This window comes from Eschscholzia californica, unplaced genomic scaffold (assembly GCF_041429995.1).
Source record: "Eschscholzia californica isolate CP2 unplaced genomic scaffold, dmEscCali1.0.p SCAF_6, whole genome shotgun sequence".
In the NCBI taxonomy this organism is placed as follows: Eukaryota; Viridiplantae; Streptophyta; class Magnoliopsida; order Ranunculales; family Papaveraceae; genus Eschscholzia; species Eschscholzia californica.
Window position 1 is genome coordinate 30,653,903 of NW_028238483.1, and position 55,060 is coordinate 30,708,962.

Below are 55,060 nucleotides of genomic sequence, written 5' to 3' on the forward strand. Positions count from 1 at the left end.
ATAATTGATACCTCCAATGAATATGGATCATGTGGCCCCTAGATTTTGAGAATGAATGAACCTAAGAGCAGTATCTAAATACAAATTAAGTAACTATTAAAAGTACAAATAGTGGGAAGACCATCCCAAGTCAAAACCAGAACTAGAACCAACCGGATTAATCAATATTTTATAGGACTGCATGTGGACCAAATTTTGATATTCATTCACACACCTTGCCAATTGACATTCATATGCACGTTATTCAAGTTGCTCTATTTTTATGAGGTCAAAAGACTCGTGGAACAGAATTAAAGACCTTAATTATAAATACTTTTTAAAAATTCAAATAATAAGAATAAGAATTAAAGACGATGCCGAATAAGATCAGATGATCTTTTTTTGTTGTTGAAAAAATCAAATGATTTTAAACTGTAGTTTTGATATTTATACATTCACACACCTTGCCAATTTTTTTTTTTTTTTTTTTTTGTTGAATGACACACCTTGCCAATTGACCCTACATACATTCACACGTTCTTCAAGTGGCTCTATTTAATATGAAGTCAAGAAGACTTGGGGAACAAATTATAGTACAGCATATAATATTTTAAGATCTAATGATGATAAGCTAGTGAGTAGCAGGAACCTAATGATCTCCCACTCCACGTAACCCCTATCTAAATTCTCAACCTGTCAACCGCTCCACTACCACATACATTGACACGTCAGCACCTCCCAATACTTGAGTCTAATGTTGTTTGTGACTTCAATTTTTTACCCACTCATCCTTTTTTCTTTTGTTGAAAGATCCACTGGTCGTTTAGGTGGTTAGAACTTAGAAGTGTGACCGTTTATTTTGGCTCAATGTTCAACTTCTTTCGCATCTTTCTTAAAATGTCTTTGTTGTATTATTGTAATTTTGAATTTTTTTTCTAATTTATTCATCTCATCTCTTTTTTTTCTCCACATCACTTTCACAGTTTCATTTCACATCATCAACCCTTCCACCTCACCTCTTATTACTCTTCGCTCTCATCGGTGGGGGGTCATCGGCCCACAACTTTCTCTGTTGATCTTAAAAAAAATATTCTCTCACCACTACAACCTATGTTGCCACCACCTACCCCTCTGTCTCTACTGAGTTCTCTTTCGTGGAATTTTTGTCTCTGACTCTCTATCTTCTCTACCAAGAGACTTTTGCTACTAATAGACGCATTTATGGCATCCACTAGTGAAATCTATCTAATCAATAGGTTAGAAAACTCTAACTACAAAGCCATTCTTCAACTATTTATCCATTATTTACAACCCTTTTCATCTTTCATCTCTTTGGCTGGCGGTTCTAAATTTCAACCAATGAAGAATGTCAAGAGTATAAAGAACTTGAAATGAGATCCAAAGTTACTTAATTCACCCATTTGCGAAGAAATTCCTTTAATTTATCCCAAATGCCCCAAAGAATTTAGACCAACGTTACTTAAATCACCCATTTGCGAAGAAATTCCTTTAATTTATCTCAAACGCCCCAAAAAATTTAGACCCAAAGTTTTTTTTTTTTTTAAATTGGTAAGCGTGTGCCTCAAACCTAAAGATTTTAGATCCAAAGTTACTTCATTCACTCATTAACGAAGAGAAATACTCCACAAGTGTTTAATGTTTATCGTGTTCATTCGTCGTTCAGAGGTTTGGGGGTTTATAGAAAGATAGAGATGGGATTTTAGGAAAGAAATAATGTGTTGGTGGTGGCGGCGGTAGGAGAAGAAGATTTTTTTGTGGAGGAGAAGATTGTTGACCGACGACCTCCTGTCAGCAACAATGAAAAAGAAGAAGAGGTGAGTGGCGGGCTTGATGATGCGAAGTAAGAGGGTGATGTGGAAGAGAGAAAAGGGATAAGGTGGATAAGTAAACAAAAGTTAATAAACTACAATAATGTCACAAAGATACTTTTAAAAAAATAAATAAAAAGAAACTGGATCTTGAGAGCCAGAATAAATTGTTGGACACTTATGAAGGTCGAAACAGCCAGTTAGTCGCAAATTGGTGCATCTTTAATTAGGTCATTGTTCGGGGGAAACAAGAAAAAAACTCGGAGTACAAATTTTTTAGTGAAAGTTTTCTTATTTTCCTTACCCCCACTACTATTTATTCTCCACGATGTTTAATAGTCGTCGACAAACTGCCACTTCGGTCAACTTTACTCTTTTTTTTTCAAGTCTTTTTCTCATATTTCCTCCTCCCACAACTACCTTCAGGTATCTCTCTCTCTCTCTCTTTTTCTCGGCTAAGTATCTCACAATCTCTTTCGAATTTCAATGTTCCGACGAATTGAATAGCTCCCTTAGCCGAAACTTTGTCCGTCTTTAGGCGAAGACAAAAGATTTAAGCTAAAACCATTGAGGAGGTTTCCGGTTAATCTATTTATCATAAAATTATAAGAGGTTCCAACTAGGAAAGGTTGATGTGAACTGAAATTATATAAAGATATTAGACAAATTTGTGGTATCAGTGACATTATTGTACTCCACAGAGTAATGATCTTTATCTCGTTTCTTTTTACCTAGCCGACAACCCAAACTTATATCAACATCAATTCCATGACTACAATGGGGCCCATGATTAGAGTATTGCCCCGTCTACAAGTTCAAACAAATGAGCACGAGGAAAATATGATCTTGAATTTTGCACAAGTGATTATAGTTTTAGGTCCTTGGATAAAGAACATGTGAAAGAAATGAACATTTTTCTTTCACATTTCAGCTAGTTTAGCTCATAATATCTGTCTAGTTGTTGACAATGTAGGTATGAATTGTGTCTGATTGTATTAGAGCATACATTAAGGAACATGGTGAATTATAGTTTGAACCATGTACACAAAATAATGTTTAGAGGCAGCCCCAACACTTCATATATTCTAACGACTCGTTGCAAAAAAAAAGAAGAGAAAATCCAAAGAAAGTTTTATCAATATCAATTGGATAACAAAACTCAACATGAAGTTCAATAGAAATCACGAACATCACTTTCATGTATTGCCATGACACTGTAACTACAACAGGGTCATCAATAATGTACTTAGACTAGAGGAACTTTGTTCAAATATTGAATCCAACCTCAAAACTACTAGCTTCTCCTCTTTTACGTGATTAAATTCACCATAATTTTGTTCATCATGGATGTTAATTTTACTAAATAAACAATTTGAGTCGAGCAGTAGCTCAAGAAGTGGTCGTTCGAATGATATTTGGTATCTTAGTAAGACATGCTCTTCTACATGCACAAATTGTATCAAAAGATTGATTAGGGTTGATATGCTTCGGCGTGGAATGAGGCATGACACACTTGAAGAGACTAGACTAATCATTTATCAATATTCTCCCGCTTTTGAGATCCAAACCCAAAGTCTATGGATACAAAGTTTTGTTCGAGACAAAGGTTGTTGGAATCGGATCAGATTTTGGATCGGTTAAAGTCGTCAAACTCAGAAACGAAGCACGCCATTGCGTTCGTCTCGTCGAGCTCTTAAGTTTAGACTCAAGAATCACTCAAATCCGATTCCGGATGAATGAGATATTCAAGTTTAAAGTTTGATCGATTTTTGGTTGATTTAGGAACTAAATCGCAATAAGGAAAAGTTGGTTTGGGGGCTATTTACGCAAAGAGGACACGTCCAGATCAGACGGCCCAAATCCCAGCCAACACGTCTGTTGCTAAAGAAGTGACCCGTCACTTTACTTTCCAACAGATGCGTCCCTAAAACCCAACAGAAGTGTCCCTTATGAATGCATCTATTCGAAACCTATTTATAGGACCCAAATCAAGTCCAAATTCCAATCCGTTTTTTCCAGAGTGTCAAGCACTGTTAGAAGATCATATTAGAGTATCTAAGAGAAAGATTTAGCAGAGTTTTCAAGGAGTTTCATAAGCAAGAAGTTTGGCCCATTTGCATAAGTCAGAGGTTAGTATACTTTCAAGTTCGACTGCTTTCTGATTCGAAGTACCATTGAATCGAAAGGTTAATCGTTGTATCCTGGGAGACAAACGCCGGTAACTGTTTGGTACTATACAGGGCGTCAATTGTCTTAAGGAAAGAGGAATACCTCGCCTCGATTAAAAAATTCTTCTTCTTCTAATCCTCCGATGTTCTTTTTCTTTTTAGTCTATCTGATTTCTTAATCAAAGACATTCTGATTTCCAAATCAGAAGTGTGTTGATTTTTTAAAGTAATAAACCAGTAAACACAGAAGGATACAATTCCTCTTTCCGATCTTAAATCGATAGTGAGATTCGACTATGAATCATCTGTTCTGGATAACAGACATTATCGGTTAGAAATACGAAAGATATTGAGTTGTTTTATTCCTTAGTTTTTCTCCATTAATTTGGAAAGAAAGTGTTTTTTATTAATTTACAAATAAAATCAAAGTAGTAACCAGTTTCACCAGTGATTCGGTTATAGACTCGCTGAGTCAACTCGTTGAATCGGTACACAGAAACCAACAATCTTAAGACAATTGAATTACTTCGGTATACTGAACTAATTTTCTGTGTAAGACAGAAATAGAGATGGCAACAACTGGTGAAGCCATAACGAAAGGTGGTTGTCCTGTCCATGTCGAAAAACCGGAGAAGTTTAAGGGCATCGATTTTAAGCGATGGGCACAGAAGATGATGTTTTATCTAACCACTTTAGGGTTAGTAAAATATCTGACTGAAGACCAACCAGTCCTTCGAGAAGACGGAGCTATCCAACATACTTCGGCCGTAGAGGCCTGGAAGCATAGTAATTTTTATGTAAGAATTACATTCTGAATTCGTTGGATGATGGGCTTTATAATGTGTATTGTGTTATTGATAGTGCAAAAGAATTGTGGAACACACTACACAATAAATATAAAGCCGAAACTGCAGGAGTGAAGAAATTTATCGTTGGAAGGTTTCTGGACTTTAAAATGGTTGACTCTAAACCAGTCATAACCCAAGTTCAAGAATTCCAAATAATTCTTCAGGAATTAAAGGTCGAATCATTGGTAACAAATGAAGCCTTTCGAGTCCGAGCAATGATTGAAAAATTGCCTCCGGGTTGGAAAGACTTCAAGAATTACCTTCGTCATAAAAATAAAGATATGAGCCTTGAAGATCTCATCCTCAAACTTCGAATAGAAGAGGATAGTCGTACTGCAGAGAAGAAGACAGAGAAGTCTTCAAATACTCCAAAAGTAAACGTCATCGAAGGGGGACCAAAACTAAAGCGGAAACGCTCGGGCCGTGAAGTGGGCTCAGGAAAGCCGACGAAGAAGAGTTTCGACGGCAACTGCTTCAACTGTGGCAAGAAGGGACATCTTGCCAAAGATTGTCGTTCTAAAAATGACAAGATCAACAAGAGAAAGAAAGCTAAGCATCAGGCTTCTCTTGTTGAAGATGAAGATGTCCAGAACCTGTGTGCAATGGTTACTGGAATCGAAGATGTGGCTGAAAAGTTTCAGAATATGAACCTGTGTGCGGTTATTTCTGAAGTTAACCTAGTTGGAAATCCGAAAGAATGGTGGATCGACACTGGGGCCACGAGGCACGTTTGTGCAGATAGAGCCATGTTCTCCACTTATACCAAACTTGAAGAAGGCGAGACACTGTTTATGGGAAACGCCGCAACAAGTCAAGTTCAGGGTAAAGGGAAAGTAATCCTGAAGTTCACTTCAGGAAAAGAAGTAACCCTAAATGACGTCCTGCATGCACCAGACATTCGAAAGAATCTTGTGTCTGGATCGCTCCTTAGCAAGAACGGATTCAAACTTGTATTTGTTTCCAATAATTTTGTTTTATCCAAAAACGGAATGTATGTGGGAAAAGGGTACTTATGTGGGGGGCTCTTTAAATTGAATGTTGCAACTGTAACTCCAAATATTATTAATAAAGAAAAACCATTAGCTTATGTTGTTGATTCTTGTAATATTTGGCATGAGAGACTAGGTCATGTTCATTATAACTCTTTGAGAAAGTTAATGCACATGGACTTAATCCCGAAGTTTGATATTAATTCTTCGGAAAAATGTCAAACGTGTGTAGAGTCTAAATTGACAAAGACTCCTTTTCATTCTGTGGAAAGAAATACAGAACCATTAGAGTTAATTCACAGTGACATATGTGATTTAAAAATGGTTCAGACTAGAGACGATAGTACAAGATACTGTCACGTTTACTTGCTAAGAAGTAAAGATGAAGCAGTAGAGAAATTCAAAATCTATAAGAATGAAGTTGAAAATCAACTTAATCGAAAAATTAAGATTTTGAGAAGCGATAGAGGCGGAGAGTATGAATCCCCTTTCGCTGAAATTTGTGCCGAAAGCGGCATCATTCATCAGACTACTGCTCCTTATACACCTCAACAAAATGGCGTAGCAGAGCGAAAGAATCGAACTCTGAAGGAGATGATGAATGCATTATTACTCAGTTCTGGATTACCTCAGAACTTGTGGGGGGAGGCAATATTGTCGGCCAACTACTTATTAAATAAGTTACCTCACAAAAAAACAGGTAAGATACCTTATGAGTTGTGGAACGGCAGAAAACCATCCTTTAAATTCATTAAAGTGTGGGGGTGTCTAGCCAAAGTCCTGGTGCCTTTACCTAAACGGGTCAAAATAGGACCAAGGACAATAGACTGTATTTTCGTTGGATATGCAGAAAACAGTAGTGCATACAGATTCTTGGTTCACAAGTCTGATATAGAAGATATACATGTGAATACAATCTTAGAATCACGGGACGCCGAATTCTTTGAAAATATATTTCCATGTAAATCTATATCAGAGGAAAAATCTCTGAAAAGAGTTAGAAACGAAGAAAATACATAAATCTCTGAAAGAGATAAAAATCTAGTAGAGGACAAGTCGGAGGAGCCTTGTAAGAGTAAAAGGGCAAGGGTAAAAAAAACCTTTGGTCCTGATTTTCTAACCTACATGTTAGAAAGTGAGCCTCTAACATATAAAGAAGCTATGTCAACTCCAGAAGCTCCTTTTTGGAAAGAGGCAGTGAACAGTGAGATTGAGTCCATTATGAATAACCATACATGGGAGTTAGTAGATCTCCCGATAGGTTGCAAACCTTTAGGTTGCAAATGGATCTTCAAAAGGAAATTGAAGACGGATGGATCAATCGACAAGTATAAAGCCAGACTTGTGGCTCAAGGATTCAGACAGAGAGAAGGTCTAGATTATTTCGACACTTACTCTCCTGTTACTCGAATCACATCAATAAGATTGCTAATTGCGATAACATCTATCCACAATCTAGAAATACATCAGATGGATGTAAAGACAGCTTTCTTAAATGGACAACTGGAAGAAGAGATCTATATGACTCAACCAGAAGGGTTTGTGGTACCCGGCCAAGAGAAGAAAGTGTGTAAGTTAGTAAAGTTGCTTTATGGTTTAAAGCAGGCTCCTAAGCAGTGGCACTTGAAATTTGATCAAGCAATGTTATCAAATGGGTTCAAAATAAATGAATGTGACAAGTGCGTCTACACTAAGGTCACTGCTAAAGGATGTGTAATCCTATGTCTGTACGTAGATGACATGCTTATTATGGGAGATAATATAGATGTCATAAAAACAACTAAGCAAATGTTGTCGAAGAATTTCGACATGAAAGACTTAGGTAGGGCTGAAGTCATTCTCGGAATAAAAATATCTAGAAGCTCTTCTGGGATAAAATTATCTCAGACTCACTACGTTGAGAAAATTCTAGGAAAATTCAGCAAGAATGATATGAGTTTAGCTCGGACGCCGATAGATCCGACCGTGCATTCGATGAAAAATCGTGGTCAAGGAGTAAACCAGTTAATGTACTCACAGATTATTGGAAGTCTAATGTACTTGATGAATTGTACACGTCCAGACATAGCCTATTCTGTTAGCAAATTGAGTAGGCTTACTAGCAATCCAAGTAAAGGACATTGGACTGCGATAGTAAGGGTACTCAGGTATTTAAGACAGACTAAAGAGTATGGGCTATTATATACCAAATATCCAGAAGTATTAGAGGGATATGTGGATGCCAACTGGATCTCAGATACTGATGATACCAAGTCAACTAGTGGATACATATTCACACTGGGTGGGGCGGCCATATCATGGAAATTCTCAAAGCAAACATGCATAGCTCGATCGACAATGGATTCTGAATTCATTGCTCTGGATAAAGCAGGAGAAGAGGCAGAGTGGCTGCGACACTTCCTGGAGGACATTCCTATATGGACTAAGCCGGTGCCTGCAATAAAAATACACTGCGATAATCAGGCAGCTATTGCAAGAGCACATAGTAAAATATATAACGGTAAGTCACGACACATTCGTCGACGACATAACACCGTAAAGCAATTACTCTCAGAAGGAGTCATAACAGTAGATTATGTCAAATCTAAGGATAACCTAGCGGATCCATTTACAAAAGGGTTACCTAGAGAGTTAGTAATTGCTTCATCAAGGGGAATGGGACTTTTGCCTAAAGTAAATGAGTAAAGTCATAACGGAAACCCAACCTATGTGACTGGAGATCCCAAGATGTAGGTTCAACGGGAAAACTGAAGTTATATACTGACTCGAACGGAACACTGAAAGAGATTTATCTCTTACCCATTCCAGAGGTTAAGCATTAAGCTTTTAATGAATCCGAAAACTTAGAACTTGAGTCTAACGTGAGGTATAGCAGAATACCTTATTACGGATAACCTATATATGTGCGAACTGATGCCGGTTCTATGAGAAGGTCGTAATGGCTGACTTCTCTAGAGCACACATGAATACCAGGTTGTTCAGGGCCGAAATGAACACAACCGAGAACTTTGAAAGTAAGGAACTAGCTGTGTGATAGTTACTCGTTGGTTTACAACTCATGGGACCCAGTTCAAGACATAGTTCACTAAGGTCTTTGTTAACCCGATGGCTACTCACTACGGAAGATTCAAAGCCGCAAGCTATCTATCCCGATACAGCGAAATTCCGCCTCTAACCTCTGTGAGTGTCAGTGTGTCAGTCTAGTAAGTCTGCATGATAGGAAATCTCGAATATTCATTCATGTGGGAGATTGTTGGAATCGGATCAGATTTTGGATCGGTTAAAGTCGTCAAACTCAGAAACGAAGCACGCCATTGCGTTCGTCTCGTCGAGCTCTTAAGTTTAGACTCAAGAATCACTCAAATCCGATTCCGGATGAATGAGATATTCAAGTTTAAAGTTTGATCGATTTTTGGTTGATTTAGGGACTAAATCGCAATAAGGAAAAGTTGGTTTGGGGGCTATTTACGCAAAGAGGACACGTCCAGATCAGACGGCCCAAATCCCAGCCAACACGTCTGTTGCTAAAGAAGTGACCCGTCACTTTACTTTCCAACAGATGCGTCCCTAAAACCCAACAGAAGTGTCCCTTATGAATGCATCTATTCGAAACCTATTTATAGGACCCAAATCAACTCCAAATTCCAATCCGTTTTTTCCAGAGTGTCAAGCATTGTTAGAAAATCATATTAGAGTATCTAAGAGAAAGATTTAGCAGAGTTTTCAAGGAGTTTCATAAGCAAGAAGTTTGGCCCATTTGCATAAGTCAGAGGTTAGTATACTTTCAAGTTCGACTGCTTTCTGATTCGAAGTACCATTGAATCGAAAGGTTAATCGTTGTATCCTGGGAGACAAACGCCGATAACTGTTTGGTACTATACATGGCGTCAATTGTCTTAAGGAAAGAGGAATACCTCGCCTCGATTAAAAAATTATTCTTCTTCTAATCCTCCGATGTTCTTTTTCTTTTTAGTCTATCTGATTTCTTAATCAAAGACATTCTGATTTTCCAAATCAGAAGTGTGTTGATTTTTTAAAGTAATAAACCAGTAAACACAGAAGGATACAATTCCTCTTTCCGATCTTAAATCGATAGTGAGATTCGACTATGAATCATCTGTTCTGGATAACAGACATTATCGGTTAGAAATACGAAAGATATTGAGTTGTTTTATTCCTTAGTTTTTCTCCATTAATTTGGAAAGAAAGTGTTTTTGATTAATTTACAAATAAAATCAAAGTAGTAACCAGTTTCACCAGTGATTCGGTTATAGACTCGCTGAGTCAACTCGTTGAATCGGTACACAGAAACCAACAAAGGTTTCACAAGACCACCCAAAAGACCTCAATACTTACTAAGTGTGAACACACACCTACAGGCTACAGTGTAGGCAATCCCCCCGTGTGATGCGAGATTGTATCCCCCGCCCTTAGAGACGAGAGTCCTCGGCTCTAATACCGCCTGTAAAACCCAAAGCTTTATCAATATTGTCCCCGCTTTTGACACGAAACCCAAGTCCGTGGGAGACTATTACATTGAGCCACTAAAATGAAATGGTGGAGGGGGCTCATACCATGATACAACAAGGTTCATTCAAGTAGTTCAATCAGTCCTTGCAATTGTAGTATGGGGATTTCGTCTCCCACGAGTGAGGCCACTAGTGTGTTTGGAGCTCACCTACCGATAGGTTTGTGTTAGAACTATAAGGTCGCGGAAGCTATCGAACCTACCCAGAAATTGATCCGATTATGAAGATTAATCGAAAAGCTAAGTCAAAATCAAATATGCGAACATAATTAACGAGGTTCGGCTTTAAAGCCTACGTCCTCGGGCGAACAAGAAATCTTTATTGAAGGATAGATGAAGACGACTAACACAACCCGCAAGTTCGTCCCAAGATGGTACCGTATAGTAATAACCTTCTATACTAAATCTTCGACGACCGAGAAATTCAACACCGCTCAAAACTATGAACAAAATCTCTCTCACTTGCTCTCTCTCTAGCTCTCTCTAAAGAATTGTTATTGAGTTGTTTGTTGGTGTTGTTACAAAGAACTAAGACCCCTATTTATATTTAATATAAGCCGACTCCAAACTTAGGAAATAGGAACTCAATCCACCGACCATAGCAATTAGAAATCAAATTGGAAACTGCCTCCAATTTCAATTCCGATTCAAACCGCCAAAGTGAAACATGGCATCCTAAAACCGCCTATTCAATTTTTTTTAGAAACTGCCTCTTACAATTCTCCACCTCGTACACAATTTGATATACTTCAAATTTTGGACGAACACCAGGATACTCCTTGTAAGATATATCTGCTTCTTGTAACTTCATCCGACTGCACCATATGACCATGGCTGCCTATGTACCCTTTTACAGGATCAAGCCTACCGTAGTTCTACCAATCCTTCACATAAAGTTTACCTTGTCGCCATTACGCCCTTTCGGGCAACTTAACACGAGCCGATTTGTAGCAATTCCAGGCAATGCTGAAACTTGCTACATGTCACCACTTTAGTCAACATGTCCGCGGGATTCTCATCTGTGTGTACCTTCATGAGAGAAACATCACCTTCCTCTATGACATCTCGTACAAAGTGGTACCTGACATCGATATTTTAGTACGAGCATGATGAACCTGATTCTTCGCCAAGTGGATTGCACTTTGACTATCACACCATACATCCACGCACTCCTGCTTAATCCCTAGATCATCCAGAAGACCCCACAACCACAATGCTTCCTTCACACCCTCGGCCATAGCCATATACTCGGCCTCCGTAGTAGATAACGCAACTGTAGATTGTAACATCGATCGCCAACTAACTGGAGCACCATGTACCTTAAATACATAACCAGTAGTAGATCGTCTTCTATCTAGATCGCCAGCATAATCCGAGTCAACATAACCGCTTACCTGACATGTGTCTCCACCAAAGCACAAACCTGTATCAACAGTACCCTTCAAGTATCTCAAGACCCACTTCACAGCTTCCCAATGTGTCTTCCCCGGGTTTGCCATAAACCTACTAACCACACTGACTGCCTGTGAAATATCCGGACGAGTACACACCATAGCGTACATCAAACTGCCAACTGCACTAGCATACGATACACGATCCATATGATCCTTCTCCACCGTAGTAGTGGGAGATTGTTTTCCCGAGAGCCTGGAGTGTGGTGCCAAAGGTGTTGACACCGCCTTCACATTCTGCATCCCGAATCGAGAAACTACTCGTTCGATGTAACCTTTCTGACTCAAGTACAGTTTCTTACTTGACCGCTCTCTCTTAATCTCCATTCTCAGTATCTTCTTTGCAGCGCCCATGTCTTTCATCTCAAACTCTTGACTGAGTTGAGATTTCAACTTATCTATCTCCACCATGCTTCGAGAAGCAATAAGCATGTCATCCACATACAAAAGGAGATAAATAAAGTCACCTTCGCTAAGCTTCTTGATGTATACACAACAATCATAGTCACTTCTGCGAAAACCATGCTTTAGCATGAAAAAATCAAATCGTTTGTACCATTGGCGAGGGGATTGTTTCAATCTGTAAAGAGATTTCCTCAAACGACATACTTGATTTTCTTTGCCCTCAACCTTGTATCCCTCAAGTTGAGCCATATAAATTTCTTCTTCCAAATCTCCGTGCAAGAACTTATAGCTTCCGCGACCTTATAGCTCTGATACCAATTGTTAGAACTATAAGGTCGCGGAAGCTATCGAACCTACCCAGAAATTGATCCGATTATGAAGATTAATCGAAAAGCTAAGTCAAAATCAAATATGCGAACAGAATTAACGAGGTTCGGCTTTAAAGCCTACGTCCTCGGGCGAACAAGAAATCTTTATTGAAGGATAGATGAAGACGACTAACACAACCCGCAAGTTCGTCCCAAGATGGTACCGTATAGTAATAACTAGGGGTGGGAATTCTACCCGAAAGCCCGATACCCGTCACGTTTACCCGCGCCCGACAATGTCCATGGACGCCCGCGCCCGAAGATGGGCACTACCTGCCCAGCCCGATGATTTTTCGTGGGCGGGCTCGGGTGGAAAGGTCTGCCCGCCACCCCGCCCATACCCGAGCCCGATATGCTCACCCGACGGGTGTCTATAGATGCCAATCACTTTGAGTGTCGATTATACTTCACTATAAAGCCCAAAGTAGATTTAAGGTTTCTCCCAAGATATATAAACTACACATTGAAGCAACCTTAATAGTTTACCACATTGAATCTGAAAAATTCGGTAGCATAGAGAGAGAAAAAGAATCTACGTTGTCTCTTTAGCCGTTTCTCTCTTATTTAGTAGACCTTCTTGTGCCAACCTTCTTCTCTATTAAATAAGTTATTGAGATCATCTTCCATCTATATGTAGTGGTCAAATTTTAAGATTATTTTGATGTCAAGGAAAAACAAAGAAAACTAATGGAACATACAAAGACAAGAAAAAAAGTGGAAGACAACCAAGTCTCATGTTTGCATATATAGATCTATATCAGTTGTTGATTTCATATGTTACGAAATCTGAGTATTTCTTTCATTCTTGATTTATAAGTTTTGTAAAGATTTGGTATCAATTTGTTTAGAGAAGCTTATTTGAACAATATCAAATTTCTAGAGTTTCCTGATCTGGTAGAAAAATATCAGATAAAGAAACCCGATGCCCGATTTGCCCGAAGCCCGACTTGCCCGATGCTTTAGTGGGCTTGGGCGGGCTTTGATCATAGGAGATTTCAGAAAAGCCCGCCCGAATCCGCCCGAGAACCCGAGTGGGCAGAGGAGAAACTTACCCGACCCGCCCGAGCCCGACTCAGAATTACCCGCGGGTGCCCATACCCGCCCGATTCCCACCCCTAGTAATAACCTTCTATACTAAATCTTCGACGACCGAGAAATTCAACACCGCTCAAAACTATGAACAAAATCTCTCTCACTTGCTCTCTCTCTAGCTCTCTCTAAAGAGTTGTTATTGAGTTGTTTGTTGGTGTTGTTACAAAGAACTAAGACCCCTATTTATATTTAATATAAGCCGACTCCAAACTTAGGAAATAGGAATTCAATCTACCGACCATAGCAATTAGAAATCAAATTGGAAACTGCCTCCAATTTCAATTCCAATTCAAACCGCCAAAGTGAAACATGCCATCCTAAAACCGCCTCTTCAATTTTTTTTTTAGAAAGTGCCTCTTACAGTTTGGGTGATAGTCTAGCCTCTCTTCTATTTGAAATTGGGGTCCACCAGTTGACCTGTCCTCTTTGAACAGAAAAAGAAACAGTTGACCTGTCCTATGACAGAACTGCATTCTTCCATGAATTTTTAAAGAGAAAGACTTGACTAAGTTGATGAAGTGTTTACAAACCTGTGCCTACAATACGCTATGTCCCTGAGGCAATAGCTTTATATAATTCTTGATGTGAATTGGCAAGTGACATTGTTCTGGTGCTATAAAGGTTTCCATCCATTACATGAGTTAAATACTGCAGTTTTATATAATAAGTGAAATTGGACTTCTGAAAAAAGCTTCATGGAGCTTATTGCACAATCTTCACCGAATTCCGCCAAGGCGATTCTTCATCAGTTACAGGTACACGGCCGCGAACTACTGGAGGCATACGAACGCTGCATGAAATATAAGAGAATAGGGAAAGCTGCTGAACTCACTTAGAGTTTGGCTCATTGCTCTCTATTGGATGAATGGAGAACATTTAAAAGAAGTGTCTCATAAGGCACCAGCCCGACCCTCGAGGAACCCAGGATAAATGACAACAACGACGTTTTCTTTCTAAACTCCAACTCAGTGGTTGGTTGGTTGAGTTATGGAGTTCAACTCAGTGGTTGGTTGAGTTATAGAGTTCCCAACATACACAGCTATCAGTTGGAGGCTTGGAGCCATGGAGGTGCATCGAGGAATATCTGGTAAACCGTGATCTACAACATAATTCATCACTAATGCGAATGTCAAGAGCTAGACTATCTGAACTAAGAATGATGCATTGTTTATTTATTAAATTATGGATTATCAGCATATGAATGGGACAAGTAAAACTAATAGGAGTGATCAAGGGCTGAGGGAAGAGTGGTCGCTCGTTCCCTTTTTTGAACAAATGGAAATTCATATATAATGTTCCTACGAATGAAATTAGAAACAAATTATAATCATCTGGAAAAACAAATTAGAAACACATCATAATTCCTTGGTTTTAGACAAGGTAGTCATAGAAAAGGAAATGCTCATTAAATTTAACTTAGGTTTCAAACCAGGCTACAATTTATACCATTACTTAATCAATAATAATTTATAATTAATAAAAATGGAGCCTATAACTCACTACAAATAAGTTGATGACCTAACAGAGAAGAAACAGACGAGACTGTAGTTTACATGTTAATGGATGATGAAAATATTTTAGGCGAGACAATGGCAAAGTGGTTTCAATTATTCTTTGGAAAGGCGTAGTCGTACTACTATCAACTTCCTTGCAGTTTCTGTCTTCTTCCTGATTTCTTTCACAACTTTTACTTTCTAGCAACATATGATCAAGATCTTCCAATTCTATACTCTGGAAAAAGATCTTTCGGCGCTTACGAGTAAGAACATCATCAAGACCTTGAATAAATAGTTTAACCTTTTCTTCTATAGATTTGATGAAGCAATGTTGAATAACAAGTTCAATATACTCTTCTCTGTTCACGCTATTCACAACTATAGTCCTACCTCCAGGACACAACTCCACAATTTTCCTCCCTGGTCCAGACTCATCTTTCTCTTCAGTTTCCCAAACAAATGTCAGTCCTAGGCCATCTGAATCAACGAACTCAGCATCCATCTCCAGAATATCTCTACAACTTTTATACATGGATGGATCAGCATTGCGTATATCTTCCAATGTGATTACAGATCCAGCTAATTGCAAGAAGAACAATCGATCAAATCCAATACCTATTTGCACATCATGCATCAATGCTAAAGCAATCACTTGACCACAAAATTTATAATAATCACGTTGTTGAGGATCCGCTTTTGCTGCAAACAGGAAACAATATACAAAAAATATTAGACACTGATTGAAGTTAGGATAAATATTTGAATTTGTAAAATATAACATAAACAACAATTCAAAAGTTACGATTCCAGCGTGCCTCGAACAATTAGAAAAAAAAAACGTAATCAACAATTCAAAAGGACAAATAAATGTTGAAATTATTGTTATACCTGTATTGGGAAAGAGCCTGTATTGGTCATGCGGACATGACAGGAAAAGTGAATTTTGTGGAGTGAATAGATCTTGACATACTAAGAGGAGCCATTCCCCGAAAACTCCAGACTCAACAACAACTTCCTCATTTTTGAAGTGAGGGATTATTCCGCTCCGCAACAAACTTGGGTTTGCAAGCCCAACATGCTCAAAAGAATCAACCAATAACTTCGACCGGTCAATGATCACCTTCATCTTTTGTAGGTGACGTTCATTGTTAAGTTGATTGGGGAACATCATCTTGATCAAATGTCTTCTAGATTCATTACTTAATAAATTCTCATGCTTAAGAAGCCATTGATGATCATCACCTCTCTTTGATCTCATAATAAGTTTATTTATTGAAACATGGTGAGAATTCAAGCATGAAGAAAAGTTCTTTCTTGCAGGATGATAAAGCTTAGATATTATGTCTAATTCCCTCAGAATAAGAAGATAATAAGACCACCCGTGATTGAATTCACATTCAGTACATCTTGTGCACTCGACTCCATCATCCGCATAAGTCAGACCAAGATCTATGTTGTTCAACAACTCATTGAAGTCTTCGTAAAATGGTATCAGCTTACAACAACTCAAAATATATTCCACAAGGGAGTCCTGTGATTGATGATGCAATCTCATATGCTCCTTAATGTGCCTACAGATATGGAGAGTGAATGTAGAGAAGTCACCTACGTCACGCTGGAATCGTAACTTTAACTCGGATGGAACTCGACAAAAGCACGATTGTCTAATCAACTTCATATTCACAAGCAATTGTTTTGTGAGCTCCCTCATAAATGGATGTAAGTCAAGGACTAAAGTCCTTGGGCGTGGGTAATATCCTGGAGTGTTTGCAGGCTCAATTGAATTCAGTAAAGTTACATATGTTTCACGAAAAGAGTAATACAGTAAACGCCCAGAAGTTGTTGTTTCATCGCGGAGAATTTTGCAGAACATTACAACTACCCTACAGAACTGGTTTTGGATGTGTTTAGGAAAGGATTGGATATTAGGGTAGAGAAAGAGACCCATTGATTCCTCTGCTATGTCTTTATTATTTCTGACGGGAGATCTGTACAAATAGACCATATACTCGGGAATCATATAGTGGTATAATAGTTGGAGATGATCCTTCCTCCTACGATTTGTAGGTGTCATCCTCAAGTAATCGCTAATTCCGGCATAAAGATTTTTACCTCTTGATTCATCATCCTCATTACCATTGTCAATAAGGAGGTGCGAAATAAAGGACACCAATTTTCTAAGGACAAGCACTGCTGGTCTATTATACTTGATTCTGAAACTGACACTCCAAGATGATTCGAATTCTATCCTAGGTATGAATTCGATATCCCCTGATCGCTTCGCGAAAAGGTATAGCTTGTTTTCTTCCATCTCTTGCGGTTTTGATAACAAATAGTATAAATAAATAAAAGACTATCTTTTTACTATGAAACTGATGTTCTTAATAAAATCTAGGGTATATCCAAAAGCTAAAGGAGCATAAACCCTAGTAGTTCAAATTCAGGATTCACAATTGGGGAATTTAAATTACGAATAAATATTTTTACCTGAGATTAGCCAGCCTCTAACAAATTACGAATTTAAATTACGAATAATAAGAGAGGAGGGTGATGATGAGGACGAGGTTCAGAGTTCTTAATTAGGAATTTAGGATTCTTGAATTTGAAGCAGGTAAAGATTCTTGAGTCATTGTTGTTCTTTTATAGAGAGAGAGAGATTATTTTTTTTTTTGTTAAGGAAGAGAGAGAGAGGTTTTTTTTTTTTTTTTTTTTTTTGTTGAAAGAGAGAGAGAGGTTATGAACAAGAAAGTGTAATTCCTTCTAATAAAGAACAATCAAGAACTACTTAATTCGGTCCAATCAAGAACTACCTAATTCGGTCCAATCTTCCTTTTTAGAGATCCCAATTTTCTGAAACTGAAATTTGTTGATTTTACCTTGTGATCTTATTGACGAGGGTGCTTCTAAAGGCACCGGGTCAAAAGGCGGTTAGCATCCACCTCTATTAGCACCGGGCCCAACTTCTCCTTTCTCTGTTAGCACCGTACAACTATGTAGGCACCGGTCAAAGTCAACTTAACTCTAACCCCTCCATCCATCTCTCACAAAATCTGAACCAACTTCCTTGCCATCATATTTCCCCAACAGCCCCTCTCCCAAAATTGAATCTTCCTCGACAATTCTATTACCTATTGCTTCTTCTTCCAATGCCAAAGCCAAGGGAATAGATGAACAGATGAACGAGAAGAATCTCTCTTAGGATCACAAGTAAGAACACATTTCAATTTTGGGTACTCCAAGAAAAACCCATATCTTGAATCAAATTTTGAACTACTACTACAACAAAATTTACTCTTTATTCTCGAAAAACCTAGGTTAAGCTTTAAGTGGGTCAATGTAAAAGAGTCACATGTAGCAGGCAAGACACTTCCAGCTTGCATTTTCAGATTATATTCAAATATGAAAACAAAAACCCACTATCAAAAAACCCATTCAAGATCAATAAAAAGGAAAAGGGTTACTTCCGTTTTGGTCCCCGATTTGTGATCAACTCGCCGTTTTGGCTCCCATAAGTGTGGCAGTTCGTTTTGGCCCAAAAAATTTCCTATTTGGCCCCAAATTTTATCCAACCTTCCAATTCTATCCCGATGGCATTTCTGTAATTTATATTTTTTCTTTTTGTTTGTCCACCTCATATAATCTCTCCTCCATCACACCACCTCCTCTCCACCTCACCCTTCTCTCCAGCGGAATGTTGTCGGCCAGAATAAAAAATTCTGGCCGGCAACCTTATTAAAAAAAATCACCTTTATTTCTCTTCTTCCTCCTTTCTGTCTCTAAAAAAAATCTCTCTCTTCTTCTTCCTTTCTCTCTCTCCAACCTACGGCGAAGGGGTTTCCCCTTCGCCGGAAGTTTCAGAGAAAGAAAGGAGAGAGAAGAAGGAAGAAGAAGAGAGAAAAGAGAGATTTTTTTTTAGAGAGAGAACGGAGGAAGAAGAGAGCGAAAGGTGATTTTTTTTTTTTAATAAGGTGGCCGGCCGAAATTATTTATTCCAGCCGGCAAGATTCCACCGGAGAAGAAGGGTGAGGTGGAGAGGAGGTGGTGTGATGGAGGAGAGATTAGATGAGGTGGACAAACAAAAAGAAAAAATATAAATTACAAAATTGCCATCGGGGTAGAATTGGAAGGTTGGATAAAATTTGGGGCCAAATAGAAAATTTTTGGGGTCAAAACGAACTGCCGGACACTTATGGAGGCCAAAACGGCGAGTTGGTCACAAATCGGAGGCCAAAACGAAATTAACCCAAAGAAAAATTACGAGATAGATTTAACATCAAGAAATCACAACTGAAAAATGATCTCTTTAATATTTGAGGGTTAATCAGTTAGTTATACAGAAATTGAGATGAGTTCATTACCTTTGGATTTGATGAAATTTGGAAGGAAAAAATAATCAGAGTTTTGAGTTATTTACTAAAGTTTTGGAAGAGATTGAAGTATTGGGTTTTGGCAGCAACCATTCAAGTGGGAACGAAAGGTTTAGGGAGGGAGGGAGATTATAGATAAGAACTCTTGTGAAAACCCGTTTAAATTCTTCATCTTCTGGAGCAATAGGTACTAGTAGTAGTACTGTATCAGAGGTGAATTCTGAGAATAAAGATGACCTAGATAGTTCCCAATTTGAACAACTAGAGAAGAAGGAAAAAGAGGTAACGAAGGTAAACATCACCTACATTAGAAATCGGTGCTTATAGAGAACTCGGGTCGATGGCCATTTATCCAAGTCAATAAAATTTTCGGATGCTAACAGCCTTTGGCCTATGCCTTTAGAAGCACGTTATTGATGATAGTTGGATTAAAATCACACTCTTTGTTGTTCTAGTTTATTCTCTCTATGATTTTAATGTTAAATACATCATTGAGGGGTTCAACGCAGGAGAGGCATTTCCAAGTTTGAGATCCCCTGGCAGACCCTCTCGGTTTCCAGCGAAACTATTTCTTTGTGTTTGTTGAGAAGTAGTGAAACTATAGGTGGACCATATGCTCCAACATGTAGTATAGAGTATGTGATTTTGTCTTGTGTTAGTAAAGCTACAAAAACTGTGGATATCAATGGGATGTTGGTGGGCTGACTGGTTAAAACATTGTGTTAGGATTGTCCAGAGAAAAAAGAAGTTTCACGGTTATGTTTTTCGTTGGAAGTCATGTACTATTTCCAGGAGTTTTCTTCATTCTAGGTTACATTTGTTTTAACATGAGACTCAATAGTCATTACATTCATTACCTGACATGGATACATCATGAATACGGAGTATAAAATAAGAAGACATCATTAATAAATCGTGGGCAAAGGCCATATAAAGACTTTCACAGTCATCCTAAGGGATCTGAAAGCCCGTCCATTCCTACCTTAACTTTATTTAACGCCTTAATTACACACAATAAAAGTTGGGATAAGCTATTTCCGAGGTTTGATCCCAATTCCTCATGGGATAAGCTACTGCATTACCACCACCAAGCCACCAAGGTGTGGGGGACTTAATCTAGGGTACTTGTATTGATCAATCTTAGAAATTTGTTTCCTACTAAAGAAATCAAATGTAACTTTGAGTAGAAATTGGATGGCTTATACACTGATTATATGGTGAAACAGATCGATATTGGTGGCTGTGGGTCTTGTAAATGAATCACATCAACAAAGATCGTACCACCCATCTGCCTTGCACTCAGACACAAGTTCTTCTGTCCAAGGAACCAAATTGTGATACCCGTGAAGCGTTTGGATCAGGGACGTAACTACATTAGGGCCGAGAGGGGCCATGGCCCCTCCCGCCCTTAATAGTTCTCTCCTTTGAGTCCATGCATGGACTTGAACCTTTCCCTTAAAAGTATATGCCCCCCTCCCACTTTATTGCAACACAAACCCAATACAAGTCTAACACAATTTTTTTTCACCCAGTCAATAGGTCAATGCCTAGTCACCTACTCTGAACAATCCTAATTCCCACCGCCCACTACCCACTGCCCACAACTCTTTAGCCATCCAATAACCTTTTTCTTTTTGTCCAAAATAGCCATCCAATAACCCTTTTTTTTTTTTTTTTTGTTGAACTAGCCATCCAATAACCTAATCAATACTTCAATTTCCACGGCCAAATATATGGTTGCCCTAAATTGGAGAATATATTCAATTTATATTTCTAATCTAATCGCTAGTTTCTATTTATAGTGAGTTCTAATTGTTAACTTATTTCAATTTTTTTCTATTTGTTAATTTATATATCATCTCATTTTAAAGTGAAATCAATTTAATCGGTTCATCTAAACTTTGATCATTCATTAAAATCAAATGTTGTTGTCTCTCCAATCGTTATTCGAGAAGAAGTAAATTTATTGGAGAAAAATAGTCTCTCTCTCTCTTTCTCCTATTAACTGATGTAAAAAAATTATTGTAAGTAGGTATTACGGTTCAAATAGCAGCGAGAGCAATCAAATTCCTAATTGAACTTGTGTTTGTTAGAATAATATATGTAATAGTTAGGGGTTGTTTAGTAATTTGCCCTTTAAGGGCCTTTTAGTCTTTTATCATTAGTATATATTTGTTAAGTTGTAAACCTAATTTAATGAATGAGATTCATAGCCTCCACAATGTTTCTCCTCTTCCTTCTTCTCTATGATTATTCTTATTGATTTTCACATGGTATCAGAGCATGGTTCTTGAAGTGTTTATATGGTTTGAGTTAGAGGAGTTGGATTTGTTGGTAGTTTGAAAATTTGATTGGGTGTTAGAATGGTTGGAATTTCTTGGTAGTTTGAAAATTTGATTGGGTGTTAGAATGGTTGGAATTTGTTGGCTGTTTTAGAAAGTGGTTTGTGGAGAAGCGTAGTTTCATTGTTTTGGAATGATTTAGCTGTTTTGATTTAGGTGGGTTTGCTAGATTGTTTTGATTTGGAAGGTGGTTTTAGTTGGATGTTTTAAAGAAGGTTGCTTATGAGGGTTCTAGAAGGCGGTTTTGTGGGTTTTAAATTTGAAGAAGGCAGTTTTGAGGGTTTTGTTAAAAGGGGTTTTGTTGGAGGTTTTGAAGAAGGCGGTTTTGATGGTTTGGACGAGTAGGTAGCTCTAGATTTAGATTTTGGTTTAGGCGGTTTTAAAGTTGGATTTGGGCGTTTTTTTTTTAGGAAAGGGTAGTTTGCAAAGTTTGGTATGGGAATCAAAATTTATTGGCAGTTTTGGTATGGGAATGAAAAGGTATTTGGACAGTGGCATATTTTGGTTTGGTAGATGTGGTTTTGGATTTAAAACGAGGTTGTTTGCTATATGTGGGTTTGGATTTAAGATAAGATGGTTTTGATTTTGGTTCATCAAAGAGGAAATGTTGGGTTTGAGGAGAAAACCAGGAAGGATTTTGGGGAAAGTGGGGATTTTCCTAGGCGGTTTTGAAAGAGGCGGTTTGAGAACTTTTGCGTGCGGTTTTAGAAGCACTGGTTTGGAGTTGGTTGTTGGAAAAGAAGGGCCTTGTTTGGTTTTGGTTTTCAAAATTAAGAAGTGGTTTATGGAGTGGTTTTAGTTTGTTTTGTATTGATGGTTTTAAGGGGAATCATTGGCGGCATTGAAAGGATGACAGTTTGGACGAGCTTTGAAAATTTGGTTGCTAAAGTTCTTTGTGGTTTTGATTTATAGGCGGGTTTTGCTAGGTAGATGTGTGGATATGGAAGAAACTTGGAGGGGGTTTTGAATGGTAGTATTGAATGGTTTGGGAGGTTTTAATTTGTTGACGGTATAGAAATTGAATGGTTTAGGAGGTATTGAATGGTAGTTTTGGCTAGAACTTGATTTGAGTGCTTTTTTGGATAAGGATGATTTTGGATAAAGTGTTTTGGAATTTGGAGGAGGTGGTGTTACTGAAATATTTGAAAGTGATTTTTGGATTTGTTATTGAATTTGTTGGCAAGATTGCATTTGGATTGTGGGTAGTATGACATTTGAATTTTGGGCAGTACTACATTTGAATGTTGGCAGTATTGCATTTGGAATGTGGGCAGTATTGCATTTGAATGTTGGCAATATTGCATTTGCATCTTCTTCCTCCTTTTTTGAGCAATATTGCATTTGCATCTTCTTCTCCTCTTTGGACAATATTGCATTTGAATCTTCTTCCTCCTCCTTTGGGCAATATTGCATTTGCATCTTCTTCCTCTTCTTTGGGCAATATTGCATTAGCATCTTCTTCTCCTCTTTGGGCAATATTGCATTTGCATCTTCTTCTCTCCTTTGGGCAATATTGCATTTGCATCTTCTTCTCTCCAACGATTGCATCTTCTCCATTTGCAGTTTGGCAGTAATTTGCAGTATTGAATTTTGGTTCGTAGTATCGGATTTTGGTTTAGCAGTTTTGCAGTAATGGATTTTGGTTTGCAGTATTGGATATTAGATTTTGGTGGGCAATATTGGACTTTGGTTGGCAGTATCGGATATTGGATTTTGGTTTAGCAGTTTTGCAGTATTTGGTTTAGCAGTGACTTGTTCACCAAGTCACACTCGGTTCCACGTTTTCGTTGCTTAGTTAGCAAACTCTCGATACTTTTCAAAATCGCATCGTGAGTTTGAGGGAGGGTGTTAGAATAATATATGTAATAGTTAGGGGTTGTTTAGTAATTTGCCCTTTAAGGGCCTTTTAGTCTTTTATCATTAGTATATATTTGTTAAGTTGTAAACCTAATTTAATGAATGAGATTCATAGCCTCCACAATGTTTCTCCTCTTCCTTCTTCTCTATGATTATTCTTATTGATTTTCACAGTGTTAACTCTTCGTGTTTCTACTGCAACTGTTGAACGATCTTTCTCATCTATGCACATAATTAAAACAAGGCTATGCAACAAGATGGATGAAAATTTTCTCTCAGATTCTTTGATTTTGTACATTGAAAAGGAAATTGTTCAGAAGCTTAGCACGGATTTCATCGTAGACAATTTTAGAGATTTGAAGAAAAGGCAGATTTCATTTTAATACATTAACAAAAGAAATATTCAACGTAGTAGTCTCATGTTATTTCTTTTATTTGTGTTCCTTAATCTTTATGACTTAATTGATATTTTAAGGTGGTGATTTTGAATGGATTTGTAACATAAATTTTCAAATTAACTTACGACTAGAATAATACGGCCCCTCCTTAACAAAAATTTTGGTTCCGTCCCTGGTTTGGATAAAATTACTCAAAACATTTCTTGCTGAAGAGAGACCAAATAGATGGCGGGTGGCCATTACTTCCGAACGTTCCTTGCTGAAGAGGAAACAGATTAGAAGTCACCTCATGGAAACAACAAACTAATAGATCCATATATTTATGGGCGGCGTTCAGACTGAAAATGATTTTGGCACGAATGATAATCTGGAAGAGGGTTCATTCCATTCTTCTGAGTGATTCTCACTCAGGAGTCGGAGTTTCTGGTCTGGAAGGGAGACTGTATTCTAGTTGTATTATTGTATTTTTAATCTTTTGATTAGCCTCTTTTTTCCCCAAATCTATTTTGTCGGGCATTTGATCCCCTCCTTACTCAGGCCTGAGGGGGATGTGAGACATGTTTTAGTTAGTTTTGTAACTTGTATACAATCCAAGTTTGAGGTCATCAAAAAACAAACTGACAACCTAAATGAATGTCCATGATACTTGTCCGCCATTTTTTAGCCTTCAAGTTAAAATAAAACCTTGTTGCAGGACCTTTATAGCTTTGATACATTCTCGTCTACGTGTTAACAGTGGCGGAACCAGGATTTTGAACTAGCCTGGGCAAGTTTAAATACAATTAAAAAAAAAATCTTATGTATATCTTTACCAATTTACAAACTATTATGTATATGTATATTTACAAATTTTGTTTTTTTTTTTTACTTGAAATAAAGTAGATTGTTGTTTGAAAAATGAGTGAGAGCGAAAAAGGTAAACGGAATTCGCCATCGAAAAACTAGTCCTTCTCTACAAGCGAATATCGTCTTGTCCAAGGGGGAGATAAAAAGAAAGATAACGACTTCAGAGATAGGATAAAAAAAATACCGCATCTCTTGTTATCCCGCATAATAACTCTTTATCTTTCATAAAACTAAAAAATAAAGGTAAAATTAGAATTAAAATAATGTGTAATTACTACAAAAAAGAAAAAATTAATTCAAATTTCAAAGGGGTTATTTTAGAACTTGGCAAAATTTGGGGGTCATTTGGTGAATTGTTTGTAACTAAAGCAAAAGGAAAGAAAAACTAAAAATATATAACGCAGGTTTGCCTAGAAGGGGATTCGAACCCAAGACCTTCCTTGCTGAAGGCAAGGACATAACCACCAGGCCAAGGCTCATTTTATGTTAAGTTTCTCCACATAGACTTACAAATATTAATTCCAGTCTGGGCCATAGCCCAGGCTGGTCTACACATGGGTCCGCCCCTGCGTGTTAAGTGCCTTTAGGATTTTCTTTTTCGAGCATTTAAGGAAAATCCAACCTGAGACCAGGAAGTGCAAGAGATCCATTACCTACTGAATTTAAATCTTTACAGACACGGGGAAAGATCAACAAAACACGGGTGAGAAGTCCATCTAATTACTTTGTTTATATCGAAGTTTGATAAATCTTGAGTTTGGACTGGCATGGAATTGAACTTAAGACTTCTGTGTTGTAGAAGCTACCGAAACCCATAAATTTATTAATAGGCAAATCCGAACTTAAGACTTCTGTGCTGTCCGAAACTCATAAATTCATTAATTGACAAAACCGATACTGAGTACATGTCGTAGTTAAAAGGAGCACCAATCGAGCTATTTACTTTGCAACCATGTTAAAAGGAGCACTAATCCGAACATGGTGTTTGTGAGGTGCATATGGTTTAAGAATCTTGTCCCACTCATAAATGATGCATTTACTTTGCAACCATGCAAGATTCAATTTTTATCAATTCAATCTCCTGTGGTTTTCTAGAGTCCTACCAAACAAGCCCCCACTCTATATTACCTTCCCATATATCTGTTTTCAAAATTTTCAGAGCAATGGGTGTTGAAATGTTTGTCAGTTTGCCAACTATAAATAATAAATAAAAAATGAATTAATTGCTATTTATATTCATATGATTATTCTTTTTCGTTTTAGAGCTGAGTTTTAATAGATTTATTATAAGGAAAGCGCTAAGTGTACAACGAATTTTTGACAAAATTCGAATTTATGGCCTCTGCCCGGCACTTCAAGTCCAGCCGGGCGGAGCGGAGGCTGGAGCTCCTCCCTCAGTCGCCCCTAACATTAGGGGCGACTGAAGGGAGGCCCCAAGTGACCGTTGGGGTCCCCAATGGTCACTTGGGGACTGTCCCTAGCCGTTGGATTTGCTCCAACGGCTGGAAATGGGTCCAACCCCTATAAATAGGGGTTGAACCCATTATTCATCTCCCACACTCTTCATCTCTATTTCTTTCTCTCATACTTGCAAATTCCATTCTCTCTATTTCTATTTCTCTTTCTTTCAATTTTTTTTTTGATCTTTTCATTTGTTCACCCATGGATCCATTAGACATCAACGAATTCGACAATCAAAGTTATATGGAAATGTTGTCCCCTAATTCTACTTACCCGTCGGCTCAATTAGGAGTTGATGATTATAAAGTATGTGAGGATTCTTGCGTGCAAGGAGGGACGACTTCGGCAAAGATAATTAAACGGGAACCGTATAAGCCGGATGAAGATATTTTACTTGCTAATTGTTATTTGAAAATCACATTTGATGCGGTTGTCGGAAATAGTCAAAAATATAAAGTATTTTGGCAAAAAATATCGGATGAATATAATGCGAGTGCAAGGTTTCAACGCACACTTAGAAGTTGTAAATCTCGTTTCAGTGAGATAAGCTCGAAATGTCAAAGTTTTATATCGATTTTGAGGATAATAAATAAAGTTCCAAAAAGCGGAGAAAACGATCATGACCGGGTAATTGCTTCAAACTTTTTAATTTCTTTTTTCTATCTTTTCACTTCATTCATAATATATACTTATATATATTTTATTTATTTCAGTTACAATGAGCTATTGAATTGTATAAAAAAAAATCACCAAGGTAAAGGGTTTAGGTTCCTACATGTTTACGAAATTTTGATGACACACAACAAGTGGATGGCAGGCATGCCAGGAGAGTCAACAACCGGCAAAAGAGATTCTAATACCAATCCATCGGAGGAAAGACCAATTGGCCGTAAACAAGCCAAAGCAAATGCAAGAGTTGGCGAACCATCCACAAATTCTACCGCTTCAAAAGCTCCCAATGAGGAATATTGGGAAAAAAAGAGATGAAGAATCCCAACAATGATCAAAAAGTTTGTGTGAAGTTGTACGGGTTCAACAAGAGACCCTAAAGGTGCAACAAGATTTTCTACGGGTGCAAACAAAGTTGGCGAACCGACAATATGAGATGGACTTATGAAGATTGATGTTAGGTCTCTCGACGAACATGCTCAACGAATGCTTTTAGCAGCGCGAGACGCTTGGTTCAGCGGTCTACCACGAGACCCAAGAAACCCCTTCTAGTTATTTATAATTAATTTTTCTAGTGTTGTTTAGTCGTATTTAAGTAGTTTTAAATTTTTAATCAATTATTAGTTGTAATCGATGTTTTTTAATTGAACTTTATTAGTAAATTGGGAAATTTCTAATTCAAATTTTCGACCTTAAGAGAGGCTGGGGCTGAGGCTGGAGCTGAATTTTAGAGGCTGGAGCTGAATTTTAGAGGCTGAACTGAGGCCAATAATTTTAGGTGAAAAAATGATTTTTTCGGCCTAAGACAGGCGAGAGTTTGAGATGTTCTTACTATATCATAAGCTTTAGCTATGTCCATTTTCAATCAAAACCCCCCCACTTTTGGTCATACAACCATGCATAGAGTGTAAAACCTCTTGGGTAATAACAATATTGTAGTGTAAAAAAATTACAAAATCTTTTCCAACTATCCCGCTAATTTTCAACACAAACTTGAATCTCTCGAACAAAATCAACGGTCTCGATTTCCTTCTCAACCTCAGTCATTTGTATTTCTCTCACTTCGTCGTCGTCGTCTTCTTCTTCTTCTTCTTCAAGTTTGATTTGATTTTTGAATGGAGATTTGATGGTGAGTGTCATTAATTGGGGTTTACATTGATTAGAATGTGGATTTGTTGAGTATTTCGGTTAGGTAGATCATTGATTAATTGAGTTGATTTTGACATTGAGGTGTTTGAATTTCTGGGATGTGAAATTAGTAGGCAGATGATTTGGGGAAGCTAAATAGCTAATGAGATGACCTAGCGTTTAAATTTTGTTTAATAGTATAGTAGAAGCTCAAAGGCTTTGAATAGGAAGAATTCCAATGGGAATTCGGGTTTTCTTTAGAAATTTAAAGAGAAAGTGTTCTAAGGGTGGTGGGTATTGGTCAGACATGCCGAGCATTAAAGCTCCAACTTCCAAACAAACTACTACTCTCTCGGTTAGGTTTTCTTCCGCGTAGTTTTCTGTATAATGTACAATTGACTTCTGATTTGCATTGAATTTTTTACTTAATATGTGAAATTTCCGGTTATATGAACTGTTCATTACAGGTTGTTGTAAAATGTAGACCGTTAACTCCGAAAGAAAGGCAAAAAAGCAGAAATATTGTGAGAGTGACCAATGACAAGGTAATATATTCTTATGTTCAATTCCTTATTGACCACTTTATCCTATTTCGTGCGGGGATTTATAATATGTATATTACTCTTGAATCGATAGGAGGTTCTTGTTTTGGATCCTGACTTGTCAAAGGACTACCTTGATCGTGTTCAAAATCGAACCAAAGAGAAAAAGTACTTTTTTGATTATGCATTTGGACCCGACTCTAAAAACATGGTACGTAATATCTAATCTTCGTATATTGGGTATTAAAGTTCCATCGTTTGGATAGTGCGTTCCCCTTACGACAAGATATCTCAAGCTTCTTTCAATGATTGACATGTAATGTCATTTACTTAAATACTTGAGATTAATAGACACCCGACAGCCAGAATATATCTTGCAAAGAAAAGAAAAAAACGATTCTATTATTTGCCACGTCCATAGAATTGTTCCTCTTACTGTGTATCTCACCTTATAGGATTGCTTTATAAACCATTTCAGGATGTTTATGAAACAAGTATATCTTCTACCCTTGCTGGAGTCATTCACGGTCTTAACGCAACTGTGTTTGCGTATGGGTCAACTGGAAGGTAACTGAGTTTTGACAATGTCAATAGCTTTCCACAGAACAGATTATCAACTTGACTATGTTAATCCTTGAAGTACCCATACGTATTTTTTTTGGTAAAATGTTTATTCTTTGCTAATTTGATTATTGACCTCTATTATGAACTTTTAATAGGTGCATTTGCAATAATAGTTCGTAGATAATCTTACACTTGGTAGTGCCGTAGTGGGTGGGTGGCTTACTAGATACTAGGAGAACATGCATATTATAGTTCAAGGATGGTTTCACAGTTTCACCGAAGTATTGCTTTTGTTAATTCAGCATCTCTATTTTGCCTGGGATGATCAGAAAATTTCTACCTTATCTGGAGGAAGTTGACGTAGTAGTGGTAGTACCAACATGTTTTTAAGAAATGACTTTTTTATTTATCGTGAAATGTCAGTAAGAGTCGCTATATGTCACCTTCGCATCTAATGTATTCTGTTCAGAATTCGAATAGTATCATTCTTTTGCTATAGTATGGTAGGCAAAGACATTTTATAAAGATCACCACTCTTTCAGCTAGATATTATAACGTGCTTGTTTTTCTCTAGTAATTTCTTTTAAAGATCACCACTCTCTCAGCTAGATATTATAATGTATCTTGTTTTTCTCTAGTAATTTGTGACAACTTCGAGTTGGGTTATTTGGTAATGTTCTGACAGCTTGAGCATTCCTCGATACTCTGCAACACAAGGTTTATTTGAGATATGATGTTTACACTAAGCTTTGCGTGTGGTTTTCTTACAAAAGACAAATGTAATACATTTTTCTTCTGTCGTCTAATTTATGTGCTACTTCCTTTCAGCCGTAAGACTTACACAATGGTTGGGGCGCGAAATGATCCTGGACTTATGGTTCTCAGCTTGAGTACAATTTTTGATCTTATAAAAAAGGACAATAGTTCCGATGACTTTGAAGTTACTTGTTCTTACCTTGAAGTCTACAATGAGGTAGGCTGTGCATTTAGTTCTGTTTTAGATTGGTAATTTCAAGCTTCGCAAGCTCGAATGCGCTATTTAAGACGTGCAGAGTAATTCTTTTCCCTCTTTAAGTTCAGGTTATCTACGATTTGCTTGAAAAATCATCACGACATTTGGAGCTTAGGGAGGATCCTGAGCACGGAATAATTGTTGCAGGACTTAGATGCATTAAGGTTACTGCTTTCCCTCTTATATGATGAGGAATCAAGGATTATTATTTGACGTACAAAATTATTTGCTTTGACGTAAACTTCCAAATTTATTTTCCTGATATTTCTACAATGACTAACCCGCTTAGAAAGGCATGTTACTCTATGCGGGGCTGTGATATCATTGGTTTGCCGCAATAATATTTTATGTTATTGCCTATTTGCCTATCTATACGGACTGATTGGTTGTTTGACTGTTTAGTTATGTTGTTGGTCTGTGTGTAGTCACCCAAATGGTAACGGTAGGTTGGATAAACAGGTTGTCGTCTGCTGTAGGTTTGTTGTAAAATTACGCAATTGTGATTGTAATCTAGATTTATAAGCCCTTGCTAAATACTTAAAAAAGTTTCACTAATATTCCAGGTCCATTCAGCTGATAGAATTCTCGAACTCCTAAATTTGGGGAACAGTAGACGAAAAACAGAGAGTACTGAAGCAAATGCTACATCCTCACGGTAAGGAAATAATGGCCATGTGCTCCTAGTTAGTGGTTCATGATACTTTATTGCCTTCAAGATTTTCAACTTAAATGTTGGATCATAACCTCTTATATTCTGCTTGCTTCCTTAAACTCTTTGTTTGCTGTGGAAACAGAAACCAGTTGTTATTTTTGTTCTTTCGCGTTTTTTTGCTGTTCTTCTACATTCTTTCTTGCTATCCCATGCTGCTCATGTCCCAGCCAAGTTTACATTAATGTGGACCAATTTTTGAGTTCCTAAGTTGTAGGGAAGTACTTATCTCACTTATTAGGTATCGTAGTTTCTGTTTATTTGATGCGTTATACCATAATTTTGACGTCCTCACTCCACTGTTTGAGAATCAAGGGATCTTATAATGAGAAAGGATCTAAGTCAGAAAGAGCTACTTATTTTGAGGACCCAATATATTGGCGCCATCTAATACAAAATCGTAATTTTGGATTACTAGCTCACATGCTGTTCTGAAGATCACTGTAAAAAGAAGACATAAAAATCAATACCAGAGTCAAGTAATCCGCGGGAAACTTGCACTAGTTGATCTTGCAGGAAGGTGTGTAATACTTAATATCTCTACTCACAAAATTTAGGGAGTTTTATAACAATTAAGAAATAAATATTTTGCAGTGAAAGGGCTTCTGAGACGAACAATGGAGGTCAAAAGCTAAGATATGGAGCAAATATAAATCGTTCACTTCTTGCTTTGGCAAACTGCATTAATGCACTGGGGAAACAACAGAAAAAGGGTCTTGCATATGTTCCTTACCGTAATAGGTATCTCAGTGGTGGTTATGGACTTAAAGTAATTGGTTATTGAGCCTTCCCTTATTGGATAGCTAAATCCAAATCATTTGCAGCAAATTAACAAGGATCCTTAAAGATGGTTTAAGCGGCAATTCACAAACAGTCATGGTTGCTACGGTGTCACCTTCCGATAATCAGTACCATCACACTGTTAACACACTAAAATATGCAGATCGAGCAAAAGAGATCAAGACACACATCCAGGTGAGAACTATTCATTTTATATTATGTACTAGTGTACGCCATCTTGCCATCTCGGTAATGGGAGACATTTCAGAATATTTCTTCGTGTCCAATCGTTGTTAGAATCATGTAAATGTTGACCATTTCTTAGATGGTATGTAAAGAACTGAGAATTTTAAAATTTGAAAAAGTTTAGATTTGACTAGTATTAACAAGTTTTGGACTTTCTTCATCAAAAAAAAAAAAACAAGTTTTGGACTTGCAACAAAAAGAAACAAGTTTTGGAACTCAAAAAATTTGACTACAAAGAAGATATAGTTTTGGGGCAATTTTGGTACAAAAGAGAGACCTCACTAACCTATAAAGGAATAGAAGGCAGAAAAATGAAAAAAGCGGCCAATTTGAAAGTTGAACATCTTTATAGTGTTATTTTAAAGAATTGGACAACATTAAGGGACCAAAATAGAATTAACCCTTTTCTTTATCTCTACTTCACTGCCTCCACCATCACCATCAACAACTTCACAGGTTTTTATCCTTGAAATACCTATCTAGGTTTAGAGAAAGATAATGATGGTGGTGGTGGGCGTGATAAAGGATAGAGCAAAATGAAGACTGAACTTATTTTTGTCCAAAATCGTATTAGATGATCGGTTATACGTCTGGGGCAAATTTTCTCAAGAGAGGAAAGACAAAGTATAACGAGGATACCATTTTGGAAAAGCCGAAAAGAGAAAAAAAAAAAAAACTTGGTTAATTCTATTTTGGCCCCATAAATAACTAAATATCCAAAATGGCCCCCAAAAGATGAACATCTTCCATTTTGACCCTTTTTTGTCTTTTTTTTTTCGTCAGCCAACTTTACCTACTAAGTTAACTTTTTATTTTATGTCCCTTTATTCAAAACTATTTCCCTCCTTTTCTTTGTCACTCTCTTCTTGTTGGTCTTCGAACGACCAACATCACCGGAAAAAAATAAACTTAATTTCAAACATGCCAAAACGTTTTCCTCTCTTTGTCTTCTTTAAAGTTCATTTCTTTATGCCTCGATCTATCTTCTCTTTATATCTCCCGATGTGTCTTCTTCTCTTCACAACTCTTGATCTCTCTTCTCGTCTTTGAAACTCTCGATCTCTCTTTTTTTCTCCAAAACTCTTGATCTCACTTCCTCTACAACTCCCAATTTTGATGCACTAGTAAGATATGAAAGAATCAGTTAGACTTGGAAGAAGAAACACTCAGATTTCGAATTATAAGCACTCATTTTGTAGAGAAGTGGTCTGCTTGGTTTTGCTCTTTCAGTGGATCCAGGAGAAGAATAAATATGTTGTATAAGGCTCAGATTTAGAAGTAATTTGGGAAAAAGTAATCTATTAGTAGATTCGATGAAATTACTCTCTTAAGATTCCATGACTATCATTCAATCTAAAAATGTTCCTTAATCTCAATACCCCAATTTTTTTTCTTCATTTTTTATCTCACTTAGGAATTAAAATACCACGTCTTTTTCTTGATTTGAGTTCTTTTTCAGACTTCTAGGTTATCCGTGGGTGCGGGGATGCATCTTTAATTAGGTCATTGTTCGGGGAAAACAAGAAAACTACTCCGGGTACAAAAAACATGTGAAGAAAATGTTATTTTAAGTAATAGTTTGGGTCCTTGGATAAAAAATATGTTTAGGAAACGAACATATTTCAACAGAAGGATTTACTGGTTATGACAAGATTTACTGGTCTTTCAGGAGAATCAGTAGCAGAAAGATCTAATGAAGGAGGATCCCATTGGACTTGTAGTGGTGAAGATGATAAAGGGAGAGAGGAGATACGTAAGCTTTTTGAAAATTGATTTGACAATTCAATTTTCCTACAACAAAAAAATTCTGAAACTAGTTATTAAATTTGTTCACAGGAAGATCCAAGACAACAGACAGAAAACATAAAATCCACAATCAAAGAAAACACAATATCCAACATCAAGGAACACAAGATCTCCAAAAAAGTTTGGAAGTACTGAAACAGATGACCACCAATCAGTCAATGAGATGCACTATCTTCCTGATACAGGAGTGCACTGCACTAAGGTGATTACTAAGCTCCTTGTGGTCGGCGAACACTCGTTTTGCTCGTCGTTCTTCATTTCCATCTGGTAAACCAGCTTCCGCAGCTTGGCGGTTCAAAACTGCGTCGTCATAAGTACGCAACAAAGTTTCTTTTTCCTCGCCTGTCTCTCCTTGAGCTACAATATAGAAATTCAATTCCTGAAAAGTGAAGAACATAAAATTAATGAATGGTAGGTATATTTCACAGCAGTAGAGTTCATAAAAATACTAAAAGAGACAAGCATTCAAGCATAAACTATATCACCTGTTCAACAAGCTCTTCGTAGGTAAGGATTGCTTGGTTGAGAAGCATGCCCTCCAAGAGCTCATTCAGGCTCTCCAGGGATTCACCCTGGAGCATAGACCTCACTTCTTCCCAGGTTGTGAATCCCTGGACCAGTTGCTTAAAAACCGTGAGCAGCATACCTGAAAGACAAAAAAACAAGTTAGTATTTTATGGGACTCGAGCAAAAAAAAACCAAGTTTGGACAAGGCAAATTATAAGAACCTTCACACAATAAATAAATCAACAAACAGCACCTAAATTGCAATTTGAAGTCCAAAATGTATGATTTCAGCTCAACAACATTCATACAATAAATAAATCAACAAACAGCAGCAACTAAATTGCGATTTGAAGTCCAAAAAATGTATGGTTTCCGCTAAATTTGATTCACGATCTAAATGAAGTAACCTAAATGGGGCTCCATTCGCTGAAACTTTCTTCGTCTTGGACGAAGGAAACAGATTCAAGGCAAAAACATTGAGGAGGGTTTCCCGTTATACTATTTATCATTTGTCAATACTAAGTGTTAACAGACCCACAGTGCAGGCAATCCCCCATGTGAACCATCTCAATCAATAAATCAACAAACAGCAACTAAATTGCGATTTGAAGTCCAAAAAATGTATGGTACTATGGTTTCAACTAAATTTGATTCACGATCTAAATGAAGTAACCTAAATGGGGCTCCATTCGCTGAAACTTTCTTCGTCTTGGACGAAGGAAACAGATTCACGGCAAAAACATTGAGGAGGGTTTCCCGTTATACTATTTATCATTTGTCAATACTAAGTGTTAACAGACCCACAGTGCAGGCAATCCCCCATGTGAACCATCTCAATCAATAAATCAACAAACCAACAGTGCAGGTCTAAGAACATTCATTCATCCAAGTGTTTATTCAGGTAAGTTTTCAGATGCATTCTCTAAGAACAGTTAGGATAAAGATCTAAATGAAGTCTAAATCTGAACCAAAACTATTGTCTCATTTACATGTAAGTTTTCAGATGCATTCTCTAAGAACAGTTAGGATAAAGATCTAAATGAAGTCTAAATCTGAACCAAAACTATTGTCTCATTTATATGTAAGTTTTCAGATGCATTCTCTAAGAACAGTTAGGATAAAGATCTAAATGAAGTCTAAATCTGAACCAAAACTATTGTCTCATTTACATGTATAGTTCTTCATCAATTAAAACCCTAGATAGAGAGAGAGGAAGAGTTGGAGAAATCATACATAATTGAAAGCTATGTAACAGTTCATCAGTAAAAAAAAAACAATAAGAAGGAAAATGAAGAAGATCTAAATGAAGTCTAAATCCTAGAGAGAGAGAGAGAGAGAGAGAAATCGGTAATGGTTTACTTACTGTGGTTCCTCTGGAGTACTGGAGATCGATTTGTGTAAATAAACAAAACCTGTCAAAAAAATTATAACAAAATGAGATCATAAGCAATAAAATCAGAAACCCCAATACGAAAACCTAAAAAGGAAAGAGAAGACTCACCAACTAAACTCGCGAGAAGAATAGAGTGATCCAGAGAGAGAGAGTGAGAAATCTTGGCTACTATTTATACTGAAATGGGCTAGGCCCTGACTCTGATTCAGTATGAGTCAAATAAAGCAAATGACTATAGTCCCATTAGAAACTTATTGACCTTATCCATCACAGAAGATCAATAGACAGAAATCGTAATAAAATTATATGTGAAGGACTTAAGAAATTTACTTGGCCCAGAGATTCAGTATGAGTCAAAGGCCACTGCTAAGATATGCTTAGAAATCTGAATCAATGGTACAAAAAATAAGGAGACAGAGTAAAATATATAGTACCCTAGACTCGGGCTAACCCTAGACTCGGCTGACTCGGTGGGACTCGGCTCGGTATACTGCCGAGTCCCGAGTCACTCGGGAGTCACTCGGCTGACTCGGCCGAGTCGTTCTACAAATTTTGGAGAACAAACCTCAGAATAGTGTAGATCGATCCTTCCCACCATTGATAAGCAGCCAGGGCATTAACCTCATAAATGTATCTGTTGAAAAGTACGTCATGTGGTAACCTTGATGTGGTTTGTCGTCTAAGATGTGGTAACCTTCATCGTTCATACTTCCACTCTGCTTCAGTAGCTACTACTACTACTACTACTACTACTACTACCTCTACAACTGCTGCATCATCATAATTCCTACTAGTTACTATCGAATTCAACATAGAATCGGCTCAGTCCTCTACCTGAACCTTGTCTTTCTACCTCATCTTGGCTCTCTTGGGAGGGCCACCACCACTCCTTGGGTATCTCCTATGAGGAACCCGAGTCTTCCCGAATGCCTTCATTTTCCGCCTTCTCCTTTCGTCTTCACTGTCTGACTCGCCACCCCTCTCCCGGTCTGCATTGCTACCTCCCTCTCCAACTCCTCCCATGTCTTCCCCTCGTCCTCTGACACATCTTCCACTGAATTTTCCTCTTCGTCGTCATCTGACTCTACCACTGACTCACAATCATCGTCTTCTTCTTCTAACTCCAATTCAGATTGCACATCTGAAGGGACATACCCTTGATCTGAGTCTTCAGACATTTCTGAATCTGAGTCGCTCGCCTCCAAGTTAAGGAATTCCCATCCTCCGTCCTCAATGAACTTCTCTGGGTCATCTGTGATCGTCTTCAGAATGGACTTCCAGTTCAGGTTTAGCCTGCTCTCATAGTATTTGAGATCTGTGGTGTCCAGCCACTCCTTTATGCCATCATGAGACGAAGTAGGAATTGAATCAATTCGAAGCACATCACGTTTGAAGTCCTTAAACACAATAGTCATGTCAAAATTCTTCTGTCCGAGTCCAACTCATTCCAGACAATTTCAATTTCGCTTAGCATAACCACAAGGAATGATGTTTCTACAAACTCCACAAGGCAATTGGAAGTTGGGATGATAAAGGCTGATTGATGCCTTATGGGGCACTCCATGGAATCCAAGCTCCCTCAGTGGCTGGTCAAATTCAAGATCAAGCCCTCTAAACTGAGGCTGATCCCAGAGATCATTCACTTTGTTCACAAAATTCTGGAAGTCCATGTTGATCCTGTTTTTCCTATCCCTCTCTCGTTGTTCTTCCTCAATCTCATCTGGGTCATTGGCAGAAGATCTCATGCTACAAAGACAAAGGCCACTGGTTAGACGACAAACCACATCAAGATATGCTTAGACATCTGAATTAAAGGTGCATCTATTTAGAAATATGAAACATCACAAACATACAGAATCTACCCAAAAACATATGAAAGCCAGGAGCATTAAGATATATCTATTCAGAAATATAAAACATCACAAACATAAAGGATCTAACACAAAAACACCTTATAAACATAGAAGATATAACATTCTACATCTCAAAGTCAGGTGATTTAAGATCTGATTTGAAGTAGAACAAAAAACTTAAACCGAAAAAAAAAATGGTGTTTTTAAGAGATAAATAAAGTTAAGAGCTTTTTCGAACAAAAAACATCAAAAAGAACTGTTTAAGATGTGATTAGTAGTAGAAGATCATAAACATACAAGATCTAACACAAAAACATCTGATAATCAGATGGTGTTTTAAGATCAGATTAAAAATAAAGCATACAGTATCTACCCAAAAACATATCAAAGCCAGGGGCTTTAAGATCTGATTAGAAATATAACATCACAAATATAAAGGATCTAACACAAAAAACACCTTATCAATCTGATTAGGAAAAGAGGACATAAGATTTAAACAGAACAGGGGATTTAAGATCATAAACACACAAGATCTACCCAAATACATATGAAAGCCAGGGGCTTTAAGATCTATCTATTTAGAAATATAAAACATCACAAACATAAAGGGTCTAACACAAAAACACCTTATAAATCTGATTAGGAAAAGAGAACATTAGATAACATAAGATACAACTCGAACAGGGGAAAAAAAAAAAGGATTTTTTTTTGTTTTTGATAAAGAAAAGGCTAGAATTTTAGAGCTTTAACAACCAAAATAACATAATAAACCAAGTATAGTATGAAAGTTCCTATCTTTCAATGATTTAACAGAGACACAGATGGATCTCTCTCCTTTGAGTTCTCTTCATCCTCCAACTCCCTCATTCTCATATTCTTCTTTCACTAATTGAAGATTGGAGAGTAAAAATGGAAGCAAAAGTGTGATCTTTGAGACCCACAGAGAGCGTGATGTCGCCGTTCAGAGAGAAAAGAAAAACAGAGAGAGATGAATGAAGAAAAGAAATTGGGGATTATTCAACAACTAAAATCTTCATCTACTGTATTTTTCTTTTCTTTTTTCTATCTCCTCGCCGTTACGAGACACCGTGGACTTTTTTAATTACGCCTTAGTCCTTACCCTAGTCTAGTAGTAGTAGTAGTATTAAGACGTCTTATCAGCTCGGCCCATTCAATTTTAACGGCCCAATCTCTATAGCTTCTCTTGTCTGCCGGCGGCCCCTATTGGATAGGACCACGTGTTAAAACTTCATTCCCTCGCCCCAAGGTCTTCTTATATTTGTGGAAGTATCTTTTGGGGTGGGGAAGGGAAGGGTCACTTGAAAAAGGTTACTCATATTGTAATGATTGAAGAGGTTCATTGCTAAGATCCATTGTTAATATTTTTAAGGGTTTTTTTTTATTATTTGAAATGCTGTTGTTGGAGTAAGTTCAAGATTTGAGTTTTATCTCTATTATTTTGGAAAAATAAAAACTTGAGTATACCCATGTTGGGTTTGGATTAGAGATTGTAATTTGAGAGATTTTAGAATATGTTACGTCTTCACGAACTTGAGTTTATAATCAGGAGGGCGAAGGTATCTACCATCCTAGACGAGAGAGATAGAGATTACCTCTTCGTTATGGATTAAAGGTTCTTAGTATTTTGCTTTACTTTTTGTTTACTCGTCACAGTCTTTCATTATTTGAGTCATCTAATGCGGATTTAGTGGTTATATTCTTTTTTATTGAAAATAGTGGTTATGTACCGGATAACAATGGAACATCAAATTTTCTCTAAAAACTAAGCCCCTCGAAGTAAATTATGAAGAACAAATTCCAAATTGTATTAAGTTGATCTGTTGGAATAAAAATATCCATGAGGTTTATGCTCTCATGAAATTATAAGTATATTTCTCTCTATATTTTCGTTTAACATTTAATCTTTGTTTCACCTTCTATGATTTTCCTCTTTTCCTTTTGATCTTATTCTAATAGTGTTGTCTTCTCCGATATCTCAAATTTGCATCTATTGCTCTGAAGTATAGTTATTTCACGGTTTGCGTTGTTAATATTGTTATAGTCGTTTTAAAGCACTCTGATATCTATTTTGTTTTTCTGTTCGAAAGATTGTGAAGAAATTAGGCTATTTAGACTGTTAATGATTTTTAGTAGAAAATTGAATAATTTTGTAGTTCAAGAAATACAGATTCGATCGTCAGACCTTTCCATTGTCGTCAAGCTAAAACTAGTATATACATAAACCACTATTTCATAAACTTAATTTACTAACTCCTTCATTTTGGCCCCCTAAAGATGACCAACTCACCAAAATGTCCCCCTAAAGATGACCAATTTTTAATTTAACCCTTTTTTTCAGCTTTTCGTCATCTATTCCGTTAAAGTTTACTGACCTATCTTTTTCTACCAAAATTGCCCAAACATATTTTGTCAGCCAATTTCTTTTGTCCTAAGCCTAATTGTTACTTTCTCCCTCTTCACTTCCAACCACTCTCTATTAAATCCCAAAACTTCTACTAAAACCATAAAACCTCCATTAAACCAATATTACAAAATTTTCGTAATCAACCCTAATTATGTTGGATTCAAGGGAGAGAGTGAACTGAAGTAGGGGATTACTAGACGCCACTACTAGGATTTGAAAGGGCTTAACTGAAGTTGGGAGATGAACCATAAGTGGATTCAACAAATGAGGTATTTTTCTTGGTTGGAGTGGGAGATTGATCAAGTTTCGAATAGGAAGAAGAAGATGATGATGATGATTATTGCTAAGCTACAACTCACTTTCCTGTATGCACTAGCAAAGGAATTAACCCAAAAGAAACAACAAATAACATGGGGAAACTAATATCAATTTAGAATAAATTAAACCACAAAAGCTTATCTTTAACCATCATCATCAACTTTCAACAGGAGAAACAGATCAATCAATGAATAAACCCAACAAAACCCTAGAAATCAAAGTAAACATTCATTACACCACAATATAACTGTTTTCTAAGATGTAATAGAATTGAAAAGCAAAATCAAAAGTGAGAAACTATTACAACACTCATTCCAACAGTAATATTCACCATATTATAAAATCAAAAGCTGATGACGAGATAGAAACTTTTAGTAATTAACTACAATCCTATCTAAAGAATATTATTTTGCTAAATCTAATTCAATCAAAAATCAAAATTGATGTTGAAGATGATGGAATGGGTTAATTCTAATCTAATCTAATTCAGAATGCATATTTAATAATAATAATTACTAGAGTGTATATTTGAGCATTGCTAATTGTTAGAGTTTGATAATTGAGGTGTAATGGGAGTTTTGAGGTTTTAACGGTGGTTTTGGGATTTTAATGGAGAGTGGTAGGAAGTGAAGAGAGAGAGAAAATAATAATTAGTCTTGGGACCAAAACAATTGGTTGACAAGATAGATTTAGGGGCAATTTTGGTAGAAAAAGACAGCTTAGTAACATCTGACAGAATAGATGACGGAAAAATGAAAAATGAGGCTAAACTCGAAGCTGATCATCTTTAGGGGTCATTTTGATAAGCTGATCATCTTTTAGGGGGTCAAAATAGAACTACAATAAGTCTAAGGAGCCCCCATTTGAGACTCCCTAGTAACCCGTCCAACCATTTGGGACAAAAAATTCACTTTCTCTCTCTAGAATGGTGTTTGTCTTCTTGTCCCAAATAGTTAGACGGGTCACTAGGGAGTCCCAAATGGCGGGTCACATTGCATCATGGTGTAAGTCAAGTGTTGTGGTTGGGCCGCTCAATGGGCTTCAAGCTAGTTTTTTGAAAAGTAATTACAATGACATTTGATATATTAAAGATGTGATAAACACGATAATTGTCGAATTAAACTTCAAAACAAACGGTCTACAGTCCAACTAAACTAGTGGCCTAAAGTCCAACGAAACAAACAACCTAAAACCCACGTAACTACATTATTTATACCCTTAATAACCCAAATTCAATAAACCATAAATTCCACTTTCTTTAGTTTCTTAATTTGTTATACAAGTTTGAGTCAACTTAGGAATTAGGATTTATCAGTGAGTCAGATTAGAATTAGAGTCTACGTCTGAGTAGGAAAATTCCTAGTTGGCTGACCCCTCTGCAAGGGTGTGTCTCTTCCCTTCTTGCTAATCATAGTGGAATATTAAATAACAGTAGCCGACAACCGCCCAAAGGTTAGATTGGTTTAGGAGTGAAAATGCTATGAACGACAAACATATCTTCAAAATCTAATAGACAAATTTAGAGAGAGTTGACCCTCCAATTAGGATCCTAAAATTCACTTTGCTTTTGGAGTCGCCTTTGACTTACCCTATCATTTTCGATTAGATAAACCGAATCATTCACTTCTTCTCTATTTAGCTGAGTTATTAGCATTAGCATTATCTTCTATAATTTAAGTTGTGTTCCCACACCCACCACATCAAGCAGTTGTTTCTTGTTGCTCTTTAGAATGCCAAATTTTGGAGGATGCCCTTAACGAGGGGTGTAGCATGTATAGCCCTGGTGCCCATATAACTTTGAACCTCCGAGATAAATACAAACAGGCTGAGTGGCCCAAATCTTTTAAAAGTGAAGTGTTTTTTTTTTTGACAAATCGACTACGTTCTAGTTTAGAACATAGTTGTTAAAGGCATTGATACATTCCGAAGACGTGATAAGCACGATAACCACCCAAGTTCAATATTTTTCGGACTTGCACTTTCGGTGGATCGAACCTGGGACCTCTGCATTGCATTGCAAAGTAATGCACTAATTAACTGGACTATCAGTTGTTGGCAAGTGTTTTCTCTTGTTAAAGACCAGCGAGGCAACGAAGTATTTTCAACAAAAAAAGACCAACTAAGTAATATATTTCCACATATTTCTTCCGTTTTATTTTATTTGTATATAAATGTTATAGATTTTTCTGATTCATTTTACATTGCTAGGACCAAAAGTTCTATCTCAGCCCCAAAAATGGGTTGGAGATCATTTTTCCCCACAATGTAGGTTAGACATTCAAATATCATAAATGACAAAAAATCCGTCAAGTTTTCCACATGCGCACGAAGAAAAACATATAAGCTACTAATGTATTATGAACTACTATTTAGGTAGTACGATAGTTTCTTTTTTTTGAATTGGTAAGCGTGTGCCTCGAACCCTTGACCTTTAAGTTGGAAAACATACCTCTTACCATTTGAGCCAAGGGTTGTTGGCTAGTACGATAGTTCATATATGATAAAAATTGTAGGATTTCTAGAGAAAAACTAACCCTAGAAAACGAATGTGATCGTCAGAGAATTGAAATTGTGAAACTATATATATATATATAAAAAAAAATCTTCAAAAGATCGTTTATGAAATATTATAAATAGACAACGAATTTGTTAAACAGAAAAGAAAAACAAATACTTTTTATATAAACAGAAAAGAAAAACAAATACTTTATACATGTAACAACTATTCTTCTAGAGATATAAAATACAAATAAATTTTTCTGGTGATACGTCTCTTGGTAGAAACGACATTAATGATAAGTAATAATAAAAAATCTTACCTATAATAGATAATCAAGACCTTGAAAATTGACTTAATTTATGAAGAAAAACGATTATGTATTCGAATAAAAAAACACAAAATTGAGTTTTTCATGATTCGTCATAGTTGTTTTCAGCACATCATGACTGCTCACAAAAAAAAACCTTGGAGTGTACACTGTGAACTATCAAAATACAAAAAAAAGAAAAACTTACAAAATTTTACCTCAGTATGGTAAACTAGTTTTCAACCTTTGGTCAATTTCTTTTTCCTATCTGCCTTAATAGTCCAAGTAACCCAATGAAATTTGGACAAATCGCTTATTTACCGTGGAGTCAAGACTAATCCCCACTTTCATGAATTTTTATGTGCCACCCAACCTAATTTTTCTTGTTTTAATCAACATTACAAAGATTTGAACCCATTTTGTCTTTTTTTTTTTTTTGAAGTCGACTACGATCTACGTATGTCGTTACATTTGGCACTTGATACATCATAGGTGTGATAAGCTCGATAACCACCCATTCAAACACTAACAAGACCGGGCCTATAGCCCAACTAGACATGGCCTAAAGCCCAACTAGCTATAAATTACGCTCTTTTGGAAAAATTTACATATGCTCACAGTTTGTACTTGCTAGGCCGCCCAAGCTCGCATCTCACTTGATTAGGTCTGTTCACTTTGACCAAGTTAATTTTCACTCACTTACCACTGTTTCAGCCACAACCACCACCTTCTGCCAATACCACTACCATTTTTTTTTTTTATCTCTCCCCTCTTTTTGTCTCTCCACGCCTCCCTCTATCCTCTTGTTTCTTTCCCTCTCTCTATGGGCACCATCAAAGGGAAGGAAACATTTTTTCAAACAGAACGGAAGGACTCCCTTCGTATAAGAAGGGTATCGAGTACCCTAGGAGTTATGTCTGTGAATAACAAAGAAAACTAACCTTCAATTTTAGGACCTCCATTGATAAATAAAGAGAAGATTGATTGGAAGGTGATGAAGGAGATGAATGTGGAGATTGATTGGAAGAAGAAAAGAAACGAGATTTTTGTTTCGACATAGTCTTTAGGGAGATGAAGTTGGTGGAGGAGATAAGAGAGAACATGGTAGTAGTGAAGATGAAGAATGTATGCTTTTGAAATATTCGAGGGTAGAAGTAGGATACGATTTATTCATTAACGGCTGGATTTCGTAGCTACCAATGCACATTAATACCAAAATACACCGAAGGCATCTAGCTAAATTATGGGGGGTTGCATTCGGTAAGAGTGCCTTTAGATTTTGCAATGTAAATTTAGGTCTGGCTCATCTTAGAAATTCTATAAGCGGTTTGGTTTGATGGAAGCTTGTGGGAGCAATCCGGAAAAGGAGGTACCTCAAACAAACACATGACGACTTAAGAGCATGTCCAATACAAGACTCAAGAAAAACTCTAAAAATCTTATGGTCAAGTGTGAAAAATGAATCTCTAAATGGTCTCTTTCCTATTTGGTCATTTAGAGACACTCTATTACAAAACCTTCTCCAATGCAACACTCAAGAGAAACTCTACACACCTATATTTTGATTTAAAACTAATTGATTTGCTCATTTGCTTATGTGGCACTTAGAGGTCCTCAAGTAGAGATCTTTCTGGTAGTTCAATCAGTCCTTGCAATTGTAGTATGGGGATTTCGTATCGGCACAGAGTGTGAAGCCACTAGTGTGTTTGAAGCTCAGCTACTGACAGGTTTGGGTGATAGTCTAGCCTTCTATTTTAAATTGGTTTCCACCAGTTGACCTGTCCTGTGACAGTACTGCGTTCTTCAATGAATTTAAAGAGAAAGACTTGGCTGGCTAAGTTGATGAAGTGTTTACAAACCTGTGCCAACAATACGCTATATCCCTGAGGTAATAGCTTTATATAATTCTTGATCTGAATTGGCAATTGACATTGTCCTGTTGCTATAAAGGTTTCCATCCATTACATGAGTTAAATACTGCAGTTTTATATAATAAGTGAAATTGGACTTCTGAAAAAAGCTTCATGGAGCTTATTGCACAATCTTCACCAAATTCCGCCAAGGCGATTCTTCATCAGTTACAGGTACACGGCCACGAACTACTGGAGGCATACAACCGCTGCATGAAATATAAGAGAATAGGGAAAGATGCTGAACTCACTCAGAGTTTAGCTCATTGCTCTCTATTGGATGAATGGAGAACATTCAAAAGAAGTGTCTCATAAGGCACCAGCCCGACCCTCGAGGAACCCGGGATAAATTACAACAACAAAGTTTTCTTTCTAAACTCCAACTCAGTGGTTGGTTGGTTGAGTTATGGAGTTCAACTCAGTGGTTGGTTGAGTCCAACATACACAGCTATCAGTTGGAGCCATGGAGGTGCATCGAGGAATGTCTGGTAAACCGTGATCTACAACATAATTCATCACTAATGCGAAAGTCAAGAGATAGACTATCTGAACTAAGAATGATGCATTGTGTTATTTACTAAATTATGGATTATCAGCATATCAATGGGGACAAGTTGGCTGACTTCGGGAGTATAAATAGGATTCAAAATCTTAGGAGGCTAACTAAGTACATCTAATAGGAGTTGATCAAGGGCTGAGCCAAGAGTGGTCGCGCCTGTCCCCCTTTTTATACAAGTGGAAATTCATACATAACGTTCCTAGTAAAGAAATTAGAAACACATCGTAATTCCTAGGTTTTAGACAAGGCAGTCTCAGAAAAGAAAATGCTCATTGAATTTAATTTAGGTTTCAAAACATGCTACAAAATTTATACTATTACTTAATCAGTAATAAATTATAATTAATAAAAGTGCTGCCTATAACTCTTTACAAATAAGTTGATGACCTAACAGAAAAGAAACCGACGAGACTGTAGTTTACATGTTAATGGCTGAGGAAAATATTTTAGGCGAGACGATGGCAAAGTGGTTTCAATTATTCTCTGGAAAGGCGTAGTCGTACTACTATCAACTTCATTGCAGATTCTGTCTTCTTCCTGATTTCTTTCACAACTTTTTCTTTCTAGCAACATATGATCAAGATCTTCTAATTCTATACTCTGGAAAAAGATCTTTCGGCGCTTTCGAGTAAGCACATCATCAAGACCTTGGATAAATAGTTTAACCTTTTCTTCTACAGATTTGATGAAGCAATGTTGAATAACAAGTTCTATATACTCTTCTCTGTTCACGCTGTTCACAACTATAGTCCTACCTCCAGGACACAACTCCACAATTTTCCTCCCTGATCCAGACTCATCTTTTTCTTCAGTTTCCCAAACAAATGTCAATCCCAGACCATCTGAATCAACAAACTCAGTATCCATCTCCAGAATATCTCTACAACTTTTATACATGGATGGATCCGCATTGCGTATATCTTCCAATGTGATTAGAGATCCAGCTAATTGCGAGAAGAACAATCGATCAAATCCAATACGTATTTGCACATCATGCATCAATGCTAAAGCAATCACTCGACCACAAAATTTATAATAATCAAGTTGTTGAGGATCCACTTTTGCTGCAAACAAGAAACAATATACCAAAAATATTAGAGACAGATTGAAGTTAGGATAAAAATTTGATTTTGTAAAATATAACATAAACAACAATTCAAGATGACAAATAAATGTTGAAATTATTATTATACCTGTATTGGGAAAGAGCCTGTGCTGATCATGCGGACATGACAAGAAAAGTGAATTTTGTGGATTGAATAGATCTTGACATACTAAGAGGAGCCATTCCCCGAAAACTCCAGATTCAGCAACAACTTCCTCATTTTTGAAGTGAGGGATGATTCCGCTCCGCAACAAACTAGTGTTTGCAAGCCCAACATGCTCAAAAGAATCAACCAATAACTTCGACCGGTCAATGATCACCTTCATCTTCTGTAGGTGACAATCATCGTTAAGTTGATCGGGGAACATCATCTTGATCAAATGTCTTCTAGATTCATTACTTACTAAATTCTTATGCTTAAGAAGCCATTGATGATCATCGCCCCTCTTTGATCTCATAATAAGTTTATTTATTGAAACATGGTGAGAATTCAAGCATGAAGAGAAGTTCTTTCTTGCAGGATGGTAAAGCTTAGATATCATGTCTAATTCCCTCAGAATAAGAAGATAATAAGACCATCCGTGATTGAATTCACATTCAGTACATCTTGTGCACTCGACTCCATCATCCACATAAGTCAGACCAAGATCTATGTTGTTCAGCAAGTCATTGAAGTCATTGTAAAATGGTATCAGCCGACAACCACTCAACATATATTCTAGAAGGGAGTCGAGTGATTGATGATGCAATCTCATATGCTCCTTAATTTTCCTACAGATATGCAGAGTGAATATAGAGAATTCACCTACGTCACGCTGGAATCGTAACTTTAACTCGGATGGAACTCGGCAGAAGCACGATTGTCTAATCAACTTCATATTTACAAGCAATTGCTTTGTGAGCTCTCTCATAAATGGATGTAAGTCAAGGATTACAATCCTTGGTATTGGATAAAATCGTGGAGTGTTCCCACACTCAATTGAATGGAATAAAGTTACATATGTTTGACGAAAAGAGTAATACAGTAAACGCCCAGAAGTTGTTGTTTCATCCCGGAGAAGTTTGCAGAACATTAAAACTACCCTACTGAACTGGTTTTGGATGTATATAGGAAAGGATTGGATATTAGGGTAGAGAAAGAGACCCATTGATTCCTCGGCTATCTCTTTATTATTGCTGATGGGAGATCTGTACAAGTAAACCATATATTCGGGAATCATATACCAGACAAATAGTTTGAGATGATCCTTCCTCTTACGATTTGTAGGTATCATTCTCAAGTAATTGTTAATACCGGCATAAAGATTTTTACCTCTTGATTCATCATCCTCATTACCACCATTGTCGTCAATAAGGAGGAGGCGCGAAATAAAGGATACCAATTTTCTCAGGACAAGTACTGCTGGTCTATTGTACTTCATTATGAAACTGTTCCTTCCAGTTGATTCAAATTCTATCCTAGGTATGAATTCGATCTCCCCTACTTGTTTCTCGAAAAAGTATAGCTTTTTATCTTCCATCTCTTGTGGTTGTGATAACAAACAAAAAAAAGATTATCTTTTTAACATGAAACCGATGTTCTTACTTAAAATCTAGGGTATACCCAAAAGCTAAAGAAGCATAAACCCTAGTAGTTCAAATTCAGGATTCACAATTGGGGAATTTAAATCACGAATAACAATCAAGATATTCTTACCTCAGATTCATTAGCCAGCCCCTCTAACAATCTCCTTCTTTAGTTCAACAACAAAAAAAATCTCCTTCTTTGCTCACAATTGAGTCTCTCCCTCTCTCGATTTATATATATATATAGATAGAGATAGATGACCCGAACGGCTTAGAGGGTGTTTGATTTTTTAGCACTTATAAGTGCTACCGCTTACTAGGTGATAATCACTTGTAAGTGTTGTGGCGTTTGTTTTTCATCGCTTCTAAGTGTTTGATTTTTATTTTTATATTAATTCTAAATGTCATAAAAATGAGAAATTGTCTATTTTAACCTTAAAGTATTTACATATTAGCATTTTATACTAGTTTATTATGCTCGCGAGTTTGGATACAAGAGAATTACGGTTTATGAATACTTTGTGTTAAAAATATTAACCACCAATTATTTAAAAATTATGAAGGAGAAATAACTTACGTTGCATGATGGAGTTTGGGTGATTCCGTGATTGATGAAGGAAGATATGTGAAAAAATGTAGGAGAAAAACTTAGGTGAAGGATGAGTGAAGAAAGAAAAGAGTCATCGCTAAATTCATAAAAAGATTTTTTTACTTGTCAATTGTTCAAGATTTTCTTTTTAGTTACAATTGTATTGGTAATTATTACATTCGGAGAAGGATAAAAATGTCATTTTTAGCACTTAGAAAGTAAGTGCAAAAAAATAAGCTCCAAGTTGGAGCTTACTTTTTTGCACTTACTTTGACCTCACTTACAAGTGATATTCACTTATTAAGTGAAAAAACAAACGGCCTAAAATTGCCGACCCGCACTTATTAAGTGAAAATCACTTAATAAGTGCAAAAATCAAACACCCTCTTAGTCTATCTATTATGTAAAAATAGAAGTTGCCATTCTCCCTCTAGTTATAGTGTTGGCACAAAGCATGAAATACCTTTTCTTTTTGCAGGAAATTAGGCCGCCTAAGATAAGATCTTTAGTTAAAAGGACACCATCTCACCATTTTGTGAGAGGGAATATGGTGGGTTACTGTTCACGACTTGGGAGATCTTTGGTAATCTCCCGTGTCGTTGGCTGGTGGAGCCAATAGAGATCACCAAATTTTGGTGATCTCCAGTGCCATTGGGAATGTTCTAAACAAATCTGATTGGGAAGAGAACATTTGACAATATAGAACATAAGATATGGTCGCGGTTTTGGGGAATAAAGAAAATTCTCTGGGAAATAAATTCTCTAGGGAATCCATATTTCTTTGTCATTCTCGGGAGAATATTATGGTTTAATCCAAAAATTAACTTGATCAAACATTGTCCCCTAATCTTCATCTTCTCTATCACCTTCACTACCACAATTTCTCACCGCCACCATTCCGACCACCAGGGTCACCTCTTCTCTCTCTTCTCTCCCCTCTTATACTCATTATTTGATACTGTGTCTGCTCCTAAATTAGCTTATACTCAAGAAGCTTATATTCCTTATGATCCAGAAAGAATTCAAGCTTCTGATGATTGATCATTATAGAGTTGAAAACCCTTCGTGATATCAGAAAATCTTTCAAGAATATCACTAGGTAGTAGGCACGAATCAATTTCATCTTTTTCATAAGGGTTGAAAAGCCTCAAGATCATGAATTTCAGATTCAGAAATAATAGTCTTAAATCCAAGGGAAGGATTGAAATCCTTAAGTTAAGCAAGAAACTTTGGATTGTTAAGAAGAATAAAGATGCCTTTGAATCAACAACTAAATCGATTCATGTTTTCGCAAAACCTTACATTAGTTTGATGGAAGCTTCAGGTTGGGATCTTGATCTTGCAGTAGACTCCATTAAAGACTATCAAATAAGCTAAAGGTCCAGCAAGAAGTATGCGTTCCAAGCCTTACATCGAGGAGAATGTTCAATTGATATTCCAATGAATCGTACAATCAAGGTGGTATCTTGAGGTTTGTAGATCCATCTTGAGTTTTGGCAATTTTCTGTTCGTTAGATGGGAGCTTGAATGTGGATTTTAATGGCTTTTGTGAATGAGGAGAAAGGCATATACATTCATGACTTTCTAGGGAATTAGTAACAGCTATGGATTTTGAAATGTAAATAAAAAAAATCAAATCTTATATAAGTTTTAGGTTTTACTTTTTATGACAATAAAAAAAATCAAAGTTCCTTTTATTTGGCTTCATCTATTAATTGGCTTAATTGGATTGCCATTTTTAGCTTCTGAATATCCTTGTTTGATGGCAAAAGAACAGTAAAATGTGAACTAAACCTATATGAGTTTTCAATTATGTTCAAAATATTCTATTAGGATATGGAAATCAAAGAAGAAGAGGAGAGAGAAGAGATGAAGATTATGGTGCAAAGTTCAATCATGTGAGTTTTGAATCAAAATATAAATGTATTTTTAAATCAATCTTGATTAACTAAATCTTTATTGCCGGAAATTTTTCTTTATTCTCCAAAATGGAGGCCACAAGACATAAACCTAAAAAACGAAATAATTGGTTTTGCAAAAGAGAAGAACCTAGTATTAGGATTTACTGTTATATATATACTAGGAATAACCCGTGCCTCCGGCACGGATATTTATCTAATGTTACGAGTGAATCTACACATTTTTTTTTAACTTCTATTAGCAGTCAAAATGACAAAAAATAATACACAAATCAAAATATTTATATTGGTAAAATATTCCATCTACACTTAGAAATAATACACATTTTTGAAATGGAGTTGAGCAAACCACTCACTTGATGAATCATCTAAATATTTATCTCTCTGAGCAACCACTCCCATTAGAGATTAACCATCCAAACATTTATCTCTCTGGTCAACCCACTCACATTAGGGAGGGGTAAACTCATTTAACTACGCTTTATAATATTTTCATTTACATGGTCAGATCATTCTCTTGATTTGGGTAACAATATATTCAAGCTTTATATCCAATGCATTTTAAAAGATTTAGGACAACATTTCAATTTCTTGTAGCTTGTAAAAATCGAATGCAGATAGTTAGTTTAATAACTCAATCGTGTGTCATGCTTCAACGGTTAGAAGCTCAAAACCTTTGGTACTTATTTGTAGTATAAACTTATAATTTCAAAAACATACGAAACTCAGTTTTATTTTTGCTTCAGGCACGCATTTGATTCATTAGTTGGTAATTGGACGAGTCAAATATAGATAATTCAGACTCAAAAGAATGAAAGCAACAAAAACTACCATCGAGTCAAACTCTATGTAAGAAAATATTCACGTATGGGTTCCAAAAGATGGTAGAGGTCCTTACAAATACATGGCTTCCGGAAGATCTCCAGTCACTTCGTTATGGCATTCCCTCTACAACACAGAACGCACACTCTCTCTCTCCGATAAGAAACGTGACAACTTTTTATCACTACAGGACCAAATCCTAACTTTTTATTATCAATGCAGAAAACAAATCCAAAATTTAGCACAGTTGTGCCAACCCAATTTATAAATATGATTGACAATTAAATCAAATTCATAAATAGAATGTATTACAAAATTTATCATAGTTCTCTCTATCTCCAAGTGTATACAAGAAGAAAATTCAAGAACCAACCATTAATATTTCTCCAACAAATTGACCAAACTTCAGTAAATTATTTTACATTATTTTCAAGAAAATCCTCCATAGCGCAGCTGAAAAATGAATAAAGTCACATCAATGAACAAACTCAAAAATTTTGTTCTTAGCAAAAGAAACTATGAATGAGAAACCCAATTGTATAAAGAAGTACTTCCGCGAAAGAATCTTAAGTTTGAATCAAGAGTTGATCATGAGGCACCAAAAGTTTAGTAGATATGTCTTTTCCATGACCAAGAACAGAGACCTTATAGAGGTAAAATATCATTGGAGAACCATAAGTAAAAGCAATCAATTAGTGAAGAAGACGGATAATGAACCATATTGATGCCATTGAGAGAAACTTCCTAAGCTTTATTAAGAGGAAAAGATGGAAGTTTAGAGATCTTACTCTATGTAATGAGATTGTTGCCGTTGTGATTCTCTTTCTATCTAAACGTCATACTGGAAGAAAGTTGATCAGTTATAACATTTGCTATCAATAGTTGAATTTGAAAAATTGAAAATTGTATCGATATTTGATAAATGAATAAACATAATTTACTCAAATATTATATGATTTCAGTATTATATGGTATAGGCTAAGATGTCGAAACCCAACAAGTTATTTAGGTTAAGATGACGAGTAAGTTCGACGCAATAAATGCAGCCATCGCCTACCGGTCCTTAGCTGGGATTAGGTCCAGAATTGGCCTGCAATGGACCTTGCTTAAACCTATGTCAAATGCATATACTCTGGAGTCCATAATAGGTCAAAGGGGATCTAGAAATTAAGAACATGGTATAGAGAAACCTTTAAGAGATGAAGAAGAATTATGTTATACTTTGTTATAATTCAAAGTACATGTACAATAACAAACCTGTATAATATAGAGAAAGAACCACCACTTGTATCTGGAAGCGTAACTTCAAAATAATGCGGTTCTTCTAAAACTAAACTTGGAAATCAATGGAGGGGTTGTTGTACTTTGCAGCCGCTTTATTAGTCTCTACTTATATAAACACATCAAATCGCCTGTAATGAGCAGAGATAGCAAAATTGACATTCGTTCGCCACAAAACCTGGTAACAAATGGAATCAATGAAGGTGAACAGAAAGGAAGCTGAAATAATAATTGAGATCAAATGGAATCAGTCAAGTGAACTCCTTCACAAGGTTTATTGTAACACATCACCAGCTGAAATAACATAGGAATTTCATCAAACAAGTAATCTTCAACCACCATAAAGATTAAAACAAAGAAAATTTACATGGGAATTTCACTAAACAAGTAATCTCCAAACACCATAGAGATTAAAACTCAGAATATGGACAAAGGAATTCCATCATTCAAGTAATCTCCATACCCCAAAAATTGATGAAGAACATAACTGAGAGCATTTAGGAATTGGAAATTGAAAATGCAGCAGAGACAAAAATGTAGAAAGGAATAATACTTACTTGAGTGTTTGCTAGTACGGAAGGGTATGACTTTTATATAGAAGGAGACCATCGATGACGCTGCTGTAGGTTGAAGTAAATTCTAATGACCCATTTCATAACGGAAGTCTTCAATTGATGATTAATTAGTAAAAATTGTAACGGAATTCTTCAATAGAGGCTGGGGAAGGACCATACCCTTTGATCTACCTAGCTTGATCTAGGCAGTTCAAGTTGTTGGGGATAAACGATCCAAATTCTGAGCCGTTGAAGCAGCTCTCATCTCATGGTGTAAATTAAGAAATAAAGGAGGGGAATAAACGGTTCGGTTTTTATCCAGTTTAAGCTAGTAGATCAATAAACAAAGGAGGAGAATAAACCGTTCAGATGAAGGGTTTCATCTACTTACTTGCATTTGAGGGTGAATAAACTTGTTTTTTTTTTGGTAGGTAAGTGATCAGACGGCCAAGATTTAAGATCGAACAAAACCAACGATCGGATTTGTCTTTCGACTTGTCCCAGTCAGCATAAAACATTGCGTTTTATATAATAGATGTCATCGTAAATGAGACCCTAGTATTAAGATGTCTTATCAGCTCGGCCCATTACATTTTAACGGCCCAATGTATTCATAGCGTCTATAGTCAGGCGGTGGCGCGGCAGCTCCCATAGGCCATAGTAAGTGGGGCGAGCTTACAGGACCACGTGTTAAAACTTCATTCACTCACACCCCCAAATTTCTTTTGGAGGCATTAAATTACGTGGATAAATCTTTTTCACCCCCGAATTTATCATAACTCATCCTTTTAGTCCTCATCCTTAGGGTTGTTTAGGTGGGGTTTCTACCTGCAAGACCAACTCTTTGCATTCAAGGGAAACAATTCGAGATGTAGAAGGGTGTTGATATGAGTGTCATAGTGAGACCATGAATCCTTGAATCGCATGGAATTTTGTCAATTTTGCTTAAGACCCGTGATGGATCTCCTATTCAAAACTAGAGACAAGAAAATGTGAGACTTTGTTGCAGAGAAAGTCTTTATTTCATGGAAACGATTTTTTTTCTCGAGAATTGTCTATCAAACATAAGAAAAACAAAATTTAAGTATGAAGAAAATATATTTTTTTTATCTGAAAATAATCTCAATTTTGTCCAAAAAGATTTTCTTATGGGTAGGTGAAGCCCCAAAGCAGAAAAATAAGATCTTCGTAGGAGAAGGGAAATCCCCTCTTTACCTATCTCATGCGTAAAATTTCGGCAAAGATGACTCTTCTTTTCGTCAAAACAATAATGAAAAGGGAAAAGTCTACCGTGGTGGTTGAAGTAATGGATGAGTGATACTGTGCAGAACCGTGGCTGAGGGGGACAGGCAGGGCATCTGCCCTGGCCCCCACCTCAAAAGGGCCCATTTCATCTAGGGTCCTTAACTCTGATAGATAAAATTGCACTAGATGAATAGATAGTTAGCTCAACTGGTTACCTCTATGGGTTCCAACTAACTGACATTGGTTCGAATCTTGTTGTCCCTATTTGTTTGTTTTTTTTCATTCTTTTTCCCATTTCTTTCAAATCTTGTTGTTGTCTCCATTTGT

At 36.7% G+C, this 55,060-nt stretch overlaps 4 protein-coding genes, 1 long non-coding RNA gene and 1 pseudogene across 8 annotated transcripts; 1 reads left to right on the top strand and 5 right to left on the bottom strand.

The window, feature by feature from the left end:
- Window positions 1-15,044: 15,044 nt before the first annotated feature.
- Window positions 15,045-18,011, bottom strand: LOC147533456 (E3 ubiquitin-protein ligase UPL5-like). Its single transcript, XM_086648352.1, has 2 exons — window positions 16,042-18,011; window positions 15,045-15,852 (listed from the first exon to the last, which is right to left on the bottom strand). The coding sequence occupies exons 1-2, from the start codon at window positions 17,462-17,464 to the stop codon at window positions 15,176-15,178; spliced, it is 2,100 nt and encodes a 699-aa protein (XP_086504478.1). The 5' UTR covers window positions 17,465-18,011; the 3' UTR covers window positions 15,045-15,175.
- Window positions 18,012-28,421: 10,410 nt separating this feature from the next.
- Window positions 28,422-32,132, top strand: LOC147533457 (kinesin-like protein KIN-8B). The gene is made up of 10 exons (XM_086648977.1): window positions 28,422-28,576; window positions 28,689-28,766; window positions 28,858-28,974; window positions 29,242-29,330; window positions 30,156-30,300; window positions 30,408-30,503; window positions 30,903-30,994; window positions 31,467-31,568; window positions 31,643-31,789; window positions 31,873-32,132. Exons 1-10 carry the CDS (start codon window positions 28,460-28,462, stop codon window positions 32,123-32,125), a joined length of 1,236 nt encoding a protein of 411 aa, XP_086505103.1. The 5' UTR covers window positions 28,422-28,459; the 3' UTR covers window positions 32,126-32,132.
- A 1,701-nt stretch (window positions 32,133-33,833) lies between these two features.
- On the bottom strand, window positions 33,834-38,755 carry LOC147533458 (uncharacterized). 4 transcript variants are annotated; one of them, XM_086648049.1, is made up of 5 exons: window positions 36,346-38,663; window positions 35,889-35,957; window positions 35,751-35,799; window positions 34,366-34,526; window positions 33,834-34,259 (listed from the first exon to the last, which is right to left on the bottom strand). In XM_086648049.1, exons 4-5 carry the CDS (start codon window positions 34,522-34,524, stop codon window positions 34,032-34,034), a joined length of 387 nt encoding a protein of 128 aa, XP_086504175.1. In that variant the 5' UTR covers window positions 34,525-34,526; window positions 35,751-35,799; window positions 35,889-35,957; window positions 36,346-38,663; the 3' UTR covers window positions 33,834-34,031. The 4 variants fall into 4 exon arrangements, with proteins under 4 accessions (XP_086504175.1, XP_086504173.1, XP_086504172.1 ...); XM_086648047.1 differs by having other exon boundaries at window positions 35,889-36,012; window positions 36,111-36,580; XM_086648046.1 differs by lacking the exon at window positions 35,889-35,957.
- LOC147533459 (FACT complex subunit SPT16 pseudogene) lies at window positions 36,713-37,525 on the bottom strand (annotated as a pseudogene).
- A 7,150-nt stretch (window positions 38,756-45,905) lies between the features above and the next one.
- On the bottom strand, window positions 45,906-49,432 carry LOC147533460 (E3 ubiquitin-protein ligase UPL5-like). The gene is made up of 3 exons (XM_086648353.1): window positions 49,296-49,432; window positions 46,846-48,544; window positions 45,906-46,716 (listed from the first exon to the last, which is right to left on the bottom strand). The coding sequence occupies exons 2-3, from the start codon at window positions 48,275-48,277 to the stop codon at window positions 46,040-46,042; spliced, it is 2,109 nt and encodes a 702-aa protein (XP_086504479.1). The 5' UTR covers window positions 48,278-48,544; window positions 49,296-49,432; the 3' UTR covers window positions 45,906-46,039.
- Window positions 49,433-52,820: 3,388 nt separating this feature from the next.
- Window positions 52,821-53,666, bottom strand: LOC147533461 (uncharacterized). Its single transcript, XR_015228285.1, has 2 exons — window positions 53,492-53,666; window positions 52,821-53,112 (listed from the first exon to the last, which is right to left on the bottom strand). It is a non-coding gene; the product is annotated as an uncharacterized LOC147533461 (long non-coding RNA).
- Window positions 53,667-55,060: the final 1,394 nt, after the last annotated feature.

What these genes read in the sequence shown, in the direction of transcription:
- LOC147533460 (XM_086648353.1), bottom strand. Translation starts at nt 48,277, where the DNA reads ATGGAAGATAAAAAGCTATACTTTTTCGAGAAACAAGTAGGGGAGATC. An exon ending in CAGGCTCTTTCCCAATACAG is followed by an intron (nt 46,717 to 46,845) that starts GTATAATAATAA and finishes TCTTGTTTGCAG; the next exon opens with CAAAAGTGGATCCTCAACAA.
- LOC147533456 (XM_086648352.1), bottom strand. Translation starts at nt 17,464, where the DNA reads ATGGAAGAAAACAAGCTATACCTTTTCGCGAAGCGATCAGGGGATATC. An exon ending in CAGGCTCTTTCCCAATACAG is followed by an intron (nt 15,853 to 16,041) that starts GTATAACAATAA and finishes TCCTGTTTGCAG; the next exon opens with CAAAAGCGGATCCTCAACAA.
- LOC147533457 (XM_086648977.1), top strand. Translation starts at nt 28,460, where the DNA reads ATGGGAATTCGGGTTTTCTTTAGAAATTTAAAGAGAAAGTGTTCTAAG. An exon ending in AACAAACTACTACTCTCTCG is followed by an intron (nt 28,577 to 28,688) that starts GTTAGGTTTTCT and finishes TGTTCATTACAG; the next exon opens with GTTGTTGTAAAATGTAGACC. An exon ending in GACCCGACTCTAAAAACATG is followed by an intron (nt 28,975 to 29,241) that starts GTACGTAATATC and finishes AAACCATTTCAG; the next exon opens with GATGTTTATGAAACAAGTAT.
- LOC147533458 (XM_086648046.1), bottom strand. Translation starts at nt 36,378, where the DNA reads ATGGTGGGAAGGATCGATCTACACTATTCTGAG. An exon ending in TCGATCTACACTATTCTGAG is followed by an intron (nt 35,800 to 36,345) that starts GTTTGTTCTCCA and finishes TTTTTTTGACAG; the next exon opens with GTTTTGTTTATTTACACAAA. An exon ending in AGTACTCCAGAGGAACCACA is followed by an intron (nt 34,527 to 35,750) that starts GTAAGTAAACCA and finishes TTTGTCTTTCAG; the next exon opens with GTATGCTGCTCACGGTTTTT.